We start from the raw sequence: 72089 nt of genomic DNA on the forward strand, positions 1-72089 counted from the left end.
AATCTTTGAGCTCCCTTCTTCGTAGTTGGTGGCTCCATCCGAAGTATAGCTTCAATTTTACTTGGATTAGCTTCAATCCCCTTTGTTGAAACCAAGCATCCAAGAAATTTCCCCTTCTTCACTCCGAAGACACATTTTTCTGGATTTAACTTTAAGCCAGCTTGCCTGAAACTGACGAAGGTCTCCTGCAGATCAGCAATATGATTCTCCTGCTTCGTGCTTTTGACAATGATGTCATCAACATAAGTTAATACATTTCTGCCTATTTGGGATTGAAGAACCTTCGCAGTCATTCGACTGAAACTTCCTCCAGCGTTTTTGAGCCCCTCAGGCATCCGAAGATAGCAATATGTGCCACTTGGAGTGATGAAGCTAGTCTTCGGCTCATCTTCCTTCTTCATCCAAATTTGGTGATAGCCTGAATAGCAGTCTAATAGACTCATGAGCTCTGACGAAGCTGCTGCATCAACTAAAGAGTCTATCCTTGGTAACGGGAATTCATCCTTCGGACAAGCCTTGTTAAGATCTGTGAAATCGATGCACATTCGCCACTTACCATTGGCCTTTTTTACCATAACAGTGTTAGCCAGCCATTCTGGGTACTTTACTTCTCTGATAACTCCTGCACTGAGGAGTCTTTTGACTTCGTTGCGAGCACCTTCGGCCTTATCATCTGACATTTTCCGAAGCCTTTGCTTTCTGGGTCTGAAAGATGGATCGACATTGAGCGAGTGCTCAATGACATCCCTATTAACTCCGCATAGATCATTGGCTGACCATGCAAAAACATCTTTGTTATTGAACAAAAACCTTATCAAGGTTTTTTCCTGTTCTTCGGATAATTGAGAGCCTAACAGTACCTTCTGCTCTGCTATGTCCTCACATAAGAGCATGGGCTTCGGCTGATCTGCTGAAGCTGCTTTCTCCCTTCTGAATTTGTACTGTTCACAAGCTTCGGCTCCATCTATATTATGGATTGCTTTGGAGTCAGTCCAGTTACCTTCGGCCCTTCTTGCGGCTTCCTGACTTCCATGGATAGCAATGGGTCCCTGATCCGAAGGTATCTTCATGCAAAGATAAGCAGGATGAAGGATTGCTTCGAAGGCATTAAGAGTACCACGACCAATAATTGCATTGTAAGGATATTCTATGTCAACAATGTCAAACACAACTTGCTCAGTTCTAGTGTTGTTGATGAATCCGAAGGTCACTGACATGGTGATCTTGCCCAGTGCTACAATCTGTCTTCCTCCGAAGCCACAGAGAGGATGTGTAGCATCATGAATCTTATCTTCTGGCTCTTGCATTTGTCTGAAGGCTTTAGCAAATATGATGTCAGCTGCACTGCCTGTGTCAACCAAGACATTGTGGACCAGAAATCCTTTGATAACACAAGAGATAACCATGGCATCGTTGTGTGGGTAATCTTTGAGCTGAAGGTCCTCTTGGGAGAAGGTAATAGGAATGTGAGACCATCTTGTCTTGATGAAGGGTCCTTGCACCCCAACATGCTGTACCCTTCTCTGTGCTTCCTTCTTCTGTTTCTTGTTAGCTGGCTCTGAGGACGAGCCACCTGTGATTGGTAGTACCAGCTTCGGGTCCGAAGCAGCTCCAGCTTGGTCGTTGAACGAAGCCATCAGCTCAAAAAGTGGAAGTGAGTTCACCGGAGGTGGGCGCCAATGTTGGAGACTTGTTCTCAAATGCTATGAGTTAAGAACAAGGCAACACAGAAAATGTTAAACATTAAGGTCCTTCGTCCTTTGAAGCATTATTTCCCTTAGGATATAACGATCTCCGGACGAAGGTCATGAAGGACTAACCTTCATCATTACAGCATACATTAGTAAAAGACGAAGCATATGAAACATAAAAGATAGCATAAATAATCATATAACATTATTCATTTAACTTTATTAACTCATCATAGAGAAATAGAGACAATATTGAATTATAAATGTACCTTCGGCTTGGAAGGAGATGAAAATACAAGTGTGACGCAAAAGCAAATGCCAAGTCAACGTGAACAGTACGGGGGTACTGTTCACCTATTTATAGGCACAGGACACAGCCTGTGAGGAATTACAAGTATGCCCCTTATAAAAACTTACAATATTGACTCAGACCTTTATGGACTAAAAGGTCATTCTATCTTTAAGTCGGTTCGCAATGCCGAAGCTTTACGAAGAGGGACCTTCGGCTATTTTATACAAACAGCTTCATCCGAGGATCGCTTCTCTCTATAAGACCTTCGGCGACGAAGCATGGTCCCAACAGTACAAAATGTAACCCTCGTTATCCTGAGGCATGGGAGCTTTGCCCTTAACAAAGTTTGACAATCTTTTAGGAGGGGCATTAAGTTTGACATGGCCTCCTTGTTGGAAGCCAATGTCATCCTTAATGTCAGGGCGTCTCCCACTATAGAGCATGCTTCTAGCAAATTTAAATTTTTCATTTTCTAAGTCATGCTCATTGATTTTGGCACTAAGTTGAGCTATGTGATCATTTTGTTGTTTAATTAAAGCTAGGTGATCATGAATAGCATCAACATTTATATCTCTACATCTAGTGCAAATAGTGACATGCTCAACGGTAGATGTAGAGGGTTTGCAAGTATTTAATTCAACAATCTTAGCATGTAAAATAGTGTTCTCATCTCTAAGATTGGAAATAGAAGTATTGCAAACATCTAAGTCTTTAGCCTTAGTAATCAATTTTTCATTCTCATTTCTAAGGCTAGCAAGAGAGGCATTCAATTTTTCAATCTTAGCAATTAAACTAGCATTATCATTTCTAAGATTGACAATTGAATCATCACAAATATTTGACTTCTCAACCTTAGCAATTAAATTAGCATTCTCAATTCTAAGGTTGGAAATGGTGTCATGGCAAGTGCTTAGCTCATTAGTTAATTTCTCACATTTTTCTACCTCTAGAGCATAAGCATTTTTGACTTTAACATGCTTCTTATTTTCTTTAATAAGGAAGTCCTCTTGGCTATCTACGAGTTCATCCTTCTCATGAATAGCACTAATCAATTCATTTAATTTTTCCTTTTGTTGTATGTTTAAGTTGGCAAAAAGGGTGAGCAAATTATCCTCATCATCACTAGAATTATCCTCATCACTAGAAGTTGCATACTTAGTGGAGGATTTTGATTTTACCTTCTTCCTTTTGTCGTCCTTTGCCATGAGGCATTTGTGGCCGACGTTGGGGAAGAGAAGGCCCTTGGTGACGGCGATGTTTGCGGCGTCCTCGTCGGAGGAGAAGTCGGTGGAGCTCTCGTCGGAGTCCCACTCCCGGTAAACATGGGCATCGTCGCCCCTCTTCTTGTAGTGCCTCTTCTTTTCTCTTCTCTTTCCCTTCTTGTCGTCGCCCCTGTCACTATCACTAGATAATGGACATTTAGCAATGAAATGATTGGGCTTACCACACTTGTAGCAAACTTTTTTAGAACAGGGGCTTGTAGTCCTTCCCCCTCCTTTGCTTGAGGATTTGGCGGAAGCTCTTGATGATGAGCGTTGTCTCCTCATTGTCAAGCTTGGAGGCGTCGATGGGGATCCTACTTAGTGTAGAATCCTTCTTTTCTTCTTCCATCGCCTTGAATGCGACGGGTTACACCTCGGGTGTTGAGGTGGCGCCTTGCTCGATGATTTTCTTGGAGCCTTTGATCATCAATTCAAAGCTCACAAATTTTCCTATCACTTCCTCGGGAGACATTAGTGTGTATCTAGGATCACCACGAATTAATTGAACTTGCGTAGGGTTAAGGAAAACGAGTGATCTAAGAATAACCTTGACCATTTCATGGTCATCCCATTTGGTGCTCCCGAGGTTGCGCACTTGGTTCACCAAGGTCTTGAGCCGGTTGTACATGGCTTGTGGCTCCTCCCCTTGGTGAAGCATGAATCGACCGAGCTCCCCCTCGATCGTCTCCCTTTTGGTGATCTTGGTCACTTCGTCTCCTTCGTGCGCGGTCTTGAGCACGTCCCAAATCTCCTTTGCACTCTTCAACCCTTGTACCTTATTATACTCCTCTCGACTTAGAGAGGCGAGGAGTATAGTAGTGGCTTGGGAGTTGAAGTGTTGGATTTGTTCGACCTCCTCTGAATCAAAATCCTTGTCCCCTTCCTTTGGTACCTGCGCTCCATACTCAACAATATCCCATATGCTTTTGTGGAGTGATGTTAGGTGATGTCTCATTTTATCACTCCACATAGAATAATCTTCACCTTCAAGCATAGGTGGTTTGCCTAATGGAACAGAAAGTAATAGAGTGCATTTTGAAATACGAGGATAGCGAAGGGGCATCTTACTATACTTCTTGCGCTCATGGCGCTTAGAAGTGGCGGATGCCGATTCCGAGCCGGAGGTGGAGGGTGACGAAGAGTCGGTCTTGTAGTAGACCACTTTCTTCATCTTCTTCTTCTTGTCACCCTTCCGTTGGGACTTGATGGAGGAAGAGGATTCCTCCTTGTGCTTGTGGGCGGACTCCCTTGAGTGTGTTCTTCCCGAGCTTGCGGACTTGTCGCCGGTCCCGATCTCCCTCATGGTGGATGCTCCCGATATCACTTCGAGCAGTTAGGCTCTAATGAAGCACCGACTTTGATACCAATTGAAAGTCGCCTAGAGGGGGGGTGAATAGGGCGAATCTGAAATTTACAAACTTTAAGCACAACTACAAGCCGGGGTTAGCGTTAGAAATATAAACGAGTCCGAAAGAGAGGGTGAAAACAAATCACAAGCAAATAAGGCGGATGACACGGTGATTTGTTTTACCGAGGTTTGGTTCTTGCAAACCTACTCCCTGTTGAGGTGGTCACAAAGATCGGGTCTCTTTCAACCCTTTCCCTCTCTCAAACGGTCACTTAGACCGAGTGAGCTTCTCTTCTCAATCAAACGGGACACTAAGTCCCCACAAGGACCACCACACAATTGGTGTCTCTTGCCTTGGTTACAATTGAGTTGGAATCAAGAAAGAATGAAGAAGAAAAGCAATCCAAGCACAAGAGCTCAAATGAACACAAGTCTCTCTCTCACTAGTCACTATTTGATTGGAATGATCTTTGGACTTGGGAGAGGATTTGATCTCTTTGATTGTGTCTTGTATTGAATGCTATAGCTCTTGTAAGGTGTTTGAAGGCTGAAAACTTGGATGCATTGAAGTGTGGTGGTTGGGGGTATTTATAGCCCCAACCACCAAAAGAACCGTTGGTAAGGGCTTCTGTCGCATGGCGCATCGGACAGTCCGGTGCGCCACCGGACACTGTCCGGTGCACCAGCCACGTCACCCGGCCATTGGATTCTGACCGTTGGAGCTTCTGGCATCTGGGTCATCGGACAGTCCGGTGGTGCACCGGACAGGTGCTGTAGACTGTCTGGTGCGCCTTCTGGCTCTGCTCTGACTTCTGCGCGCACTGTAGCGCATTAACTGCTCTCTGTAGACGACCGTTGACGTGAAGTAGTCGTTGCTCCGCTGGCGCACCGGACAGTCCGGTGCTACAACGGACAGTCCGGTGAATTATAGCGAAGCGGCTTCCAGAATTCCCGAAGGTGAGCAGTTTGGAGTTTGGTTCCCTGGTGCACCGAACACTGTCTGGTGGCACACCGGACAGTTCGGTGCGCCAGATCAGGGCACACTTCGGTTGTCTTTTGCTCTCTTTATTTGAATCCTTTCTTGGTCTTTTTATTGGTTTGTTGTGAACCTTTGGCACCTGTAGAACTTATAATTTAGAGCAAACTAGTTAGTCCAATTATTTGTGTTGGGCAATTCAACCACCAAAATCAATTAGGAAAAGGTGTAAGCCTATTTCCCTTTCAGTGACGTCACAAGAAACTTGAAGAATTACTTGGAGAAGTACCTGAGAATCTCGAGTCTAATGCAAGTTATGCCCTTGATCACTCATTTTTATCTAATAATGTTCGCTGTTAATCACTGTGACATGCTCAGGTTAATTTGATGGGACCTAATAGGTTTCCATAGCATTGTTTATCCCCCCACCTTGCAAACAGATGAACTATTGGGTAGATTTGCTATTGTTTTACCTGTTTTAGGAAACTAATGTTTTATTATGATCATGTTCTAATTATGTTGTTGTTTAATTATTGTTCATGATAAGATCATATTGTTAATTGGAACATGGAGAACCACCCGGAAAAGAAGTGCTACCACAAGGGTGGAATGGGACGCCCTTGGCCAAGTAATTAGGAAAGCTAGGGAGAGATTACCTTACCCGGGAAGGGGCAAGCGGGGAGGCGTCGCTGCTAGAGTATAGGGAGGTCCTCGGGTCGAACTGTCTGTAAAGCTTTTCAAGAGAGGCATTTCTATGTTTCCTTCGTCCTGAATCCATAGCGGGTTTTCTCGAACTAGTGGAACCTTGGAAAGGCCTCGTAGTCCTACCTTGCCTCGCTTCCTTGGTAGAGGTGTATGGGGTCCGTACAACCCCGTGGCAAATGGGTAACACGTCCTGTGTGTAAAAATGCACAACCTCTGCAGAGTGTAATAATAGTATATCAGTCGTGCTCACGGTCATGAGCGGCTCAGACACACACATGATTAACTTATGGAATTAAACTTAATTTGTCATATGCATTGCATTGTGGGTATCGTTATTAATCTTGATCTCTTATCTAATTGGGTTGGTATCTATTTATACTTAGTAACTGCAAATAAAATTTTGACCAACTTTTTAAAAGCAATTTTCAGCTTTAACCATCTCCTTTGGTAAGCCTTACACTTCACATGAGCTCCCACCTTTGGTGAGTTCATACACATATTCCTCACAACTTGTTGAGCGATGAACGTATGTGAGCTCACCCTCGCTGTACTCACATCCCCCAGGTCAAGAATAGGTACCACAGGATGAGACGTATGGAGGATGCTGTGATGAGTTCGTGAGAGGTCTAGGTCGTCGTCTCCCAGTCAACTTTGGTTGCTGGATCGTTGTCTGCGTATGAAGTAATTATTTAACTATTTTGTACAAAACTCTTATTATATAGTAAAGATGTGACATTCATTTTTGTACCATGAGTCATCATATGTGTGAGACTTGGTCCTAGCACACTTGGTGATTGTTTTAGTGCCCGAGTTTTGGACCCCTAAAATCCGGGTGTGACACACTTACACCGTGCAAGTTGACAATGGCGCAGGTTTGCAAATTATGCATCTTGGTTCTTGTTCCATTAATACTGATACTCGCCCTCTTGCCCTAAATAATGTCCTTCATGTCCCTCAAATATCTAAGCATATGTTATCTATTCATAAGTTAACCCGTGATAATGATGTTTTCTTTGAATTTCATCCTTCTCATTTTTGCATCAAGGATCGTGCAACTCGAAATCTTCTTCTGGAAGGAAAATGTGAATCCGGCCTCTATCCCATCAAGCATGCTGATCTTGCATCTATTAAACAAGCACATCTAAGCTACTCAGCACGTCATGCACAGTGGCATGCTCGGTTTGGTCATCCCTCAGTCCAAGTTGTGCGGTCCATTTTAAGTCTCCATCATCTCCCATGTCGTGAAGACACTAGTTTGTCTACTGTCTGTAATGCATGTCAATTAGCCAAAAGTCATCAATTACCATATTATAGTTCTATTTTCCATGCTACATCGTCTCTTGAACTCATATATTCTGATGTCTGGGATCCTATCCCAGTGTCTGTCGGTGGCTACAGATACTATATCAGTTTTATTGATGCCTTTAGCAAATTCACATGGATTTACCTCATGCATGATAGGACTGATGTTCAACGCATTTTCATACAATCTCATGCTCATGTTGAGCGTCTTCTTGATAAAAACATTAAGTGTGTTCAGTCCGATTGGGGCGGTGAATATCAAAAACTTCATAACTGTTTTCTCACTTCCCTTGGTATTGGACATCGTGTGTCTTGTCCACATACTCACCAACAAAACGGGTCGTCACATTGTTGAGACAGGCCTCACTCTTTTAGCTCATGCTGCCATGCCTCTAAAATTTTGGGATGAGGCCTTTACCACAGCCACATATCTAATAAACAGCCTTCCTAATAGAGTAATTGATAACTTGTCGCCTCTACAACGTTTATTCAAAACACCACCCAAATATTCCTTGCTCAAGATTTTTTTTTGCCCTTGTTGGCCTCACTTGCGTCCTTACAATTGCCACAAATTATCCTTTCGTTCTAAACCATGTGTCTTCATTGGCTATAGTTCGCTTCATAAGGGCTATAAATGTTTAGATATGGATTCCGGTCGAGTCTACATTTGACGGGACATAGTTTTTGACGAGGCTCTATTTCCTTCTGCTATTCCTTCATCCTCCGTTGTGGAACCATCCCAGGGCAGTATCAGTGCTATTTGGAACAATAACCATTTGTATACTTTGTTTCCGGCTAACTCTGGCTGCAGACCGACATGCTGCCCACATCTGGCCGACGCTGCACAAGACCCAATCGCTGGATAGGTGCCACTTGCTGAGGACCAAGCGCTGGCTCTATTCCATGACGTGGTTGGACAGGTGCCATCTCTTGTAGACCCTGCACCAGCCTTATCCCAGGATGTGGTCACAGATATGGTGGCAGCCGACATCCACTACACGGCTGGCGGCAATCTGCCTGTACCAGCTCCACACACATGTGATTTGATGACTGAAACACGTTGATACCGGTTAGCACCTGAGTTAGGGATGGCAATTTTACCTATGGGTTCGAGTATCCGGCGGATATCTGATCCGTTGGATACGGGTTTGGGCACGAAATTTGACCCGCGGGTCTTACCCATACCCGATCCAATTTTATTACATGTCGGGTACAGATTTGATTTCTTACCCGCGGGTACCCGACGAATATCCGAAAATAGTGATTTTAGATTTTCAACCTACCAGTACGCTAGCTAGCTGTCCATCCTCGACAGCTCATCCTACTGCCATCCCTCCCTGTCTGCTGATGCTTCCGATCTGGTTCTAGTACTACCGTCAGAATGTTTGATAAAATGCCAGTACGTAGAGATGGCAACGGGTACAAACCCGCCGGGTTTTGCTATCCCAAACCCGTACCCGTGAAAAATATTTACACCCATTAAAAAACCCGTACCCATGACGGGTTTGAAATTTTGCCCAAACCCGTACCCATCGGGTTTGCGGGTACCCATGGGTTACCCGCGGGTTTTATCTCCAATATGCTTATTCTTTTTATAATCAATAAATATCATAATGATTAATGAGATCATGGTCCAAAATTTATGTAATGAACAACGAGTTCATGATTTGTAGAAAAATATTAGTAGAGAGAATTAAATACAAATAATAAGTTGTATAATCAAGTTACCTTGCACTAAGTTATACATCCACCACATATATAACACTAGTAATAACTATAATAGCAAGCAAGCAACACTATCACCAACTACTTGTACATTCACTATTTGATAAAAATTAGGAAGTAAATAGGTAGATAACAAGTTGTTTGTTGTTCGTTTATAAAATAAAATGACAATATGCACTAGTTTTGGTCGGTTTTAAAAAACCCACGGGTTCACGGGTTTGGGTACTATAGGAACAAACCCGTACCCATGAACCCGTCGGGTATACATTTATGCCCATTAACAAACCCATGGGTATGAAAATTGACCCAAACTCGTACCCTAATGGGGTAAAAACCATCGGGTTTCGGGTACCTATTGCCATCTCTACCAGTACGTAGTACCAGTGCTAGCTAGTACAAGTACTTGAGCTAGGAGAGTGTTAATACACTAGACAACTGTGCTAGCTACTCTCCGATCCTGACGAGTTAGAAGTTTATTAAAAAAAACATTAGCAACACATGCCTAGGGCTATACCTGCATGACTACACCGTGCAACAACATTATGTGCCTCCGGTGATCATGGTGATGTGCGACGCTCAGAACTGCACTAGACTTCATTGAGGGAGAATGCACCAAGCTACTATACCCGATGGGTACCAGATATCCGCCCGATGCCCGATGGGTACGGGTACAAAACTTTACCCGTGGGTATAGTCATGGACGGATATGAATAATCCCCGCGGGTACGATCGTGGGCGGGTATTTACTCTACCTAATTCGAACCCGACCCGTGGTCATCCCTAACCTAAGTCAACCGGTGCTGATAGAGCTATTTTGGGATAAGAGCCCCTCTATTTCATCGAAATAAACATGTAGTTTACTCCAGTTGTTTCCAGGGACTGGGATTTATACATTTTAGACACTAAACTCTATAGTTATTTGGAAGGTTAACTCTAGATGTTTAAAATCACATTAAAATCAATAACAAATTCATTTTTCACCGAAGGGTGCGTTTGGTTGTAATGACAGAACAAGATAGAATAAGACGATCCCTTAAATAAGGTTGTTTGGTTCAGGGTCAGGGGTTGGAACAGGACTATTCTAGTGTTGTCCCCAGTTGTCCCTCAAAATTAGAGGGACGAGAGAGGACGCCAGGGGACGTCCCTATCCTACCTGTCCCGCAACCAAACGCATCATAAATGTTCATTAATGTTTTAACTAAATTATTGCTCCTAATAGGTTTACCCTAGTATTTTGAATACCATGTCCTTATTTCACTGAGAATTTTAGGGAAATCTTTTTAGCAGACAATTGCTAGTGCTCCAATCCAGAATAATGAAAAGTAATTTCAATGTTTACTATAACAAGATTTATAAAATATGCTTTTTAGCAACATAGAAAATGGGGACTCAAGCATGGGATTAGAATTTCTCAAGAGCCTCACCCTAAGGACTGATTCACCAAGCGACCACCTGAGAAATTAGTGCAACCATAAGGACAATATGGGCTCTGGTCTTTATCAAGTAATTAGGGGAACCTTTCATCAAAAAAAAGTAATTAGGGGAACCTGTGTAGACATTAGTCGTGGCAGATGGGGACAGGAGAAGGCTCTTTATTCACACCTATTGTGGCTGATGCCCATGGATTGCTTAGTGCAAGGTAGGGGTGGAGAGTTACGGAAGATAACTTACAGGTATTATGCCATGGTACAAATGCGCATAGGGGATCCTTTTGTAAAGGTCTCATAGTGAACCTTACCACACTTCCTTGGAAGATGTGTATGGGACTCATGACCTCTACCATATGGGTAACACGACTTACATGTATTGTTTCCATATTCCACTTCACTTAGTAGTCATAGGAGTCATACCAATGATTTCCTCTTATATTTCTATTCTAACCATGGTAGGCAACAACACGGAGAAGCCATCAGATGAATAGTGTGTGCTTCATCTGGAATACCAAGGCACTTTGGAGGTATCTTTCGAGAGGATGGATAGATGAGTTTCCAACCTTGTTGATCATATGGACAACTTGGAGCCTCGCCTACCACATCAGACGAGCAATAATGGCAGTATTGCCATTGCAGTGGTTAATGATGAGGTAGTTGATGATGAGTTTAACAACCTAGACCCGTGAGCCACTCGTGAGGAGTAGTTGTGTCGATGCTTACATTGTAATTGCTAAGGTACGGGAGGTAATCCTCTTTGACCCCCCCCCCCCCCCCCATTCATCACCATCATAATGATGACCATGGTAATAATAATGATCCTTTTGCTAAGATCATTTTTTTATTTACCTTTCTATGGTGCTTATGATGCAGAGGCTTACTTAGATTAGAAAATGACTGCTGAACGGAAATTTAGTTCTCATCTTGTTCCTCAACCTCATAGGGTTAGACAAGATAGTGGTGATTTAATGATTTTCTATCATTTGGCGTAATGAACTTGTGCATACACATTCTGCGCCAGAGACATGGGCTAGGTTAAAAGAGAAGATGCAAACTAGGTTTGTTCCTCCTTTCTAGTGTGTCCTACTTAAGAAATTACAACACTTTAAGCAGGAAGACATTATTGTACAAGAGTATTACTAAGAGTTGCAAAAGGATATGTTACATTATGGTGTAGTTGAGGACTAGGAGGACCAGAATGTTAGGGTTTTGGGGGTTGAGGCATGAGATTTAGGGCATTGTTTATTATAAGTAATACCATTCTGTACAAGGTTGCTTCATCTTTCTATTTTTGTAGAAAAGGAATTACAATATCACCAGCAGCAGAAGAGGAGCCACACCTTTACACCATAATAGCCTATGGCATCGGCAAAATCAGCACCTTCTTCAAGCATATGTGCGCCCACACCTCCATCCACCACTACCACACACAACGCTGCACCTTCTATGTTAAACACATTGAAAGGTCCAGTTACGAAAGTATGTTAACTGAATCTCCATGTATGTACTTTTCTAGTCAATTATTTTTAAAACCTTATGGTTGGTGAAGCACATGTTTTGTTGATTAAAAACCTTGAAGTAGACCAACAAGGACATCAAAAAGGCCGAAGAGGATAGTTAGGATGTCTACATCACAAGAGAGTTTGAATCCAAGACCAGGTTGCAGTATGCTCAAAATGCATATAAACTCTGTTTATTGTAGAAAATTTCGAGCAAATTTCAGAAGAAACCCCTACGAATTCAGACGAAGTTCTCATATGATAACCTGATGACAAGTATTAGCAATTCTGTGGTCGCAAGATACTGGAGGGCATTATTATTTCCGATGTTCCAAGAAAACTCGTGTATAGAGCAGGTGATACAAAATAAAAGGTACTACAAAATGTTGTCAGTTTAAGTCTTGCCGTGCGCAAAAAAACAGGTGGGCTTGTATTACAAGGACTAGCAACGGGCCAACAACACATTGCTAACTAAAAACCTATGAATACTGGTCAACAAAAATCGTAAGATGTGCATTCTCACAAATTACAGTCATATGTAAAATGAAACTGCTCCAGATAAACTATCAGGCAAATAACAGATTTTTGTACTCTAAAAATCAAGCTATTATTGGCCTGTAGCTTCTGTTTGTAGAGCTCACGACGATCTGCATTGGTGTCAGATTAGGCCATATGGGCCCACCACGTAATGATCTGCACACTTATGAACGATCTTCGTCATGTGTATGATTTGGGACCTCTCCTTGATTGTCAAGTGGCATATACTGCGCCATGATAGCTCTAATCTCAGAGTCCATGTATGACTGAAAAAAAATGAAGGAAATGTAATTCAGTTGATATTAGTGAATAGAATTATAGAAACTAGCAAAAAAGTTGCCATGCGTTTGAAGAAAATTCACAACATCATGTATCCGTCATCGGCAGTAAAATGTTTGGTCAGTTAACATACGAACTACAACTGACAATATTTAAGGACATCAACGACCAAAGCCGCAAGCTACTGTTAAAAGTTACTCATTGCATTTCTATTGAAAACTAAATGGCACAATATCAGCGCACAAATCTATGTCAAATAAGTCACACCTTTAGCAACCTGTGCTGTTAGGATCAAACAACAACATTGCATTTTAGTCCCAAGCAAGTTGAGTTAGGCTAGAGTTGAAACCCAACAAGAAGTCACCAAAACGAGAGAAAGGGGAGGGGGGAAAGTTTGAGAGCACTAAAAGGAAAAAGGCCTAATCAAGGTTCAGACACATGGATAGCTTCTTTCCAAACACTTCTATCCAAACACAACTTCATTGGGATATTCCATTCCTTCAAGTCTCTTTTAATTACCTCCTCCCATATCAAGTTTGGTCGTCCTCTACCTCTCTTCACATTATTGTCCCATCTTATGATGCCTCTGTACACTGGTGCCTATGGGGTCTCCGGTGGACATGCCCAAACCATCTCAACCGAAGTTAAATAAGCTTTTTTCAATTGGCGCTACTTCTAGTTGATCGAGTATGTCATCGTTTCTCACTCGGTCCAATCTTGTGTGGCCACATATCCAATGCAACATACACATCTCTGCGACACTTAGTTGTTGGATATGTCGTCTCTTAGTAGACCAACACTCAGCCCCATATAACATAGCAGGCCTAATCGCCGTCCTGTAGAACTTGCCTTTCAACTTTTGTGGCACTCTTTTGTCACATAGAACTCCCGATGCTTGACGCCATTTCATCCACCCCGCTTTGATCCTATGGCTAACATCTTCATCAATATCATCATCTCTCTATAGCATCGATCCCAAATAACGGAAGGTGTCCTTTGGCACTACCTGGCCTCCCAAGCTTACATCTCCATCCTCATTAATTGTAGTACCAAAGCCACATTTCATATACTCGGTTTTGGTCCTACTAATGCTAAATCCTTTTGACTCTTGAGTCTGACGCCATAACTCTAACTTTCTATTTACTCCTTCCTGACTTTCATCTACTAGAACTACATCGTCAGCGAAAAGCATACACCAAGGGATATTTCCTTGTATATCCCTCGTAACCTCATCTATCACTAAGGCAAATAGATAATGGCTCAAAGATGAACCTTGATGTAGTCCTATGTTAATCGGGAAAACATTTGTATCACCATCGGTTAGAGATGGCAATGGGGCCCCGATCCCCGATTCCTCGTGGGGAATTCCTCTATTAGGGGACGGGGATGAGAAAGTTTTTCCCCCACGGGGATGTAAATAGGGAAAAATCTCCCCCCGACGGGTAAACGGGGATGGGGGCGAGGAAGCATTCCCCATCCCCGTTCCTCGTGGGGACCCGTTAAGCCTGCACGTGACGATGTTTTTGTGTGATAGTGAATGATAAAAATACATAATTACCTTGTCAAGAGATCAATCATTGTACAAATGTGTTCTTTTTTATGTACACATAATGATTTCTTTAATTTAATAATATGTATAAGTAAAAATGTTTTGCATTGATAACAAAGGATGTATGTCCTAATTATAATTTAAACCGAGACGGGGATCCCCATCGGGATTTACCCACGCAGGGAACGAGGATGGGGAAGAAATGTTTCCTGCAAACGTTCGTGGGGATCTCCGCGAGGAAATTTTTTCGTCGTGGGAACGGGTATGGAGAGCTATTCCACGATGGGGAATTTCCCATTGCCATCCCTACCTTGTCATACATGTCCTTGATGAGTGTAACATACTTTGTTGGGCCTTTATGCTTATCCAATGCCCACCACATGAGATTCCTAGGTATTTTATCATAGGCCTTTTCCAAGTCGATAAAAACCATGTGCAAGTCCATATACCGCTCCATGAGTTGTCTTATTAAGAAAATTACTTTCATGTTTGACCTTTCAGGCATGAATCCAAATTGGTTCATAGTGATATGCGTCATTCCTCTCAGGCGATGCTCAGTAACTCTATCCCATAGCTTCATAGTGTGGCTCATGAGCTTAATCCATCGATAGTTGGTACAACTTTGAATATCTCCCTTGTTCTTCAAGATTGGTACTAATGTACTCAACTCATCAGGCATCTTGTTTGATCGAAAATATGGTTGAACAACTTGGTTAGCCAAATGATAGCAATATCCCCAAGGCATCTTGTTTGATCAAAAATATGGTTGAACACCTCTATTGGGATACCATACGGGCTCATCGCCTTGCCCCCTTTCATCCTCTTTAAAGCTTCTTTGGCCTCTGATTCTTGGATCCTACGTACCAAGCATCTATTTAAATCATCAAAGGAGTCATCCAATTGGGTGTCCATAGTCTCATTCTCGCCATTGAAAAGATTGTCAAAATACCCCTGCCACCTCTGTTTGATGTCTTGTCCTTTCACCAAGAGTTGATCCAACTCATCCTTAATGCATTTAACTTGGTTGAGGTCCCTCGTCTTCCTTTCTCGAATCCTAGCCATCTTATAGACATCCTTGTCCTCTTCCTTTGTACTTAGTCTTTGGTAAAGATCATCATAGGCTCGACCCTTTGCCTCAATCACAGCTCGCTTTGCGGTCTTCTTTACCATCTTATACCTCTCTAGGTTGACTGTGCTCCTGTCATGGAACAAGCTCCTGTAACATTCTTTCTTCTCCTTTATTGCCTTTTGAACGTCCTCGGTCCACCACCAAGTATCTTTAGGTTCAACTCTACTCCCTTTGGTCACTCCAAACATCTCTGACGCCACCTTCCTAATACAAGTTGCCATCTTCGGACCAAGCGTCCTCCACAAAAACTTTCCCTAAAAACTTCGGATGTCTCCCCTTTGAGTTTCCACCACTTCGTCCTCGCAATTTTGGCATGTTTATCCCTATGGGTACGGATCCAAAAACGGAAGTCAGCCACCACAAGATTATGTTGGGACACGACACTCTCTCCAAGTATCACCTTACAATCCAAACATATGTGTTTATCTTCTCTCCTTGTGAGAACGAAGTCGATCTGGATCAAACAATGGCCACTGCTAAAAGTCACCAAATGAGAATCTCTCTTTTTGAAGAAAGTGTTGGCTATCACTAGGTTGTAGACTATAGCAAAGTCCAAAATATCCTCTTGATTCCTACTACCATACCTGAAACCTCCATGAGCCGGCTCATAACCTGCATTTGTTGAACCTACATGACCATTGAGATCTCCTATGAAAAGCTTCTCATTGATGGGTACTGCTCTGACCATGCCATCTAAGTGTTCCCAGAACATCCTCTTCTCGCTCTCACTAAGACCAACTTGAGGGGCATATGCACTTACAATGTTCAAGACTACATCCCCAAAACTAGTTTGACTAGGATAATCCTATTTCCCTGCCTTTTGACATCGAGCACTCCATCCTTGAGGGTCTTATCAATCAGGATACCTACTCCATTTTTGTTTGCCACTGTTCCTGAGTACCAAAGATTGAAACCAGTGTTCTCCTGGACACATAGGATCTTAACACGACTCCTTCTCGCTGCATCAACTAACTCTCTTAGCAACATGTGCTGTTAGGATAAGAACCTAAATTGTGGTTTCCAATGTGTAGCAGATGTAATGCCACCATCTCAAACATGGAGCATTTTTTTTCTTGAACACACAGAAGATGTGCATCATTATATTAAGAAAAAGAAGAGAGAGCCCTTACAAACACATCGCGACAGGTCCTTCAAAACCAACACGCGTATGTTACAAACTTGCCCAACCACAACCGAAGCCCACAAACTTAGTTTGGCACCAAGGTTTCAAGCCACATGAAAAACTTGCATTTACCTAGGGCCAAGATTTTCATATTCTAACCCAAAAGCTCCATGAAGGAGGCCACTGTAAGTTGATTGCGCACCATTTGAGGAAATCTCCAAATATGGGAATCCTCAATTCCAGACTGCAAACATACATGTCTAGATACATCCCTAAGGCCAAAGGGCTCAGAAATGACACCCACGGTGATAGGCCGTGGAATATCAGAGACCCAAGCATTATTAGCGGGGCCTTCAGAAATTATTAGCGAGCCTTCAAAAAATATCCTCATGTTAGCTTTCCTTTTAGATACCAAAGGCAAAAACTTGAGGCGCAAGATCAGCAACCATGATACGGCGTTGCCACCATGGTGTGTGTAAGAGGGTTGAAACCCAAACCTAAACAGGTTGACTCACTAACTAATTGGGATAAACCCATTGCTAACTAACCAGGGGTAAGGATGACTCCTTGTTATTCTCATCTACTAACTGAAACAAACTAGCAACAGCTAACCTCTTGTCCCCCTCTCTAGTCATGGTTGTGTCGCTGGAACTGGAGTCTAAAGAAAGAGTCTACAACATTTCACCCCCTTGTCGACAAAGAGCTCACCCATGAGCTCTACTGCTGGAACTGGAAAATGCCTCTTAAAGTCCACGGCCTGCTCCCATGTTGTGTCAGTACCATAGACAGCACCGGCAGTGGCTGCAGCAAGCCAGCAGGGTGGAGGTGCCCTGACCTGTGTTGCTGGCAGGTTGTACAGCCGCATACAAACTCGTGGACTAAACGAAGAGTATGTGGGCTATAGAAGGACGCCCTCCAACGGTTCACCATCTTTTCAATAGTCAATACCCTCATGATTGGTGTCATGGGCAAAGGAGAGCAATTGAGGCCACAAGAAGGAAGCATGAGGGACAGATCTTGCCACAAAGCAGCAGCAGCCCGTCAGCTTCGGAGCAGCCAGCACGCGTCTTCCCAGCCTGTAGCTTGGCACGGAGTGCAGCCAATTGTGGATCAGCCATGGCCTCAGCTCGTAGAATGTCGAAGATCTCGAATGTTGGGCAGATATGTTGTGGATGGCTGCCGCCTCTTCACCCCGATAAGATAGCACGTCAGCAGTGTCGTTAAGCTTGTCGGGCTTGTATTCCACCTCCAAGTCATAGCCGAACAGCTTGCTGACCCATGTATGTTGGAGAATGGTGGATAGCCGCTGATCAAGGAGGAACTTTAGGCTGTAGTAGTCCGTGCGTACAGTGAGCTGTCGGCCCCCAAATGTACCGACGCCAATGGCGCACCGCCTTCACTAGACTGATCAATTCTCGCTAATAGGCCGATAGCTTTTGGTGAAGTAGAGCCACTGGCCTGCTGAAGTAAGCAATGGCATTGTCCCCTTGGTGCAGCAGCATGCCAAAGCCTATGCCCGAGACATCGCAGTCGATGACGAAGCACTTGTTGAAGTCGGGCATTTGCAATAGTGGTGCAGTTATCATGGCCTGCTTGAGCTGCAGGAATGTCGCATTCGCTTCATCCATCCATTTGAAGGCGTTAGGGGGGCACCCACCAAGCCATACCCCGCGATGAACTTGCGGTAGTACCCGGTGAGCCTCAGAAACCACCACATCGTCCGTAGGAAGAGCGGTAGTGGCCATATCTCCACAGACTCCACCTTAGATGGGTCCATGGCCACATCGGCAGCCGAGAAGATTTCAGCAAGATAGGCCATGAACTCCTCCCAAAAAACACTTGAACCGCTTGAGGGCGAGGTGGTTATCTTGTAGCGCCTAGAAGCATGTTTTACATGCTACAGGTGTTCGAACCAGGATCTTAAACAGCAATATGTCATCGAAGAAAACCAACACAAATTTGCAAATAAAGGGATGAAAAGCACATCATTCATCAAAGCTTGAAAGGTCGTGTGTTGGTTAGACTGAAAGGCATCACCAAGAACTCGAAGTGGCACCTACGCGTTTAGAGCACCATCTTGTTGACATCGTCCGGATGCCTGCACACTTGATGATAGCCACTACAGAGATCTAGCTTGGTAAAGAACCTCACGCTACGGAGCTCATCCAAGAGCTCGTGAACCACTGAGATCGAAAACTTGTCCTTCATTGTCTTCGTGTTCAGCTTGCGATAGTCGATGCAGAAGCACCACGTGTCATTTGTCTTCTTGATAAGCAACATCAACAATGAGAACGCTGAGGTGCACTCGCGGATGATGTTGTGTTACAACATGTCATCGTATTGGATTTCAATATCACATCCTTGAGCTGCTCCGGGTAGTGGTACGGCCAGACAGCCATTGGTGTTATGCCCGACAGTAGCCTGATGTGATGGTCATGACAGCAACATGGAAGCAGACCACAAGGCTCGGCGAAAAGGTTGACAAAGGAGTCCAGCAGTGCCTTAGAGAGCTCCCAAGTCGTAGACAAGGCCATGTGCCAAGGTGGCGTCCTGCCCACCTGTCCATCAAATTGTGCGCCATTGACACCAAAAGGCCATGGTTATATCATCGAAATTCCATAAGACGGGACCCAAAGTTACCATACGAGACGTCGGTCACACCCACAGGAGTAATTGGGTTCTCCAGCGATGGTTCATTGGCTAGTTGTTAGTCGTGGGAATCCAAGCGTGTGTTCGCCATGGTGACCTGCACCAAGATGTGGTCCAGTGTGGCGAGTCGGAGAGGTTTCTAGGATCAGTGTCGACATCGGACATGATGGTCGATGTGTCGGGTAGCTTTGATACTAAATTGATACGAGCGTAGAGGGTGTAGCAGCGGATGAGATTGGCGGATGGAACGAAGTGGATAGGGAACTTGACTGGAAGTGGTACTATTGTTGTCACCAAGGCCAAATTGAATGCCAACTAAGGTGACCAAAGCAATCCCACCTAACTAGGGAGACTTTACTTTGATGATCTCCTAGGTACATAGTACAGTCCATTTTATAGCTAAAGAACCTTATTTGCTCATCTACTAACTAATTGGAATAAGCCCATTGCTAACTAACCAGGGATAAAGATGACCGGCTAACTAATGGGGATAAGTCCATCGCTAAATAACCAGGGAGGATGATTCCTTGTTATTCTCATATACTAACTTAAAAAAACTAGCAATAGCTAACCTTCTTGGCACCGGCCCCTCTCTAGCCACGATTGTGCTGCTAGTACTGGCATCGAGGAAAGAGTCCAGAATAAACCCTTTGTACATGAATCCAGCGATATGTCTAAAACAAGGTTTTGTGACCATCCTCGACTACAGAAACAACTGCGGAGAAAAAGGCCTCAACACATGGATGGACTTGAACATGAAAATTGTCCATGGATGACTAAGATTTTTTTTCAGCCATGGCCATTTTTGCTTGATGCACCCATCCAAGGTTCTGAAGGTTAGAGATGCCAGGTCGACCAAGCTCACGAGGAAGATACACTTTGGTTCAAGTTACAAGGCAGTGAAGTGACCTCCCATCACATCATTTCTTCCTCTCCACAATAATCCTCTTCTGATCATGTCAATAACCTTGATTGCCCAAGGTGAAAAGGTCAATGGCCATCAAAGATAAACTAGCATTGAAGTAAGCACGAATTCAACCAAAATCCGTAGGCTCTCTTTGGTCAACACATTCGCTTTCCAACTCACAAACGGTTATAGCAAGTCAATCAATAAAGGTCTGCAATTGTGCTTTTGTCAATTTTCTCAAGGAGATTGGAACGCCAAGATACTTGCATGGGAAGTCAAGTAATTCACACGAGAGGTGATGTTGTATGGAAGCCAAGTCATTCTCTGTACAGTATGGGATAAACATTACTCTTTTGCTTCTCACCCCAGAAGCATCACCAAACAAATCCAGCAGCCTAAGAGAGAAATCTATGTCACTGGCTAAAGGGCGCAAGAAAAGGACAAGTCATCAATCATAGAGAGACTCTGGTGGAGAGATTCTGTGGTTACCTTTCATCCCTAGATCCTAAAATGTTTTACTTCCATCAGTACATTTTGGATACATCATTAGTCAAATATTAAGTACTTAAGTGGTAGTACGATAGCTTCGATTATAGATCGAGTTGATCATACATGTGATTTTTCATGCAAATTAGACTATCTGGATATGTCTACACGTGATGGCACAAACCCAACCATCTGCTTAATATAAACGGTATAATACATAAAGGGTAAGTATTTTAAAATGAAATACATTTAACAAAAAACAGATATTCCTACATAAGGAATAGGCCCAGAGATAGAAAATCACTCATCATGAAACATGGACAAACAACGAAAGAACAAAAGTAAGGGTGTGCATGTGCTAGCTTACCCTTAGTCTGTATTTGTACACAACATAACTTCCCGCTGCCACAACAGCAACAACTATCAAGATACCCCACACTGCAGCCCATGCTGCTTTAGCCTGAACTGCTGTCTTGCCTGCAGATTAACCATTTATATATACTCAATTGATACACTAAGGATAAGCAAAAGCTATCAGTTGAGTTGGAAATTACTTATGCAGGTGTCATGCTCTCTGATGTACAAAAGGTCACCACTGCAAGTGCAGTCATAGCCACCCCATGTATCTTTGCAGTTGCATTCAGGACACTGACAAGCTTTTTTCTCCTTGCACTCATCAATGTCTGCAATGAATTAGAAGAGATGTATTTTCTGCATTGCACTAAATATCTACTTCATTACCATGTAAATACTACCAACAGTACAAAATCTATGTATATGTGTATAGCAAGTTGATTTAGGGTGCAAATATTTCTCACTTCCGTTTCTCAAGGCAGAATGTTGAAATCAAAGACCATATAGATGAATTTATAAGTATAGTGTCACATCAGGGAAAATAAGGCATTGTCTTCTTGTTCCACATTAAGGGAATTAAACAAGTCTAATGTTGTTGAAGTGTAAACCCTTAAAATAAAGTCGGAAGCAGTCATTTAATATTTAAGAATAATAGTAGAGTTTGTTTCGATATGTGATTTGTTATTTAGGAATGTCCATTTAGATAAATAAACAAATAAAAAAATGTGTATTCACGCATCCCATGCAGGATCTTTGAATTGTGCATATAAATTTGATTTCAAAACATCAATCAGGGTTGGGACATTTAAAACTGGAAATGAAAACTAAGATTAGAAATAGAAAAGAAAATTTTAAAAAATGAAGTCTACCATGGTCGACTCCCTTAGCCCATTGGCCAAAAGGGCCACTACTCGGCGTATTGTCGGCCCACGCCAGATGGGCCGCGCGCCAAGCAACAGGAAGCGACACTCTTTGTTCTCTTCTGTATTTTATTCACCTTGTCGGACGCGACGTCATCACAATGTCATGGCTGACATCACCCATACGCTTCTTTCAGTCGTTGACGGCTGGGCTCCTTGGCATCGTCTCGTATTTTCAGTCGTATCTCCCCGGACGATGGATTTCCAAGACACAATGAACCGCCCCGTCAGATCCTTCTCCTTCGTAACGAACACAAGTACACCGTAACAAACTTCCAGGAAATCACAACAAACTCGTCGATAGGTTGTTCCCCACTCGGACACTTTTCTTCCACGACTATAAGAACGTCGAGGCTCGACATCTATCCCATGTGCACGCGAGAGATCGCCATCACCGCGTGTGCGCAGCTGAGCTACCACCATCGCCAGACCGAACCTAGGAAAGAGAGGGGATGATATTTAAGTCATGCAAGAGCCATTATCTAGTCTTAGGAAGGGGTCAGGCTCTACCACCAAAGCACGCCGCTCAAGCACGGAGGTTTCCTGAGCGGGGTAAGCACACAGTGTGGGCAGGATTGCCCATCATGACGTGGAGCCGCCACACATGGTCGTCAGAGCTATGCGTAGGACTATGTACGGTAAGGATCCCTCCCCTAAGTTCGCTCTCACCTCTGCTACGCTTAGCACCTTCTGGATCAAAGTTTCGAACATGAGAATCGAGTTTGGGAAAACCCGGCGATGGCGCCACCGTGCTGCACGGGATCGCTGCCGCAGTCCGTGGTTGGGAGAAAAAGATAATGCGGGGGGCGCTGTGTATCGTTAGATCAATCACAGATGGCTAGGATTAGAATGAAGAAAACATTTCGTCTAGGGATAATCTCGTAGGTATATCGACGGTTGTATGATTGAGAGCAGATCGCGGGGTTTTAAAATCTGGACCAAAACTTTTAGATCCAGCGGTCCATAGAAGCCCATACCCCCTTCACCTGACAATTTTGTAAAAGAGACCCTGCACTTCCCTCTAATAAACCCGCCATCCTCCTGTATAGTAAAATTATTACGAAGGAGTCCTAGATTTCATAACTTAGACCCTGAGGTTTCAACAAATTGGACCTGCCATCCATTATATAGTTAAATAAATATAAATAAAAAACAGGAAATTGCAGAATAATCTTCGAAAATTGTTTTTACAGACAAAATAATTATTAAAACACCTAGAATCTTAGAAAATCCATAACTTACTCATCCTAAATCCGATTTTAGTTGTTCTTAAACCTACGAATCCGTAGCGACGCATAGAATATTATTGTGTGGTTTGTTCTCATGTTTTGGTGTAGTGCTATCATATCCATTATTTGTTTATTTGTATATATTGCTACGAATAGAAGCGAGATTACGAGGCACCTCAAGCACAACTTGAAGAAGTACCTGGAGTTGCACCAAAAAGGCAAGTTGTACCCTTGATCACATTCTTTTACCTAATACTGTTTCTGTTAATCATCGTGACATGCTTTGATTAATTTGATGGGACCTTATAGGTAACCCTAGTTTTGTCTACCATATACCTTGCATACAAATGAACTATTAGGTAGTCTTGCTATTGCTCTACTTGGTTTTTGGGAATAATATATATCTGAATTATGATTATGCTTTATCATTGTTGATGGATTATTTATTGTTAATGATAAGATTATTGTGTTAATTCGAATAAGGAGCTTAACCTGAGATAACAGTGCTACCACAAGGGTGGTATGGGACACCCTTGGCTGACTAATTAGAAAAGCTGGTGGAGGACTATCTTACCCAAAGGGGGCAACCGCGGTGTGAGGAGCTGCCAGTATAGGGAGGTTCTCGTTCGATCATGCTGCGATGGCTTTTCGGACGAGGGATTCCTATGTCGCCCCCTTCTTGCAGAAACCATAACGGGTTTTCTGAAGCTAGTGGAACATTGTAAAGGCCCCCCTTCTCGCAAAAACCATAGCGGGTTTTCTGAAGCTAATGAAACTTTGTAAAGGCCTCGTAGTGGGACCTTGCCTCGTCTCCTCGGTAGAGATGAATGGGACTCGAGACCCCTTGTGATTTATTATTTATGGAAATTAACTTAATTTGTCATTTGCATTGCATTGTGTGATTTATTATTAATTGTGATCAGTTATTTAATTGTGTTGGCATACACTTATACTTAGTAACGGCTAATAAATTTTGACCAACTTATTAAAAGCAATGCTCAGCCTTAACCATTTTTGTTGATAAGCCTTTACACTACACATGAGCCCCCACCATAAGTGAGCTCATGCACATTATTCCCTACACGTGTTGAGCGATGAACATATGTGAGCTCACTCTTGCTATAATCACACCAAGAGAAGAGCAGGTACCACCGGAGGAGCACTACTACGATGAGTTCGATGAGATCTATGTGTTGTCTCCCAGACAACTATGGTGTCATGGAGAGAGTTATCTTAGTTCGAGTTATTTTACTATCATATATTTTGTTAGACATTCTCGTTATATAATAAAGTTGATAACATTTGTCTCTATACATCGAGTCATTATATGTGTGAATCTTTATTTAGCGCACATATGAGATGCGCCTAGGTCTACCCTTAAATCCAGGTGTGACATGAAGCCTTTACAAAGGGGAAAATATCTTGCGCAATCAATCATGTTGGTGCAATCATGAAGAGATATGGCGCATCCAATCAAAATCCAACAATGACTGCTATTTTAGGTGGAAAGGGTTAAATATAAAATAGGTACTAGGTTTTAAGTGGAAGGGGTTAAATATAAAATAGCAGAAAACATTGGATTTTAACTATATGCACCAGATCACTTGATTGCACGATTAAACCAATATGATTGATTCACAAGATATGTTCCATTCACAACGACACATAAGATAACTTTAAGATCACACAAATCTTATAATGTTGCTAGTGCAAGAATGTGAGAATTTTGAACATCACATAAATAATTATTTCTAAATATAATCGTAAGGGAATAGAAAGTCTGATGTAACTATATAAACACCACCAAAAAGGGTTTCGATTATTTATTGTGTTGGTCCCTTGGTGAATTTGGAAGCCTAGGGATAGGTGTGCTTTTTAAGGGCTTCTCCTTATTCTGGCCTCTTAGTACAAGAGAATAAAGATGAGGCAAAAATGTTGTGTGGCAGGGGCCAAACGCCTCAGGCACATTTGGCCATAGTCTGATTGTATGGATGACTTGATGGTCGCCACTAGTATTCTTCGGCAAGTGATGCTTGCAAAGCCTTTAGGGCTTGTATGAGTCTCTTTTGACTCCCTCTTTTTTTAATATAATAATACACCGCTGACCGCTCTCCTATGTGTTTGAGAAGAAATGGTGATGATGAGGCAAATTATATTACTAAATACAGCACCTTCACATTTTTTAACGCCGTCCCCTCGGAAACCAGCTGGGCACAGGCATTTCCCATCTCCAGATTCCTGGAAAGAAAAAAAAGTTGGGAAGCAACAGACAGATATTCAGTAATAAAGCCATAGATCATGTAATAAAATCCTAAACCTACCTGGCAAGCAGAGAATGTTTTTCCGTTGCGAGTTTCATGCCAACATCCTCCATGGTTTATCAAGCATTTTCCTGGTCCAGCAGCTGCAATAACATAGATGACTATTATAAACCTCTTTATTACCTTACATAAATTGTTTAAACAAATTGTGAATGTTTTGACGTGTGGCAAAAAAAAGGATGCATATTCCACATTTTAAAGAAGGTAAATTCATATCAAGGTGTGCAAGTTTACAAAACTACAACATAATTTCAACTCCAAAACAATGATAAAAATTGGCAATGCTCAATAGATCACTACTACAAAACAAATAAAATATTTTACAGACTTAATCCATAGCAGTGTATCTGGAGATTATTCCACTAAATCGGCATATGATCGTTTTATGGCTGGTTCAGTCTCTTTTGAGCCGGCTACTAGAATTTGGATAAGTTGGGCCCCCCAAGGTGTAAATTCTTCATTTGGTTGGCTTCTCTAAATCGTTGCTGGACAGCGGATAGATTAAGCAGACGAGGTCTTGAGCATCCTGTAAGGTGCCCCCTTTGTGACCAGCAGGAGGAAACAGTTCAGCATATCTTAGTGGCTTGTGTGTTTGCCAGAGACACTTGGTGGCAGACTTTGCACAAGGTAGGGCTGCATCGCCTGACTCCAGGATTGGCAACAACGACCTTCCAAGACTGGTGGAGAGAAGCTGAGTGTCAGGTGCCAAAAAACCAAAAAAGAGGATTTAATTCCTTAGTGATTCTGGTGGCTTGGTGGCTATGGAAGCATAGAAATGAATGTGTGTTTGATGGTGCATCCCCCAACATCAGCATCATCATGCAGCATATTCATGAGGATGCTGTTCGGTGGGGCTTGGCAGGGGCAAGAGATCTTAGGAGATTGTGGCCTTATGTGCTGGTGGGGCTGGGGGTTGTTTGGATACCCACCCCCTTTTTTTTCTTCTTTTTTCTGTCTTGATCTATTTTCTATTTTTTTCTATTTTTTTTGGCAGCTTGTACTGGGTCTATTTTAGACCTCTATCTCCTTTTTCTTAATATATAAGATGCGCAGTTCTCCTGCGCGTTCGATAAAAATCCATAGCAGTGTTACCAAAAGCATTGATTTGGTGTCATTTAAGCACCAAAGCGCTGCAGGCGCAATGACATAGAAGGTGCTTGTTTCAACTTAAAATCAGATTATGGCTGTCAAAATCCGATTCTGTCAGCTAAACGCTTTGCTTCTCAGTCCGCTTTTGTGAGAATCGCTTCTGTGAAAATCGCTCAAATCAACATGAACGCATAATCTGCCGAGTCGTCGCAATGGGAGGAATTTGTTGCTTCCTAGATCCTAAACCCTATGGACTCCATCTTTCTCCGCAGTAGGCCTCATGATATTCAGATTCTCGTGACAGTTATATTATCTACAAATCCAGATTCTTAGAAAAGCTCTTCAGGAAAAAAACTATACCAAACAAGCCCCTAGCAGGCACGTCTTATATATGTATGGCATACGCCTTACGGGCTTGCGGCAATGTCGCTTTGGCATCTGATTCAAATTAAATCGCTAATGACAGACGCCATACAGGGAAGCCTCTGTTCTAGGCAACGGGAAAAGAGGAATAGGAAACGGCAGGAAAAACTAAGAGAAGGAACGCGCAAGCGAAATATAGCGAGTGGGAGAGAGAGAGAGAGAGCAGGTCCGCGATAGATTCTCACACCAATGAGCGGGAGAGCAGGAGGAGAAACATAAATCGCAGCTTGCCCGCACCAACATTTTCTCCCACGCCAACGAGAAAAGTTGTTGGTCGCTCGCCATTGAGTCGTGTGGCCACCTGCGCGGGTCGTGGCCATCTTCCCCCAATAGGCGCTAGCCTGCAGCATCCCACCTCCTTTGTCCTCCATCGAGCTGCAGCTTACAAAGCCCTTCTGTTCCTCCTAGCAAAGCAGCACATTCGGAAGAGAGAGGGAAGCAAGAGACAGAGAGGGGTGGAGACGGAATGACAGTGGAGATTGGAGAACGAAAGTGGTGGAGCGGCACTAGAGAGGATTGGGATTTGATCATTTGGGAGTTTGAGAGATGAATAGTTTGGTGGGCTGAGCCAGACAACTACTTGCTCCTCCTCCTTTCTTTTCCTTTTTTCCTTTTCGTTTTTCTTACTATCTACTGCTCTAAGCTGTTTTTTAAGTTTTCCTTGGGCTGTTAAGGTGTCGCCTCATGCCTTAGTCGCTTAAGTGTAAGGCAGTAGTCAGTCACCACACCTCGCTTTACCGCTTTGATAACCATGATCCATAGTGCACTAAAAGTTTTACTACCAGTGTTTACTATATCTCATTTGACTTGTTTATAAGTGCATCTTTCGAGAATGGACTTAACCATGCAGATTTGTGCAGAATATCTGGATTCTAAACACACTGAAGAAAATGAAGGTGACAAGCTGAACACACTTTCAAGTGAAAACAGCTCTGCTAGTTCATTCATTCTTGTTGCTTCTCCTTACATATATTTACATACATAGAAAGAAAATGGGGTTATGTTATTGAGCTGCCACAACTGATCTTTACAATTGAAGAATTCTTGATTAGTTGAGTTGAGTATCAGTTTCCATCTTTTCTAGAGTAATATCTTCCTTAGTTATTTTCATCTGTCATCTCTTTGATCAAATTTTTTACAAGGTGTTCTATTTTAAATGGATAACTTGTGCATTGCACTGATTCTCTCCAAGTCCAGTGTCCACACTCTTTTTCATCCAGACATCTAGCTGTTGGCAGCTGTCGCAGCACTGCACAGGTGAGCACCGAATGACAGAACACACAGACACGAGCACCAGCAAATGCTGCTTGAATTAAACTGCTTCCTTTCATTATCATATCAACATATATATACACAAAGACAGTTCCAGTCTGTGTGTGAAGCGGAACCAGTGTCCTAGTGCTGCTATTCAGCCTACTGGAAGTTGTTAGCTCTTATGAAATTACACTGCAATTGCTTCCAAGTCACGGGTTCGAAGCAGCCTCTCCACATTTAGGGGGAGGCTTGCCTTGCTTTATCCCTTCCCCAGACTTTCTGTCACAGCAAGGCCAGATGTTTTTTTGTCGAACACACAGGAGAACTGTGTATCATTGTACTAAGAAGAAAAGGGGAAAGACCCCAGAACTAACATTACAAAGAGAAGACACCCACACACACACACACACAAGAAAAAACCCCACCCAGCCAAGCCAGAGTGCCTGTCAGCTGGCAGACACCCCAACAATAATAACATCAGAGAAACTATCCCACACGGCTTTGATCATGGAGGAAGGAAACCCCCTTAGCTCCATCCAAGGACCACATAATAGCTTCCTCCCTGGCCAGCCGAACGGCCACCACCAGGCTCGGGGAGGAACCATTGAAGACCACACCATTTCTATGCTTCCACAACATCCAAGCACCCAGAGCGACCAAAGAGTCAAAGCCCTTCTTACTCAGCCCATCAAGCCGAGCACTATTGGAACACCACCAGAGATCAAAATCGTCAATATCCTGTCCTGGAATGAAGCCCTGCAGTCCAAAAGGCTTGAACAATTCGAACCAGAAAAGACGTGCAAAGGAGCAGCCCACCAGCAAGTGATTTATCGATTCATCTTGTTGGTCACAAAGTGGGCAAAGAAGCGATTGAGTCAAGCCTCTTTTAGCCAACCTATCTGTTGTCCAACATTTGTTATGAGCCATCAGCCATAGAAAGAACCGACATTTGCCAGGGGCCCAAGTCTTCCACAAAACATAGCAGATAGCAGCATACGCGGATTTTGAGGAGTCATTTGCCAAGGCCAGATGTAGATTAGAGTCATTAGACAGCAAGGAGTTCACCTATTGTCAACCTTCTGTCACAGCAAAACAAGCAAAGCAAGAGGCAGATTATTTTGCAATCCTTCCCCTAATCCTGCTGCTACTCCTTGAGCCTGAGATCCACCATTCCAATTTTGCTCCTAGGCTCCAAGAACAGAAGACGCCCAAGAGGTTTGGTGAGGATGTCTGCGAGCTGCCAACCAATCTCGACGAACTCGAGGATGATACTTGATGTCCATACTCCAGTTGTGGAGAACATGGTTCTTGGCGATGAAAGATTGCAGGGTTGGTTGTCCACCATCAGTGCTGGTGTGTGAGCATCAATTCTGGTGAGCTCGCACAGCAGCCGAAGCAGCCAAACTCCTTGGCATGCTGCTAAAGCCAAGCAATGTACTCTGCCTCACACATTGATAATGCCACCACCTTCTATTTCTATGTCTGCAGCTCATGTCGCCGAGCACTCTGCTCGCCATCCCTGGAGTTGCAGCGTTGCCAATAAGATTCTCCATGGTGCGGAGGCAGACTTCCTCGCCTTGGTGGGAGGTGTTGATATGGGGGTGCAAGTCAGCTTGGCAAAGACGCTAACTGGACCGGGCTCAACAGAGGGGTCCCTTGATCTATCGGGGTGGAGCCTGTGCTGCCACAGCTGGGGACTGCTTGCCCGCCCATCGTGGGCAAGTTTGCATGCCCACCAGGGGCCGGTGTCTCCTTCGATGCAGCGCTCCCTAGCTCCTCCTGGCATGTGCCGCCACCGCCACCGCCATGGATGACAAGGTGCTCGATAACAAACATCCTATGAACACCTTCCCCTTGTGCCTAGACTTTCCCATGTCGCCTTCGCGGCAAAGACGATGTTGTGTGACACAGGTACTCATCCTTCGCACGGATCATATAGCCGGTAGGCCTTGCTCCCAGCCTCATAGCCTAGGAACATCGGCGTGCTCCTTTCCTCTAGCTTGGAGAGGTGGGGCAACCGAACATCCACAAGAACGACATGTCCATCTTCCTCTCGTACCAAACCTCGTATGGTGTCATCTCCTTCAAACTCTTTGTCGACGTGTGATTGAAGATAAAGACTACCATAGAAATAGCCTCACCCAGAACTCTGTCATCATCCGCTTGGCCTTCAACATGCTCCTGGCCATGCCAACCATCATCTAGTTGCCGCTCAACAACTCCGTTCTGTTGCGGTGAATACGGCGTGAAGAGATGGCACACGATGCCATGCTCGGAATAGTACTCGACAAACTCCACTGAAGTGAACTCCCTACCTTGATTGGTCCTGAGCACACATGGTTTCTTCCTAGACTTGGCTTACACCTACGCCAGGAAGCCCTTGATCACCGCCACTGCCACTGCCACATCCTTGCATGCTAGAAGTTGCAGCCACATGAAGTCGTTGTGGTTGCCCACCAGCAGTAGGATGCAGCGCCATCCTCCATGCGTAGCCAAAGTGATTGGCCCACATAGATCATCGTGGACAAACTTAAGGATATCACTGATGCAATAGTTGCCCAGTTTCAGAAATGGGGGCCTCCTCTGCTTCCCTGTCAGGCAGTTATTACGAAGCTCGCCAGCGCGCTTGATGACAAAGAGATTGTGCACCATCTCCTGGCATGTCAGGCTCCCAAACTCATTGAAGTTGAAGTGCACATATCAAGTGTGCCCACCTCCTCACTTTGCCTCATGGCCAAGCACATCGATTGTGCTAGCTTGAGATACAGCATGGTTCTCAAATCGCTTCACCTTAGCAAGAAGGTGGCGTTAGCGGTCGCGAATGTGTAGGTCGTTGTTGTTGATGAGGACTTGGCACCCACGCTCATCCAGTTGCACGATGTTGACCGAAGCCTCAGGTTGTTGTACACATCCATCAGCGCTTGATGCTCATCATTCTAGCACTTGATGATGGTGTCACGGCCACGGATGTCCACCCACAAGTTGTCACCGAACTTCACAGAGCCAACCACACTGACATCTAGCTTCGCAAACGCGTCCTTGTTGTCGGGTTATGTGGTTGCTAGCCCCAGTCAGGTACCACCTCTACTCCATGTCGCCGCCACCACTCCTGAGGTGAACCTAGACCCGAGATTCGTCGAGGGAGATGCTCTACTTTGCACTTGACTCCAACTCTTCAACCACATCATTCAGCACACACACTTGCTCCATTAGAAGCATTGGTTTGTTGTCTTCAGCCTACATGGTGCACCTACTCCTTTCCTTCTTTCTTGGGATTCTTGCAATCCTAGGCTCAATGCCCCCATCTTCCTGCACCCGCAACAAGTATCCATATCGAGGGGACGCGACTAGAGATGCGACTAGAGATGGCAATGGATACCCGAAACCCAAATACCCGACGGGTTTTACCCGATATGAAGGCGGGTACGGGATAATTTCTCTACCCGCGGGTATGTTAATGGGCAAGAACCTCTACCCGTTGGGTAGACGGGTACGGGTTGGTACTACCCATACCAGGCTACTCATGGGTAAAATATACCTGCATCAATGCCACTATAACCATCTAATAGAGCCCATCTTAGCTAAAATAAAACCCTTCTCTAGCTATCATTTGTCTAGCTACCAAGTTATGTATATGATTTGTTATATGTGAAGTTAAACTTGTTTTGTATGTTTATTTAATATTTTGAGTGATCGGTACTCAACGGGTGAAATTACCCGCGCAGGTATGGGTATGGGTAAGATTTTATACCCGCGAGCATATATGGGTAACCCGACGGGTAGAATTTTTTTAAATGGGTAACCCGACGGGTAGAATTTTTTTTAATGGGTACGGGTATAGAATGGTACTACCCGACGGATATGTACTCGTTGCCATCCCTAGACACGACGCATTGCCGACATCCTTCTTTTGTGAGCGTTTGTCGCAGCACTTCCTCGTGCTGCTACGATTGGACAACCCAAAGGAGCCTTCCTCAGATTGCCGCTCACGCATGTGGGCCGCCCACTCCTCAGTCAACACAACTTGCCTGTGACCATCATCCTCATCTCTGCGCGGTCATCGACTGCCTTCAGGCACTCTATCACGTCCCCGAGAGAGAGCATCAAAAAGTAGATCAAAATTTCAATGCCCCAAGAGAGGGCGTAAATGTTGATTCACTCCCAACCAACAGCTCCCACGTCCATGCGGCCGCCATAAATCAAGGGAGTTGAGTAGGGGAGTTGATTACGGGATTTGATTAGGGGAGTTAATTAAGGGATTTGATTTTTTATGGCAGTTACGAACACCATAAATCAAGGGATTCCCCTTTTTCATTGTGCACGTGGAAAATATGCATGCGGACATTGGTGGGCACCCCCGGGTTTGAGCATAAAAATCATCAACTTTGAGCATTAATAGTGATAGTGGTATGCGTAAAAATCTGCAATGTTGTTACAATGGTCAGTGTGATGTCACGTCTGACATCCCCGTAACAAATGTGTGTGAATCCAGATGGTTACCGTAAAAAACCAAGCCACGTGAGAATCGTCATATTTATCATCATACAAATCCTCAATAAAATGCATAAACAGTAAGTAGTAGGCATAAAACACAATCATGTTAGGCATAAACATGGATAGGGGAGGTCGTCGCCGGTGAATGGCCCCGAGGCCACCGGATCGAAGGATGCCCTCAGATGCCACCGGATCGGAGGTGGTCATCGTTGAAGGAAGTTCAAGACGTGATGGATCGGAGGAGGTCGTCGACGTCAGATGTCGCCGCGGGCGGTCGCCGTTGCCGCTCGTGACTCAAGCGATCGCCGCCATTCGCACCTCAGCCGGTCACGGCCGCTGCTCGCCGACATCGTGCCTCGGGTCGTAGTCCGTGCCACGAGTCGCAGGACGCCGTCGTCGACATCCAGATGCCGCTCGCACCTCGAGCGGTCGCGGTCGCTGCCACGCCCGAAACCCTAATCCCTAGAGTCTGAGGGTGCTTTTATAGACGCCCGGGGCCTAAGTCAGCTTGAGATGGTTCAGCTGAACCGGATGGCAGCATTGGGTCAGGGCTTCACCTAGTTATTGGAAGACCAGGGCTCCAAATATATAAACTATATATATATACACACACACAAAGGTAGTTCTAGTTTGTGTGTGAACTGGAACTGGTGAACCTTGACTGTTGTGGCAGCCAAATCTTTTGTCCTAGGGCTGCTATTCAGCCTACTGGATGTTGTCATGCTCTTGCAAGGAAATTAAACTGCAACTGCTTGCAAGCTTCTGTGCAAGGTCAGCAGTAGATTCGACAGCAAGGAATTGACCTATTGTCAACCTTCTGTTGCAGCAAAACAAGCTATAGTAATAAAGGCTGGGTGTAACATTTTCTCAGTACTATTTAGCAGATTTAAATATCCTGTTTGATGATGGTTTAAATCTCAAAAAAAACAATTTCTAAATGCAAAATTGAAATATCCTCTAGCTGCCATCTATCAGATTTAAATGGCACATTCTATCATATTTGATATCCTCTTCGTTTAACAAGCTTTTCATTCCAAAATGCAACTTGTTAATATAGCTGACACTAAGGTTATATTTTTAAATATTTCAGAGTTAGAATGTGGGAAAATAGAACAAAAGACATTACGTTCACAATTGCTGTAGCCATCGCCTTTAAATTGTACGCCATTGAAAGTGGGGCATTCACACACTCTACCACGGAAGGTGTCCTGAGTAAGAATGTTTGGATGACATTGATGTGAAAAAATAGAAAAAATATTCGCACATACACATCAATGAATATATTGTACCTATCTACACATACCCTACAGGCTGTTACATTAGCAGATTTGTCTTGCCAGCAGCCCCCGTTGTCATTCAGACACTCATTTGTCTCTATATCTGTTTTCAAACAGCTCAACAATTTGTAGCCTCCATATAATAAATTACTGATTACTGAATATTAGGTGTTAAATAGTTTATATGTGCTTACCATCACTCAGGCAAACATTTGGTTCTGTAGTTTCCTCAAAACCAGCACAAATAGCTTTGAGGACAGCTTTCCTCTCAAGCTTCCCTGTATTCCTTTTGCAGGTTAAAGTCATATAGAGTGGATGTAAGTTTGTGTACCTGCAGAATATTTACCTCGATATTGCCGGTTGTTCACAACAAGTGTAGGCAATATAGTAACATCTCCTCTTGAACCTTTCCCAATCTATACAATATAACAGCACAAATTAACTCATAGATAATGAAGGACGGTAAAAGGTCAATGAAATAGTCTGCAGTGACTGTTATATTTTAAAAAATAAATCTGTGTGCTTTATTTTACTAATAAAAGCTCCACGACAAACTACATAATATGCTAGGTCACTTCACCTGAGCATCTTGTTCCATTTTAAGTAACGGGTGGTCAGAATCAGCATTTGGGTCTCCCATGCATTTATCGACCTTCTTCACATCCAGACCTATTTCAAGTGTAAAAACATTACAGCTGTTACATGTATACTGAAGTGATCAACCATTATATCTGCAAGTTGCATGTCTGATTATATATCATGCTATGAACTGTGAACATCTGAACACTAATTCAAGTGAGAGTAAACATAGATTACTCAGATTAGCAAGTGGGTGCCAAGCATGTTAAAAACTTACAAACATGTTTTTACAAAATATATATACAATGTGGATTCTTAAGTAAGCGAGGAAAGAAAACGGAGCAAACCTAGTGATTTGATGACAGTTTCTGCACATTTTTTATTGTACTTCTTCTCCTTCATTGGACACCTTATGTGAAAATCAGTCACATAATCCCACCAGACCCATGGTTTCTTATTTTCGTTTGCAACTTTAAACACACATAACTGTCTGAGGTTCTCTACCACCACATCCTTTCCTTCGTAGCCTGTGCTAAAATCTTGCTCTGGATCAGGTGCACAGTACCTTCCATGGTTTATGCATTGAGACTTGCATTGTTTACTGATCACAAATGCTTGAGGACAGTACCAAGTAATGTAATGGGGCGTGAATTGGCTATAGCCACCTTTCTCAAGTAGTTGGGCAGCTCCTTTAAATTCCTTAAGAAAATTCATCAGCATATCACATTTAGGCCCGCATTCATCATTGCTGTTTGTCCATAACTCATACTCAACACGGTCATCTGGATGTGGAACAGCCTCCCTCCAATCAAGATTAACATTAACCATTTCCCCATCTTTAACAGCCTTCTTCAACTGGTCACCAAATTTTTCATCTATTAATGCAGAAGGAATGGTTATGTTTTGTATATACTTTGAAGCCTCGTCATCTTCACGAGGTAAATCCATTGTTATCAATGGTTCATCCTTGTCATCAACTACAAGTACTGCAGAGGCACCAGCATTTTGTGCATTCCAAACCTTCTTCGCAAATAAGCACTCTGGAAAACACATATGAAGGAGGAAAACTAGATTACCATGAAGCTTGAAGAAAAAAAAACAGTGATGGGCAGACCCATTGCCAAAGGCTCCCACATGAGTGAGGTCTAGAGAAGGGATAAACCGAGGTAAGCCTCCCCCCGCAAATGCGGACAGGCTGCTTCAAACCCGCGACCTGGTAACTTAGTGACACAGCTCTCACCACTGCACTCAACAGTGACTCAGTGAGACAGCTCTCACCGCAAACAGTGATGATGAAGGTTAAAAGGAAATAAAGGGTATATTTCAGAAGTTACTAGGGATGGTAAAAAAACAGCTAATACAGCAGAAAGTCATATGAGATCAGAGTCAGATTTTTGGCATTCCAGGGAATCAATAATTTCCTAGTTACATATTTTTGTCAAGTGACTCAATGACAGCTAAGATCAGATGGCAATGTCAAAATATCAATGCAGCATTAGAAGACAAATCACCAAAATGGTCTGCAGCACTCTTCACTCGTGCTTACTGATTAGTACTACAACAAAATCTCTGTAATCACCATTCTGCAAGTCTATTCGGTAGCAGCATAAGCCTCTCTACAAACATTCCCAATTATCTGAAACCACCAATTTTATGCCTACAGGAGACTATATTCAGCATCCAATGCATGGATCCACCAATTTATTATCTTAATAATGGAATAAAGATAATAAAAAACATATTTTGGTGTTGCTATTTATAGTGGTGTCAACTTCCTCGCCAGAGAGACTTAGAAAATGCTACACTAGCACCACCTAGTTGTAGTATGCTACAGCCGACAAAACCAGCCAGTAATAATTAATCAATTAGTTTGCAGCTAAGTCTCCAATCACAACTACAAAGCAAAGGGCATGGCACAAATCAGCCGCGCAAAGACAGATCGAGACATCGGGAGCACTTACCACCGCGGTCGATGAGGAGGAACGTGGGCATCGCGCCAGGCTTGGCACGGAAGGGGTGCCTGCCGTCGAAATCGTCGCAAGCCTTGGCGTTGTCCTTAGGGTAGACGACGGCGCCCGCCATGCTCCCGCCGTACTGTGGGATTCCGAAGTTCCCTATAGCGCTGTCGTGTCGTCCCCGCAACGAAGTCGGCGACGTCACCATCAGGCTGTTCTTCTCCACAACGAAGCGCGCCTCCGCCGCCGCCGCCGCGAGCAGCAGAAGCAGCAGCAGCCGAAACGCTTGCGCTCCCATCGCGTGCGAGCTCCGGCGCATCGGAAGCGAGGCCCAACGGAATAAATGCCGATGCAGTTTTTATTTCTTTTTGTTTTATTTTATATTGCCCCACTGATATCTGCCTCTCTCGCGTCGCACTCTCGCACCTCGTGGCTCGCGTGGAGCAGAGTGGAGTGAATGCTGGCCATGGTCAGTTGGTCACCGTGGACTAGGTCTTCCAATCCCTGCTAAAGTTTAGCCCGGCTCACATCAAGCGTTTGACTTTTAAATAAGAGTATGAAATATAGACCCAGCCAACTGGACTAGATTCGTCTCGTCTTTTAATCTTCGGCTGACAAATTAGTTTTATAATCCGACTATATTTAATACCCAGAACGGAGGTTCAAACATTCGATGGGATAGGAGCTAAAGTTTAGTTTGGGGTAACCAAACACCCGCTCTCAGAGACATGTGTAGCCTCCCATAGCCTACGGTAGTCTTTTTGCCATTGAAAAGTGGTTGAATACAGGATTTCTTGCTCTTTTATCTCTTCTCATATTTTAAAATTTACTCTATAAATAGTATCAAACAGTATTATATAAAGTGTCGTGTAACCTATTTTACATAATGTCTTGGAACTTAATATTCTACCTGAAAGTCGACTAGAGGAAGGTGAATAGACGAAACCTAAAAATTATAACTTTAAACTCGAACTTAATCCTTCGATTAGCGGTTAGAACAAGATAAACTTGGAATATTTCTTTCTACGTCTAGAATAGGGCAACAATAGGATAATTAATGTAAAACATGACATGAGGTACTTAAAATTTTTAAAGCGTGTAGATTGCCACAATATAGAAATGATGAATATGCAATCTACCATATGAGAGGAACTTTCTCCAAAGAATGGTGACATAATTTAACAATATTCTTAAGTACTTCTTTTTTTCTATATGACTACACAAGACACAAGAGAAATGATAATTGAAGATACTTGCACTTAAAGACATAAGTGTTACCATCATTCGATTTTCCTCCATGTTGTAGGCTTTGATTTTCCACGCAAGATAATCCTTTATCCCCTACAACATCAATATCTTACTCGAGATGATATGAGTTTTAGATATAATAATTCAAAATAACTTTAGGTCAATCTTAGAGATATAAAACATTGTAGGATTGATAGCTTGAGTTAATAAGAATTGAATTAACCCGCTCAAGCACCTCCAGAGCTTCATATCATCTCCTTTCCCCTACAAAGTTTGTCAAGCATATTTTAGTCCCCATCTCTTGATGGGTCCATCAAGGTTAGTCAACAAAGATCTAGAAACCCAAATATCCTTTGTGCTAACACTTGTTAAACTCATTACCTTTCTAGCACAAGTTGCGATTTTGGATTGCCTAGTTACATATGAATCAATTGACAAGCTAGGAGCAAAATAGTTACCAATGGGACAATCCTTGCATAGATGTCCCTTTCTTCGGCATATGTAGCAAAGGCGAGCTTCATGTTTTGAAGATTTTTTCTCTCCTTGTCCCTTGTTTGCTGCATGGTTAGTAAATATTTTCTTTTCTAAAACTATGCCTTTTTGTTTTACATAAGGACATGACTTAACCATATGTTTATTCTCAGAGCATATAAAACAATTTTTATCATCCTTGTTAATAAACAACCTATTTTCTTTAATATAGGGACATGACCTAATCAAGTGCCCCTTTTCAAAGCATTCACTACACTTCTTATTTTTCTTAGTGTAAAATGTGGCTTAATCATTACTTTGGATGTTACCTTGTATGGAGGCATGGTTGAGGCTTTTAGTAGAGGTGTTGATTTTCTTTTTTTTTTGTTCCCTCCTCTTGACATTCCTCAAGTCCTTGACTTTTTCTTTGAGGGATCTTGTGCATGCCACAGTTGTTCCCGTCTCAAGCTTCTTCACTATGTCATCACGGTTATCTTGAGAAGGTTGAGCTGAAAGTCGCCTAGAGGGGGGTGAATAGGCAAATCTGAAATTTATAAACTTTAAGCACAATCTACAAGCCGGGTTAATGTTAGAATTAAAACCGAGTCCGAAAGAGAGGGCGAAAACAAATCACAAGCAAATAAAGTGGATGACATGGTGATTTGTTTTACCGAGGTTCGGTTCTTGCAAACCTACTCCCCGTTGAGGTGGTCACAAAGACCGGGTCTCTTTCAATCCTTTCCCTCTCTCAAACGGTCACCTAGACCGAGTGAGCTTTTCTCCTCAATCAATTAGGTCACTTAGACCCCACAAGGACCACCACAACTTGGTGTCTCTTGCTTTGATTACAAAGGTGTTGAGAACAAGAATGGGGAAGAAGAAAAGTGATCCAAGCGACAAGAACTCAAATGAACACAAATATCTCTCTCTCACTAGTCACTAAATATTTGGAGTGATTGTGGACTTGGGAGAGGATTTGATCTCTTGTTTGTGTCTTGGAGTGAAGTCTAGAGCTCTTGTATTGAATGCAATGGCTGAAAACTTGGATGCCTTAAAGTGTAGTGGTTGGGGGTATTTATAGCCCCACCCACCAAAATGGCCGTTGGGGAGGCTGTGTGTCGATGGGCGCACCGGACAGTCCGGTGCGCCACCGGATACTGTCCCGTGCGCCAGCCACGTCACCCAACCGTTAGGGTTTGACCATTGGAGCTCTGACAGCTGAGACCACCGGACAGTTCGGTGGTGCACCGGACAGTCACTGTTCACTGTCCGGTGTAGAGATGGCAATGGGTACCCGAAACCCGAAACCCGATGGGTTTTTACCCTATTAGGGTACGGGTTTGGGTCAATTTTCACACCCATGGGTTTGTTAATGGGCATAAATCTATACCCAACGGGTTTATGGGTATGGGTTTGTTCCTATAGTACCCAAACCCGTGAACCCGTGGGTTTTTTAAACCCGACCAAACCTAGTGCATACTGTCATTTTATTTTATAAACGAACAACAAACTTGTTATTCCTTATTTACTTCATAATTTTTATCAATTGGTGAATGTATCAGTAGTCGGTGAGAGTGTTGCTTGCTTGTTATTATAGTTTTTACTAGCGTTATATATGTGGTGGATGGATAACTTAGTGCAAGGTCACTTAATTATACAACTTATTATTTGTATTTTATTCTCTCTACTAATAATTTTTATACCAAATCATGAACTCGTTGTTCATTACAAAGATTTTGGATCATGATCTCATTAATCATTATGATACTTATCGATTATGAGAAGAACAAGTATATTGGAGATGAAACCCGCGGGTAACCCATGGGTACCCGCTAACCCGATGGGTACGGGTTTGGGCAAAATCTCAAACCAGTCATGGGTACGGGTTTTTTAATGGGCATGGATATTTTTCACGGGTACGGGTTTGGGACGGCAAAACCCAACGGGTTTGTACCCGTTGCCATCTCTAGTCCGGTGCGCCTTCTGGCGCCTGCTCTGACTCTGCGCGAACTGTCTGTGCACTGTAGTTGTGTCAGCCGACCGTTGAACTCGACCGTTGCGCTGGCGATCGTTGCTACGCTTGGCACACCGGACAGTCCGATGAATTATAGCGGAGGGCATTTTCCAGAAAACCGAAGGTAGCGAGTTGGAGTTGATCCACCCTGGTGCATCGGACACTGTCTGGTGGCACACCGGACAGTCCGGTGCGCTAGACCAGGGCAGCCTTCGGTTGGCTTTGCTCCTTTCCGTTTTAAACCCTATCTTAGACTTTTTATTGGTTTGTGTTGAACCTTTGGCACCTGTAGAACTAGTTAGTCAAATTATTTGTGTTGGGCAATTCAACCACCAAAATCATTTAGGAAAAGGTTTGACCCTATTTCCCTTTCAATCTCCCCCTTTTTGGTGGTTGATGCCAACACAAACCAAAGCAAACATATAAGTGTATAATTGAACTAGTTTGCATATGGTAAGTGCAAATGTTGCTTGGAATTAAACCAATTTAAACTTTCATAAGATATGCATGGATTGCTTTCTTTCTTTTAACATTTTGGACCACGCTTGCACCACTTGTTTTGTTTTTGCAAATGTTTTTGGAAATTCTTTTTCAAAGTCTTTTTGCAAATAGTCAAAGGTATATGAATAAGATTTCGAGAAGCATTTTTAAGATTTGAAATTTTCTCCCCTGTTTCAAATGCTTTTCCTTTGACTAAACAAAACTCCCCCTTAATGAAATTCTCCTCTTAGTGTTTAAGAGGGTTTTTCAAATTGAAAGAATGTCAAATATTTTAGATACCAAATTTTGAAAAACTCCTCCTTAAAATAGAGATATAGTTTGAGATAGAATTTCTTAGAGGAATACTAATTTCAAAGATACCAATTGAAGAACATGTAAAAACTTAAACTTGTTTCGAAAATTTTTGAAATTGGCGTGGTGGTGTGGTCCTTTTGCTTTGGGCTAATACTCTCTCCCCCTTTGGCATTAATCGCCAAAAACGGAGTCTTTAGAGCCCTTTCTAAATTCTCTCCCCCTTTGGCAAACAATATATGAGTGAAGGATTATACCAAAGTGGAGAGCAATGCAGAGTGAATGTGAAGGGTAAATAATACCGGTAGAGTGGAGTGAAAGCCTTGTCGTCGCCGAAGACTCCATTTCCCTTTCAATCTATGACTTAACATGTAATACTCTTGGAAACACATTAGTCATAGCACATGAAAAAGATATGATCAAAGGTACATAGAAGAGCTATGTGTGCAAAGTATCAATCAAAATTCCGAGAATCAAGAATGTTTAGCTCATGCCTAAGTTTGGTAAAGGTTTTCTCATCTAATAGTTTGGTAAAGATATCGGCTAATTGTTCTTTGGTGCTAACATAAGCGATCTCAATATCCCCCCTTTGTTGGTGATCCCTCAAAAAGTGATACCGAATGGCTATGTGCTTAGTGCGGTTGTGCTCAACGGGATTATCCGCCATGCGGATTGCACTCTCATTATCACATAGGAGAGGGACTTTTGTTAATTTGTAGCCATAGTCCCTAAGGGTTTGCCTCATCCAAAGCAATTGCGCGCAACAATGGCCTGCGGCAATGTACTCGGCTTCGGCGGTAGAAAGAGCTACTGAATTTTGTTTCTTTGAAGCCCAAGACACCAGGGATCTTCCCAATAACCAACGAGTCCCTGATGTGCTCTTTCTATCAATTTTACACCCTGCCCAATCAGCATCTGAATAACCTATTAAATCAAAAGTGGATCCCTTGGGGTACCAAAGACCAAACTTAGGAGTATGAACTAAATATCTCAAGATTCCTTTCACGACCCTAAGGTGAACTTCCTTATGATCGGCTTGGAATCTTGCACACATGCATATGGAAAGCATAATATCCGGTCGAGATGCACATAAATAGAGTAGAGATCCTATCATCGACCAGTATACCTTTTGATCTACGGATTTACCTCACGTGTCGAGGTCGAGATGCCCATTGGTTCCCATGGGTGTCTTGATGGGCTTGGCATCCTTCATTCCAAACTTGGTAAGTATATCTTGAATGTACTTGGTTTGGCTGATGAAGGTGCCCTCTTGGAGTTGCTTCACTTGAAATCCTAAGAAATACTTCAACTCCCCCATCATAGACATCTCGAATTTTTGAATCATAATCCTACTAAACTCTTCACAAGTAGATTTGTTAGTAGACCCAAATATGATATCATCAACATAAATTTGGCATACAAATAAAGCATTGGCAATGGTTTTAGTAAAGAGAGTAGGATCGACTTTGCCAACTTTGAAGCCATTAGTGATAAGGAAATCTCTTAGGCATTCATACCATGCTCTTGGGGCTTGCTAGAGCCCATAAAGCGCCTTAGAGAGTTTATACACATGGTTAGGGTACTCACTATCTTTAAAGCCGGGAGGTTGCTTAACATAGACCTCTTCCTTGATTGGTCCATTAAGAAAGGCACTCTTCACGTCCATTTGATAAAGCTTGAAGCCATGGTAAGTAGCATAGGCAAGTAATATACGAATTGACTCAAGCCTAGCTACGGGTGCATAGGTTTCACCGAAGTCCAAACCTTCGACTTGTGAATATCCCTTGGCTACAAGTAGGGCTTTGTGATAGTCGCCTAGAGGGGGGGTGAATAGGGCGAAACTGAAATTTACAAATATAAACACAACTACAAGCCGGGTTAGCGTTAGAAATATAAACGAGTCCGCGAGAGAGGGCGCAAAACAAATCGCGAGCAAATAATGAAGTGTGACACACGGATTTGTTTTACCGAGGTTCGGTTCTCTCAAACCTACTCCCCGTTGAGGAGGCCACAAAGGCCGGGTCTCTTTCAACCCTTCCCTCTCTCAAACGGTCCCTCGGACCGAGTGAGCTTTCTCTTCTCAAATCAACCAGGAGCAAAACCTCCCCGCAAGGACCACCACACAATTGGTGTCTCTTGCCTTGGTTACAAGTGAGTATTGATCACAAGAAAGAATGAAAGAGAGAAAGCAATCCAAGCGCAAGAGCTCAAATGAACACGGCAAATCACTCTCACTAGTCACTAGGGTTTTGTGTGGAATTGGAGAGGATTTGATCTCTTTGAATGTGTCTAGAATTGAATGCCTAGCTCTTGTAAGTGGTTGAGAAGTGGGAAAACTTGGATGCAATGAATGGTGGGGTGGTTGGGGTATTTATAGCCCCAACCACCAAATGTGGCCGTTGGGAACCTGTCTGTTCGATGGCGCACCGGACAGTCCGGTGCACACCGGACAGTCCGGTGCCCCCTGCCACGTCATCACTGCCGTTGGATTCTAGCCGTTGGAGCTTCTGACTTGTGGGCCCGCCTGGGTGTCCGGTGCACACCGGACATGTACTGTTTGATGTCCGGTGCACCGGTATGGGCGTGCCTGACGTCTGCGCGCGCTGCGCGCGCATTAAATGCACCGCAGGGAGCCGTTGGCGCCGCAGGGAGCCGTTGCTCCGCTGGCGCACCGGACAGTCCGGTGCACACCGGACAGTCCGGTGAATTTTAGCGGAGCGGCTGCCGCGCGAACCCGAGGCTGACGAGTTCCGGAGACCGTGCTTCCTTGGAGCACCGGACATGTCCGGTGCACACCGGACAGTCCGGTGAATTATAGCGCGCCGGCTTCCGAGAATTCCCGAGGGCGAAGAGTTTGAGTTGGTGTCCTCTGGGCGCACCGGACACTGTCCGGTGCACACCGGACAGTCCGGTGCCTCCAGCCAGAGGTGCCCTCGGTTGCCTCATGCTCCTTTGTTGAATCCAACACTTGGTCTTTTTATTGACTGAATGTGAACCTTTTACACCTGTATAATCTACATACTTTGGCAAACTAGTTAGTCCAATTATTTGTGTTGGGCAATTCAACCACCAAAATTATTTAGGAACTAGGTGTAAGCCTAATTCCCTTTCAATCTCCCCCTTTTTGGTGATTGATGCCAACACAAACCAAAGCAAACAGAGATGTGCATAATTGAACTAGTTTGCATAATGTAAGTGTAAAGGTTGCTTGGAATTGAGCCAATAAAACTACTTACAAGATATGCATGGAATGTTTCTTTCTTATTTAGCATTTTGGACCACGTTTGCACCACATGTTTTGTTTTTGCAAATTCTTTTGTAAATCCATTTCAAAGATCTTTTGCAAATAGTCAAAGGTAAATGAATAAGAGTTTGCAAAAGCATTTTCAAGATTTGAAATTTTCTCCCCCTGTTTCAAATGCTTTTCCTTTGACTAAACAAAACTCCCCCTAAAAGAGATCCACCTCTTAGTGTTCAAGAGGGTTTTGATATACCATTTTTGAAATACTACTTTCTCCCCCTTTTGAACACAATAGGATACCCATTGATAAATACTTTTGGAAAGCACTAAGTTTTTGAAATTGGTGGTGGTGCGGTCCTTTTGCTTTGGGCTCATTTCTCCCCCTTTTTGGCATGAATCGCCAAAAACGGAATCATTAGAGCCCTTGAAGTAATTTTTTCCCCTTTGGTCATAAGTAAATGAGTTAAGATTATACCAAAGACGAAGTCCTTTTGCTTTGAATTCTCATTTCTCCCCAAGGAATAGAGAGATGCTTGGAGTGATGGCGAAGTATGAGTTACGGAGTGGAAGCCTTTGTCCTTGCCGAAGACTCCAATTCCCTTTCAATATACCTATGACTTGGTTTGAAATAGACTTGAAGACGCATTAGTCATAGTATATAAAAGAGATATGATCAAAGGTATTCAAATGAGCTATGTGTGCAAGCTAGCAAAAGAAATTTCTAGAATCAAGAATATTGAGCTCATGCCTAAGTTTGGTAAAAGATTGTTCATCAAGTGGCTTGGTAAAGATATCGGCTAATTGATCTTTAGTATTAATGTAAGAAATCTCGATATCCCCCTTTTGTTGGTGATCCCTAAGAAAGTGATATCGAATGGCTATGTGCTTAGTGCGGCTATGCTCGACGGGATTGTCGGCCATTTTGATTGCACTCTCATTATCACATAGCAAAGGGACTTTAGTTAATTTGTAACCATAGTCCCGCAGGGTTTGCCTCATCCAGAGCAATTGCGCGCAACAATGTCCTGCGGCAATGTACTCGGCTTCGGCGGTGGAAAGAGCGACCGAATTTTGCTTCTTTGAAGCCCAAGACACCAAGGATCTTCCCAAGAACTGGCAAGTCCCCGATGTGCTCTTCCTATTAATTTTGCACCCCGCCCAATCGGCATCCGAATAACCAATCAAATCAAACGTGGATCCCCGAGGGTACCAAAGCCCAAACTTAGGTGTATAAGCCAAATATCTCAAGATTCGTTTTACGGCCGTAAGGTGGGATTCCTTAGGGTCAGATTGGAATCTTGCACACATGCAAACGGAAAGCATAATGTCCGGTCGAGATGCACATAAATATAGCAATGAACCAATCATCGACCGGTATACCTTTTGATCCACGGACTTACCTCCCGTGTCGAGGTCGAGATGCCCATTTGTTCCCATGGGTGTTTTGATGGGCTTGGCATCCTTCATTCCAAACTTGCTTAGGATGTCTTGAGTGTACTTTGTTTGGCTGATGAAGGTGCCCTCTTGGAGTTGCTTCACTTGAAATCCTAGAAAATACTTCAACTCCCCCATCATAGACATCTCGAATTTCTGTGTCATGATCCTACTAAACTCTTCACATGTAGACTCGTTAGTAGACCCAAATATAATATCATCAACATAAATTTGGCATACAAACAAGTCATTTTCAAGAGTTTTAGTAAAGAGTGTAGGATCGGCCTTGCCGACTTTGAAGCCATTAGCAATAAGGAAATCTCTAAGGCATTCATACCATGCTCTTGGGGCTTGCTTGAGCCCATAAAGCGCCTTAGAGAGCCTATAAACATGGTTAGGATACTCACTGTCTTCAAAGCCGGGCGGTTGCTCAACATAGACCTCTTCCTTGATCGGTCCGTTGAGGAAGGCACTTTTCACGTCCATTTGATAGAGCTTAAAGCCATGGTAAGTAGCATAGGCCAATAATATGCGAATTGACTCAAGCCTAGCTACGGGTGCATAGGTTTCACCGAAATCCAAACCTTCGACTTGTGAATACCCTTTGGCCACGAGTCGAGCTTTGTTCCTTGTCACCACACCATGCTCGTCTTGCTTGTTGCGGAAGACCCATTTGGTTCCTACAACATTTTGGTTAGGACGTGGAACTAAATGCCATACCTCGTTCCTTGTGAAATTGTTGAGCTCCTCTTGCATCGCCACCACCCAATCCGAATCTTGGAGAGCTTCCTCTACCCTGTGTGGCTCAATAGAGGAAACAAAAGAGTAATGTTCACAAAAATGAGCAACCCGAGATCTAGTAGTTACCCCCTTATGAATGTCTCCGAGGATAGTGTCGACGGGGTGATCTCGTTGGATTGCTTGGTGGACTCTTGGGTGAGGCGGCCTTGGTTCTTCCTCATCCTCCTTTTCTTGATTATTTTCATCTCCCCCTTGATCATTGCCATTATCTTGAGGTGGCTCATCTTCTTGATTTTGCCCTTCATCAACTTGAGCCTCATCCTCATTTTGAGTTGGTGGAGATGCTTGCATGGAGGAGGATGGTTGATCTTGTGCATTTGGAGGCTCTTCGGATTCCTTAGGACACACATCCCCAATGGACATGTTCCTTAGCGCGATGCATGGAGCCTGTTCTTCACCTATCTCATCAAGATCAACTTGCTCTACTTGAGAGCCGTTAGTTTCATCAAACACAACGTCACATGAGATTTCAACTAGTCCAGTGGACTTGTTAAAGACCCTATATGCCCTTGTGTTTGAGTCATAACCAAGTAAAAAGCCTTCTACAGTTTTAGGAGCAAATTTGGATTTTCTACCTCTTTTAACAAGAATAAAGCATTTGCTACCAAAAACTCTAAAGTATGAAATGTTGGGCTTTTTACCGGTTAGGAGTTCATAGGATGTCTTCTTGAGGATTCGGTGAAGATATAACCGATTGATGGCGTAGCAGGCGGTGTTGACCGCTTCGGCCCAAAACCGGTCCGGTGTCTTGTACTCATCAAGCATGGTTCTTGCCATGTCCAAAAGAGTTCGATTCTTCCTCTCCACTACACCATTTTGTTGTGGCGTGTAGGGAGAGGAGAACTCATGCTTGATGCCCTCCTCCTCAAGGAAGCCTTCGATTTGTGAGTTCTTGAACTCCGTCCCGTTGTCGCTTCTTATCTTCTTGATCCTTAAGCCGAACTCATTTTGAGCCCGTCTCAAGAATCCCTTTAAGGTCTCTTGGGTTTGAGATTTTTCCTGTAAAAAGAATACCCAAGTGAAGCGAGAATAATCATCCACAATAACAAGACAATACTTACTCCCGCCGATGCTTATGTAAGCAATCGGGCCGAATAGATCCATGTGGAGTAGCTCAAGCGGCCTGTCGGTCGTCATGATGTTCTTGTGTGGATGATGGACTCCAACTTGCTTCCCTGCCTGGCATGCGCTACAAATCCTGTCTTTCTCAAAATGAACATTTGTTAATCCTAAAATGTGCTCTCCCTTTAGAAGCTTGTGAAGATTCTTCATCCCAACATGGGCTAGTCGGCGGTGCCAGAGCCAACCCATGTTAGTCTTAGCAATTAAGCAAGTGTCGAGTTCAGCTCTATCAAAATCTACCAGGTATAGCTGACCCTCTAACACTCCCTTAAATGCTATTGAATCATCACTTCTTCTAAAGACAGTGACACCTACATTAGTAAAAAGACAGTTGTAGCCCATTTGACATAATTGAGAAACAGAAAGCAAGTTGTAATCCAAAGAATCTACAAGAAAAACATTGGAAATAGAATGGTCAGGAGATATAGCAATTTTACCCAATCCTTTGACCAAACCTTGATTTCCATCCCCGAATGTGATAGCTCGTTGGGGATCTTGGTTTTTCTCATATGAGGAGAACATTCTTTTCTCCCCAGTCATGTGGTTTGTGCACCCGCTGTCGAGTATCCAACTTGAGCCCCCGGATGCATAAACCTACAAAACAATTTTAGTTCTTGACTTTAGGTACCCAAACTGTTTTGGGTCCTTTGGCATTAGAAACAAGAACTTTGGGTACCCAAACACAAGTCTTGGAGCCCTTGTGTTTGCCCCCAACAAACTTGGCAACGACCTTGCCGGATTTGTTAGTCAAAACATATGATGCATCAAAAGTCTTAAATGAAATGCTATGTTCATTTGATGCATTGGGAATCTTCTTCTTAGGCAACTTGGCACGGGTTGGTTGCCTAGAGCTAGATGTCTCACCCTTATACATAAAAGCATGATTAGGGCTAGAGTGAGACTTCCTAGAATGAATTTTCCTAATTTTGTCCTCGGGATAACCGGCAGGGTATAAAATGTAACCCTCGTTATCCTGAGGCATGGGAGCTTTGCCCTTAACAAAGTTGGACAATCTCTTAGGAGGGGCACTAATTTTGACATTGTCTCCCCTTTGGAAGCCAATGCCATCCTTAATGCCCGGGCGTCTCCCATTATAAAGCATGCTACGAGCAAATTTAAATTTCTCATTTTCTAAGTTGTGCTCGGCAATTTTAGCATCTAGTTTTGCTATATGATCATTTTGTTGTTTAATTAAAGCCATATGATCATGAATAGCATCAATATCAACATTTCTACATCTAGTACAAATAGATACATGCTCAACAATAGATGTAGAGGGTTTGCAAGATTTTAATTCTACAACCTTAGCATGCAACATATCATTTTTAGTTCTAAGGTCAGAAATTGTAACATTGCAAACATCTAGTTCTTTAGCCTTAGTAATCAACTTTTCATTTTCTACTCTAAGGCTAGCAAGAGATACACTCAATTCATCAATCTTAGCAAGCAAATCAACATTATCATTTCTAAGATTGGGAATTGAAGCATTACAAACATGTGAATCAACCTTAGCATTTAAATAGCATTTTCATTCCTAAGGTTGTCAATCATCTCACGGCAAGTGCTTAGCTCACTAGATAATTTTTCACATTTTTCTACTTCTAGAGCATAAGCCTTTTTAACCTTAACATGTTTTTTGTTTTCTTTAATTAGACAATCCTCTTGGGAATCCAAAAGGTCATCCTTTTCATGAATAGCACTAACCAATTCATTTAATTTTTCTTTTTGAGCTATGTTAAGGTTGGCAAAAAGGGAACGCAAATTATCTTCCTCATCACTAGCATTGTCATCACTAGAGGATTCATATTTAGTGGAGGATTTAGATTTAACCTTCTTTTTGCCGTCCTTTGCCATGAGGCACTTGTGGCCGACGTTGGGGAAGAGGAGTCCCTTGGTGACGGCGATGTTGGCGGCGTCCTCGTCGTCGGAGGAGTCGCTTGAGCTCTCGTCGGAGTCCCACTCGCGACAAACATGGGCATCGCCGCCCTTCTTCTTGTAGTACCTCTTCTTCTCCTTTCTTCTCCCCTTCTTGTCGTCGCCTCGGTCACTGTCACTAGATATAGGACATTTAGCAATAAAATGACCGGGCTTACCACACTTGTAGCAAACCTTCTTGGAGCGGGACTTGTGATCCTTCCCCCTCCTTTGCTTGAGGATTTGGCGGAAGCTCTTGATGACGAGCGCCATTTCCTCATTGTCGAGCTTGGAGGCGTCTATTGGTTGTCGACTTGGTGTAGACTCCTCCTTCTTCTCCTCCGTTGCCTTGAATGCAACGGGTTGGGCTTCGGATGTGGTGGCATCATCAAGCTCGTTGATCTTCCTCGAGCCTTCGATCATGCACTCAAAACTTACAAAATTCCCGATAACTTCCTCGGGGGTCATTTTAGTGTATCTAGGATTACCACGAATCAATTGAACTTGAGTGGGGTTAAGGAAAATGAGAGATCTTAGAATAACCTTAACCACCTCGTGGTCATCCCACTTTACGCTCCCGAGGTTGCGCGCTTGGTTCACCAAGGTCTTGAGCCGATTGTACATGTGTTGTGGCTCCTCCCCTTTGCGAAGCCGGAACCGACCGAGCTCCCCCTCGATCGTTTCCCGCTTGGTGATCTTGGTGAGCTCGTCTCCCTCGTGCGCGGTTTTGAGCACATCCCAAATCTCCTTGGCGCTTTTCAACCCTTGTACTTTGTTATACTCCTCTCTACTTAGAGAGGCGAGGAGTATTGTTGTTGCTTGAGAGTTGAAGTGCTCGATTTGGGCCACCTCATCCTCATCATAGTCCTCATCCCCTACCGACGGTACCTGTGCACCAAACTCAACAACATCCCATATACTTTTGTGGAGCGAGGTTAGATGAAATCGCATTAAATCGCTCCACCTAGCGTAATCTTCACCATCAAAAGTTGGTGGTTTGCCTAATGGGACGGAAAGTAAGGGTGTATGTTTGGAAATGCGAGGGTAGCGTAGGGGGATCTTACTATACTTCTTGCGCTCTTGGCGCTTAGAAGTGACGGAGGGCGCATCGGAGTCGGAGGTTGATGTTGATGAAGTGTCGGTCTCGTAGTAGACCACCTTCCTCATCCTCTTGTGCTTGTCGCCTTTCCGATGCGGCTTGTGGGAAGAAGATTTTTCCTTCTTCTCTTTGTGGTGAGAAGAAGATTTCTTCTCCTTCCCTTTGTTGGAGGAGCTCTTCTTCTTCTCCCTCCTTTTGGTGCGGGACTCTTCCGATGAAGTGCTCCCGTGGCTTGTAGTAGGCTTTTCGCCGGTCTCCATCTCCTTCTTGGCGTGATCTCCCGACATCACTTCGAGCGGTTAGGCTCTAATGAAGCACCGGGCTCTGATACCAATTGATAGTCGCCTAGAGGGGGGGTGAATAGGGCGAAACTGAAATTTACAAATATAAACACAACTACAAGCCGGGTTAGCGTTAGAAATATAAACGAGTCCGCGAGAGAGGGCGCAAAACAAATCGCGAGCAAATAATGAAGTGTGACACACGGATTTGTTTTACCGAGGTTCGGTTCTCTCAAACCTACTCCCCGTTGAGGAGGCCACAAAGGCCGGGTCTCTTTCAACCCTTCCCTCTCTCAAACGGTCCCTCGGACCGAGTGAGCTTTCTCTTCTCAAATCAACCAGGAGCAAAACCTCCCCGCAAGGACCACCACACAATTGGTGTCTCTTGCCTTGGTTACAAGTGAGTATTGATCACAAGAAAGAATGAAAGAGAGAAAGCAATCCAAGCGCAAGAGCTCAAATGAACACGGCAAATCACTCTCACTAGTCACTAGGGTTTTGTGTGGAATTGGAGAGGATTTGATCTCTTTGAATGTGTCTAGAATTGAATGCCTAGCTCTTGTAAGTGGTTGAGAAGTGGGAAAACTTGGATGCAATGAATGGTGGGGTGGTTGGGGTATTTATAGCCCCAACCACCAAATGTGGCCGTTGGGAACCTGTCTGTTCGATGGCGCACCGGACAGTCCGGTGCACACCGGACAGTCCGGTGCCCCCTGCCACGTCATCACTGCCGTTGGATTCTAGCCGTTGGAGCTTCTGACTTGTGGGCCCGCCTGGGTGTCCGGTGCACACCGGACATGTACTGTTTGATGTCCGGTGCACCGGTATGGGCGTGCCTGACGTCTGCGCGCGCTGCGCGCGCATTAAATGCACCGCAGGGAGCCGTTGGCGCCGCAGGGAGCCGTTGCTCCGCTGGCGCACCGGACAGTCCGGTGCACACCGGACAGTCCGGTGAATTTTAGCGGAGCGGCTGCCGCGCGAACCCGAGGCTGACGAGTTCCGGAGACCGTGCTTCCTTGGAGCACCGGACATGTCCGGTGCACACCGGACAGTCCGGTGAATTATAGCGCGCCGGCTTCCGAGAATTCCCGAGGGCGAAGAGTTTGAGTTGGTGTCCTCTGGGCGCACCGGACACTGTCCGGTGCACACCGGACAGTCCGGTGCCTCCAGCCAGAGGTGCCCTCGGTTGCCTCATGCTCCTTTGTTGAATCCAACACTTGGTCTTTTTATTGACTGAATGTGAACCTTTTACACCTGTATAATCTACATACTTTGGCAAACTAGTTAGTCCAATTATTTGTGTTGGGCAATTCAACCACCAAAATTATTTAGGAACTAGGTGTAAGCCTAATTCCCTTTCACTTTGTTCCTTATCACCACACCATGCTCATCTTGCTTGTTGCGGAAGACCCACTTGGTTCCTACAACATTTTGTCGGTGTTTCGACCCCGGGGGGTTCCTGGACCGACGAGTAAATTGTCGCTGCGTGTCCCAGCCCAGATGGGTCGGCGCGAGACGGAACACGAGGGGGGGAAACAGCAAGGGGAAACCGCGGCCTTCGTGTTGTCCTGCGCCCAGGGCGGATGCACTTGCAGTAGGGGGTTACAAGCGTTCATGAGGGAGAGAGAGAGAGCCTTGTGCGTCGGCCGATTCTCCCGGGCGGCCACCTTCTCGTACGAGAGCCCTGGACCTTCCTTTTATAGAAGTAAGGAGAGGGCCTAGGTGTACAATGGGGGGTGTAGCAATGTGCTAACGTGTCTAGCAAAGGGGAGCCAGAGCCCTATGTACATGCCATCGTGGCTATCGGAGAGGTTTTGGCGCCCTGTTCATGTGATGTCGTGGCCGTCGGAGGAGCGTTTGAGCTCTGTGGAAGTACATCTGTCGGGGCTGTCGGATCCTTGCTGACGTCTCCTTGCTTCCGTAAGGGGCTGAGAGCCGTCGTCGTCATGGAGCACGCGAGGTGCCATCATTACTTTGTTTACCGGGGCGAGCTAGATGGGACGCCGGTCTTGTTCCCTGTAGCCTGAGCTAGCTAGGGGTAGGGTAATGATGGGCCCCCTGTGACGTGGTCGGTCCGAGCCCGAGGTCGGGCGAGGCGGAGGATCCTCCGAGGTCGAGGCTGAGTCCAGGCCCAGGGGTCGGGCGAGGCGGAGACCGTCGTCCGAGGTCGAGGCCGAGTCCGAGCCCGGGGGTCGGGCGAGGCGGAGACCGTCGTCCGAGGTCGAGGTTGAGTCCGAGCCCTGGGGTCGGGCAAGGCGGAGACCGCCTTCCGGAGTCGAGGCTGAGTCCGAGCCTTGGGGTCGGGCGAGACGGAGTCTGTCTTCCGAGGTCGAGGCTGAGTCCGATCCCTGGGGTCGGGCGAGGCGGAGACCGTCGTCCGGCGTCGAGGTTGAGTCCGAGCCCTGGGGTCAGGCGAGGCGGAGCTTCCTATAGCGTCTGAGGCCGGTCTTGGCGGCTGTCAGCCTCACCCTGACGGGTGGCACAGCAGTCGGAGCAGCACAGGCGGCGCTGTTTTCCTGTCAGGTCGGTCAGTGGAGCGGCGAAGTGACTGCGGTCACTTTGGCTCTGTCGACTGAAGAGCGTGCGTCAGGATAAGGTGCCAGGCAATCCTTGCATTGAATGCTCCTGCGATACGGTCGGTTGGCGTAGCGATCCGGCCAAGGTTGCTTCTCCGCGAAGCCTGCCCGAGCTGGGCCTCAGGCGAGTCGAAGGTGCGTTCGTTGCTTGAGGAGACCCTCGGGCGAGGCGTGAATCTGCCTTGGTCTACTGTTCCTGCCCGAGGCTGGGCTCGGGCGAGACGAGATCGTGTCCCTTGAGTGGACGGAGCCTTGACCGGAATCGTGCCCATCAGGCCTTTGCAGCTTTGTGCTGATTGGGGTTACCAGCTGAGATTAGGAGTCTTGGGGGTACCCCTAATTATGGTCCCCGACAGTAGCCCCCGAGCCTCGAAGGGAGTGTTAGTACTCGCTTGGAGGCTTTTGTCGCACTTTTTTGCAAGGGGACCGGCCTTTCTCGGTTGCATTTTGTTCCGGTGGGTGCACGCGAGCGCACCCATCGGGTGTAGCCCCCGAGGCCTCGGAGGAGTGGTTTGACTCCTTCGAGGTCTTAGCGTGTTTCGTGATGCCTCGGCCGGTCTGGTTGTTCCCTCATCCGAACTGGCCGTAGCCCAGGTGCATAGTCAGGTTCCGAGTTTTCGGGCTGGTATGTTGACGCTGTCAACGGTTTGGCCGGAGCCGGGTTTGCGAGAGCAGCCCCCAAGCCTCCGCGCAGAGCGAGTGGACGGTCAAGGACTGACTCGGCTTTTTTCATACGCCCCTGCGTCGCCTTTCCGCAAGGAGGAGGAGGGGAAAGCGCCATGTTGCCCTCGGAGGGCGCCGAACATGGTGTCTCCAGTGAGTTGCTAACGGGTGATCCGAGTGGACGCCCGTGCCCCGTTCGATAAGGGTCGGCTAGTGGCCCAGAGGCGCGCTCCAAAAGTACCTGCAGGTGATTTACCGGACCCGGTCCTGTATGATAGGGTCCGAGGGCTCGATGCCTCCCTCTGATGGGATTCCGTTACAGAATCGCTCCTGCTGGTCTCGGAAATGTCCTAGGGTACCTCGGGAGCGTAGCCCGAGCCTCGGCCATGTATCGGACGTACCCAGAGTCATCCCTCGCTCTGCGTGTTCTGAGGCGGCTGTCGAACCCTTCGGGGGATAGCCTACAAACCCCTGATTAGTAGTGGGCGTGGAGCCCGAGTGGCCTGAGGCGGTTGTTGAACCCTTCCGAGGGGCTAGCCTTCGAACCTCTGACTAGTAGTGGGCGCGGAGCCCGAGTGCTCTGAGGCGGCTGTCGAACCCTTCCGAGGGGCCAGCCTTCGAACCTCTGATCAGTAGGAGGGCTCGGGGCCCGCTTCCTTTGTGGAGAAGGATCCCTTTCGGAGTATCCTCTTTCCCGGTCCCTGTAGCAAGAGAGAGAAAGAGGAAGAGGAAAAGGATACGAAATCGAACGACGTGGCGCACCTTTTTTGACGCGGTCATTATGGCGGAGGTGAAGCGTCGCCCGCTTCGCCTGCGAAAGGTGTCGCCTGTTCTGCCGCAGAGTTAATGCGACGGGACGAGTGGTTCGCGGGGCAGCCGTTGTGCGTGCGCGAGCCATTCGAGGAATGGAACACGGGCGCGTCGTCTTCACGCCGTGGGAGAGGGTTCTCTCGCTACTCCAGGAGGGGACGTGAGCCTGCAGTCGATTTGACTGCTGCTTCCGCCCGCCTGCCGCCGCCATTACTGCCGGCCCACTTTTGGCCATATCGACCGTCGCGCCTTCTCCCGCGGCGGACTGACCCGTGACCGATGTGCTCGGTTGGCACTGTTGGGCCATGCGCAGGGTTGCCTCGAGTCGCGGCACTGGTTCCGCAGTCGAGAAGGTGCGGTACTGGCGTAAGTGGCGGTGCAGCTTCTCGCACGTAGTAACCGGCGCGCCGGTTACATGACGTGTGGGCCTGGGCCCCATGCTGGACGCGTCGAAGTCGAAAGGGTGCGCCCCCTTGGTGCAGTTGCATGCCGCCTGCATGGCGGTCCGCCCTTTCACCCGCTGGTCTGGGCGAAAGTGGAGGAGTGCTTGTAACCGGTGGGCAGTTGTGCGCTCCACGCGCGACGGTTTTGCTCCTTCTGTCCTAGGCCAGCTTGCATGACATGTGGGACCCAGCCCCCGTGTCGTAGGGGGAAGAACCTTGGAGCGTGTTGGTGAAGACTCAGTACGCGACGGCTGAGGACGCAAGTGGGGAGAGTCACCTTTAAAAGGAGGGCGACCCCCTTGGATGGCAACCATGCCTTCGCACTCCCCTTATGCGTCGCGTCCTTCCACCTTCCGAGCCCCCGGATGGGGAGCGCTCGCGTCGCTTTTGTCTTGCTGTCGTTGGAGGAACACAACTTCGTGGAAGTTGGTACCTTTCAGCCATCGCTCGGCTTCAAGGATTTTCATCAGGCAGCCCGGCTGCATCCCCTTGCCGATGGTCACCCAAGACGGTGACCACCATTTTGAAGGTGGGGAGAAGCAAGCCGGGCTGCGGCCTCTGCCCCGCCCTCAGCTTCAAGGATCTTCATCATCCTTGCTGGGGCGGAGGGCGAGGTGAGCCGGGGCCTGCCTTCGCGTGGGTCGGCGTCCCGTTTCCTCGGCAAACTGTTGCTGCCCAGCCAGGGTGCAACATTCCGTCCTTTGTCCGGGCGACGGTGGCTAGCCGCACCGGGGAGTCTCCCAACACGTCGTACGTTGCGAGGGCGGTACTTGTGTTCTGGGACGGTCCCATTCTCGTTTTCGTGATGAGGACGAGAGTGAGGACCTGCCGGTGCGCTTTGGGGCGGCCGGCGCTCGCTGGTGCGGTGTTGGTGGACAGGTGGACGTCACCGTCGGTGCAGAGGTGGTGGCAGCTGGAGAAAGCTTCTCCGCCGACAAGACCGTCAGCGCCACTCGCGGACCGACCTCTGGATCTTTGGCTTTAATGTCTGGTTCTCGTCCCTCGCGAGGGGACGCGAACAAGAGCCTTCCGGCGGCAGCGTCCGTCCTGGGACCATCGCTGCTGCTGCAGAGGTCGCTGGCGAGTCGCCCAGAGTTCGTCGTCCCGCAGGCTGTCCGATGTGGAGGTTGTTCATACCCGCGGGAGTGGAACCGGAGTTCCGTTTGTAATGGCACCTTGAGTGCCGGTGTTTGTTCATTGTGGCTATCGGGGCCTGAACATCAATGTATTTTGGCGTTAAGCCGTGTTTTTTCTCATTTCGAGCACTAGGACTCGCCTGTCGGCTAGCCGAACCGCTAAACCAAGTGTGAGTTGCCTCGTGCAGAAGGTGACGAGTGAGGTATCCGTATCCCGGAGGCGTAGGAGTCCCTCGGCTCGGTCGGCCTTGTCGCCCGAGGCTTCCCTTGCTTAGTTAAAGAAACCCTCGGCCGCTCTGCGATGAGCTGGAGCCGGAGGTAGCGGTGTCAGCATGGATAGAGGCGGAGTTGGCTCGAAAAGAAGCTTCGTCGGCCAGAGCCTGGATGGGTCGTCCACTGGCGGGACCGACGCCGGAGTCAGGTTGCCGAGGCCATGAGCCGGGCTGATGTCCTCGGGGGACAGCTGGCTGAGGCTACGGAGCGGCCAGTCGAGCCGTCTGCTTGGGCCGGGTTCCTGGAGGAGACCCTAGCGGCGATGGCCCAGGCGTGGTGCCGACAGGTTCCTTCGAGGTGGAGATTCTCCGACCGTGTTGCCGTCCGAGGCCGGGTCGGATTCCGCCGAAGGTGGAGTCGACGCCGAGGGTGCTGCTGCTCCCCCACTGATGTCTGATCCTGCAGGAACAGTTTATCTATAGTGTGCGTATGTTTTTTGTGGCCGCCGAGGCCTAAACATACCGTCGTCGTGTTGTAAAGCTGCGTTTCTTTTCCCCTTGTTTCGAGTATCAGGACTTGTTCATCGGTAGCAGAATCGTTTATCCGAGCGAGAGTTACTTTTCACAGAAGGTGATGAGTGAGGTATCCGTATCCCGGAGGCGTAGGAATCCCTCGGTTCGGTCGACCTTGCCGCTTACGTGTACTCTTACTCGTCCGTAGGATTCTGTTGTCAATATAGTCGAGAAGGCACGAAAAATCATTTCGGCAGAAAAGTTTTCGAGCATTAAGACTTGTTCGGTCAGCGGAATCGCTTATTCGAGCGTGAGTTACTTAGCGCAGAAGGTGATGAGTGAGGTATCCGTATCCCGGAGGCGTAGGAGTCCCTCGGCTCGGTCGGCCTTGCCTGCTTACGTGTACTCCGTCGTTTTCAGGATCCCACTTTCGAAGTAGTCGAAAAGCACGAAAGACGTTCTGGCAGAAAGATTTTTTCCGAGGAAAATTTTGACGCAGAGGGGGTGCCCTCCTAGCCGAACCGCTTAACCAAGTGTGAGTTGCCTCGTGCGGAAGGTGACGAGTGAGGTATCCGTATCCCGGAGGCGTAGGAGTCCCTCAGCTCGGTCGGCCTTGCCGCCCGAGGCTTCTCTTGCTTAGTTAAAGAAACCCTCGACCGCTCTGCGATGAGCCGGAGCCGGAGGCAGCGGTATCAGCATGGACAGAGGCGGAGTTGGCTCGAAAAGAGGCTTCGTTGGCCGGAGCCTGGCCGGGCCGTCCACTGGCGGGACCAACGCCGGAGTCGGGTTGCCGAGGCCATGAGCCGGACTGATGTCCTCGAGGGACAGCTGGCTGAGGCTACGGAGCGGCCGGTCGAGCTGTCTACTCGGGCCGGGTTCCTGGAGGAGACCCTAGCGACGATGGCCCAGGCGTGGTGCCGACATGTTCCTTCGAGGTGGAGATCCTCCGACCGTGTTGCCGTCCGAGGCCGGGTCGGATTCCACCGAAGGTGAAGTCGACGCCGAGGGTGCTGTTGCTCCCCCACTGATGTCTGATCCTGCAGGAACAGTTTATCTGTAGTGTGCGTATGTTTTTTGCGACCGCCGAGGCCCAAACATACCGTCGTCGTGTTGTAAAGCTACGTTTCTTTTCCCCTTGTTTCAAGTATCAGGACTTGTTCGTCGGTAACAGAATTGTTTATCCGAGCGAGAGTTACTTTTCACGGAAGGTTATGAGTGAGCTATCCGTATCCCGGAGGCGTAGGAGTCCCTCGGCTCGGTCGGCCTTGCCGTTTACGTGTACTCTCACTCGTCCGTAGGAATCTGTTGTCGATATAGTCGAGAAGGCACGAAAAATCGTTTCGGCAGAAAAGTTTTCGAGCATTAAGACTTGTTCGGTCAGCGGAATCGCTTATCCGAGCGTGAGTTACTTATCGCAGAAGGTGATGAGTGAGGTATCCGTATCCCAGAGGCTTAGGAGTCCCTCGGCTCGGTCAGCCTTACCTGCTTACGTGTACTCCGTCGTTTTCAGGATCCCACTTTCGAAGTAGTTGAAAAGCACGAAAGACGTTCTGGCAGAAAGATTTTTTCCGAGGAAAATTTTGACACAGAGGGGGTGCCCCCCTTCTAGCCCCCGAGGGAGGGTCGGGCTTTGCCGAGGCAAGGTTGACCCTTCCTTGATGGTTAGACTTTGTTTGCGTATGTAAACGAGGTGTATGAATGACTTGAAAACATCTTAAGGGTAGAAGCGACATAGCTGTCGGATGTTCCAAGCGTTGCTGTAGACCTCGCCTTGACTGTTGGCCAGCTTGTACGTTCCGGGCTTCAAAATCTTGGCGATGATGAATGGCCCTTCCCAGGGAGGCGTGAGCTTGTGGCGCCCTCGGGCGTCTTGTCGTAGCCGAAGCACCAAGTCGCCCACCTGGAGGTCTCGAGACTGAACCCCTCGGGCGTGGTAGCATCGCAGGGACTGCTGATACCACGCCGAGTGTAGTAAGGCCATCTCCTGAGCCTCTTCCAGCTGGTCCAGTGAGTCTTCTCGGTTGGTCCGATTGCTTCGGTCGTCGTACGCCCTCGTCCTCGGGGAACCGTATTCTAAGTCTGTGGGCAAGATGGCCTCGGCCCCATAGACTAGAAAAAACGGCGTGAAGCCCGTAGCTCAGCTTGGCGTCGTTCTCAGACTCCAGACCACCGAGGGGAGTTCCTTCATCCATCGCCTGCCGAACTTGTTGAGGTCGTTGTAGATCCGTGGCTTGAGTCCTTGCAGAATCATGCCGTTGGCACGCTCTACCTGCCCATTCATCATGGGGTGAGCTACGGCGACCCAGTCCACTCGGATGTGGTGGTCCTCGCAGAAGTCCAGGAACTTTCTGCCAGTGAACTGGGTGCCATTATCAGTGATGATGGAGTTCGGGACCCCAAAGCGATGGATGATGTTGGTGAAGAATGCCACCGCCTGTTCGGACCTGATGCTGTTTAGGGGTCGGACCTCGATCCACTTGGAGAATTTGTCGATGGCGACCAGCAGGTGCGTTTAGCCCCCGGGCGCCTTCTGCAAGGGACCGACGAGGTCCAGACCCCACACAGCAAACAACCAGGTGATGGGTATTGTTTGCAGAGCCTGAGCGGGCAGGTGGGTCTGCTTTGCGTAGAATTGACACCCTTGGCAGGTGCGTACAATCCTAGTGGCGTCGGCCACCGCGGTTGGCCAGTAGAAACCCTGTCGGAAGGCGTTTCCAACAAGGGCTCGAGGTGCTGTGTGATGACCGCAAGCCCCCGAGTGTATTTCTTGCAGTAGTTCCTAACCTTCGGCGATGGATATGCATCGCTGGAGGATGCCTGAGGGGCTGCGGTGGTAGAGCTCCTTTCCGTCACCCAGCAAGACGAACGACTTGGCGCGCCGCGCCAGTCGCCGAGCTTCGGCTCTGTCGAGGGGTAGCTCTCCTTGGTGGAGATATTGCAGGTACGAGGTCTGCCAGTTTTGATTAGGCGTGACCCCATTCCGCTCTTCCTCGACGCGCAGTGCCTCACCCTCGGGGGCCGAGAGTGCCTCGGGTTGAGCTGAGGGTGCCTTGGGCTGAGCCGAGGGCGCCTCGGGCAGGGCCGAGACCTTCTCGGTCTCGGGCGTGTCGTCGGTCTTGACTGAGGGTTGATGTAGGTCTCAGGAGAAGACGTCCAGGGGAATCGTTGTCCGCCCCGAGGCTATCTTAGCCAGCTCGTCCACAATCTTGTTGTATCGTCAGGCGATGTGGTTGAGCTCGAGCCCGTAGAACTTGTCCTCCAGGCACCGAACCTCATCGCAGTAGGCTTCCATCTTCAGGTCGCGGCAATGGGAGTTCTTCATGACTTGGTCGATGACAAGCTGCGAGTCGCCATGAGCGTCGAGGCGTCGGACCCCTAGCTCGATGGCGATGCGCAACCCGTTAACCAGAGCCTCGTACTCGGCCACGTTGTTGGACGCCGGGAAATGGAGGCGCAGCACGTAGCGGAGGTGCTTCCTGAGGGGTGAGATGAAGAGCAGGCCCGCGCCCGCTCCTGTTTTCATCAACGACCCATCGAAAAACATGGTCCAGAGTTCCGGTTGGATCGGAGCTGCTGGAAGCTGGGTGTCGACCCATTCAGCCACAAAGTCTGCTAGGACTTGGGACTTGATCGCCTTCCGAGGGGCGAACGAGATTGTCTCGCCCATGATCTCCACCACCCACTTTGCAATCCTACCCGAGGCCTCTCGACACTGGATGATCTCCCCCAGGGGGAAGGATGACACCACAGTCACCGGATGAGACTCGAAGTAGTGTCGCAACTTTCGCCGCGTCAGAATTACCGCGTACAGTAGCTTCTGGATTTGCGGGTAGCGGATTTTTGTCTCGGACAGTACTTCACTGATGAAGTAGACCGGCCTCTGGACGAGCAATGCATGCCCTTCTTCTCGTCTCTCGACCACGATCGCGGCGCTGACCACCTGAGTGGTAGCGGCGACGTAGATCAAGAGGGCTTCTCCGGCAGCGGTGGGCACCAAGATGGGCGCGCTTGTAAGGAGCACCTTTAGGTTCCCGAGGGCTTCCTCGGCCTCGGGGGTCCAAGTGAAGCGCTCGGCCTTCCTTAAGAGGCGGTACAGAGGTAGGCCTCTTCCGCCGAGGCGCGAGATGAAACGGCTCAGAGCCGCAAGGCATCCCATGACCCTCTGTACTCCTTTCAAGTCCTTGATGGGCCCCATGTTGGTGATGGCCGCGATTTTCTCCGGGTTGGCCTCGACGCCCCGCTCGGAGACGATGAACCCTAGGAGCATGCCTCGGGGGACTCCGAAGACACACTTCTCGGGATTGAGTTTTACGCCTTTCGCCTTGAGACACTTGAATGTTGTTTCAAGGTCGGAGAGGAGGTCGGAGGCTTTCCTCGTCTTGACTACGATGTCATCGACGTAAGCCTCGACCGTTCGACCAATGTGCTCTCCGAACACGTGGTTCATGCACCTTTGGTATGTCACACCCGCATTCCTCAAACCGAATGGCATAGTAACGTAGCAGTACATGCCAAAGGGTGTGATGAAAGAAGTCGCGAGCTGGTCGGACTCTTTCATCCTGATTTGGTGATACCCTGAGTAGGCATCGAGGAAAGACAGGGTTTCGCACCCAGCAGTGGTGTCCACGATTTGATCAATGCGAGGCAGAGGGTAGGGAACTTTCGGACACGCTTTGTTTAGACTAGTGTAGTCTACACACATCCACCATTTCCCTCCTTTCTTTCTCACAAGCACAGGGTTGGCAAGCCATTCGGGATGGAATACCTCTTTGATGAACCCTGCAGCCATCAGCTTGTGAATCTCCTCGCCTATGGCTCTACGCTTTTCTTCGTCAAATCGGCGCAGAGGCTGCTTCACGGGTCGGGCTCCAGCTCGGATATCCAGCGAGTGCTCGGCGACATCCCTCAGTATGCCAGGCATGTCCGAGGGACTCCACGCAAAAACCTTGGTGTTCGCGCGGAGAAAGTCGACGAGCACTGCTTCCTATTTGGGGTCGAGCTTGGAGCCGATCCAGATCTGCTTGGAGGCGTCGTTGCTGGGGTCGAGAGGGACGGACTTAACCGTCTCAGCTGGCTCGAAGTTGCCGGCGTGGCGCTTCGCATCTAGCGCCTCCTTGGAGAGGCTCTCCAGGTCGGCGATGAGGGCCTTGGATTCGGCGAGGGCCTCGGCGTACTCCACGCACTCCACGTTGCATTTGTACGCGTGTCAGTACGTGGAGCCGACGGTGATGACCCCGTTGGGGCCTGGCATCTTGAGCTTGAGGTAGGTGTAGTTGGGGACAACCATGAACTTAGCGTAGCATGGTCTCCCCAGTACTGCGTGGTAGGTTCCCCGGAACCCGACCACCTCGAACGTGAGGGTTTCCTTTCGGAAGTTGGAGGGAGTCCCAAAGCAGACGGGCAGATCGAGTTGCCCAAGGGGTTGGACGCGTTTCCCGGGGATGATCCCGTGAAAGGGTGCCGCGCCGGCCCAGATCGAGGACAGATCGATCTGCAGGAGCCTGAGGGTCTCGGCGTAGATGATGTTGAGGCTGCTGCCTCCGTCCATGAGGACCTTGGTAAGCCTGATGTTGCCGATGACAGGATCGACAACGAGCGGGTACTTTCCTGGGCTCGGCACGCGATCGGGGTGGTCGCCCTGGTCGAAGGTGATGGGCTTGTCGGACCAGTCTAGGTAGACTGGCGCCGCCACCTTTACCGAGCAGACCTCCCGGCGCTCTTGCTTGCGGTGCCGAGCCGAGGCGTTCGCCACTTGCCCACCGTAGATCATGAAGCAGTCGTGGACCTCGGGCAACTCCTATGCCTTGTGATCCTTCTTCTTGTCATTGTTGTGGGCTCTGCCACCTTCCGCCGGTGGCCCGGCCTTGTGGAAGTAGCGCCGAAGCATGACGCACTCCTCAAGGGTGTGCTTGACGGGACCCTGATGATAGGGGCACGACTCCTTGAGCATCTTGTCGAACAGGTTGGTGCCTCCGGGAGGCTTCCGAGTAGGGATGGCAACGAGTTTAAAACCCGCGGGTATAGAGATTACAAACCCGTACCCGCGAGATTAATGATAAATCCGTACCCGCACCCGCTACCCGCGACGGATAGCGTATGTTACCCAAACCCGCTACCCGCGGGTTTATGGCACCCGCGGGTACACCCGCGGGCACAATACCCACAAGTTGTCATATTATATATATACATACATATATACATACATATATATACATACATATATATACATACATATATATACATATATATACATACATACACATACATATACATACATACATATATACATATATATATACACATATACATAAATATAGATATACATTGTGGCGGAACTGCCCGAATTATTCCAACTTAAGTGCCCAAGTCCCGCCTCAGAGGCTAGACCACACTTAAATGGGAATAACCCGTCAATCCCTCGGATCTAGTCCGACACGGCCACTGACAGGATCAAGTACCACAATCTCACTCGAAGGTGAGTCACAGAGCAAATACAATAAAGCATAAAACCATACATGTCACAATGTTAAATTATTACATCACCATCATCATCATTGGAGTTTTTGCAAAAGTAACCATCATTGTTCGAAGTGCAGCGGAATAAAACTAACGGTAATTAAACAGAGAGATGGGGAAGCCTGTCCCATCACTCCTCAAGCTCCTCCTCAGCCGAGGCAGGGTCCCACTCGACAGTCCAACCTGGTGGCAAGGTGGACGGCCAAGTTATCCCAGCAACCATCTCCTCGAGAGAACCTGTAAAAAATTATGCCACAAGCAAGGCTGAGTATACTAATACTCAGCTAGACTTACCCGGTGTGAGGAGTCTACTCCTCTACCTCTAGACATGCAGCTGTTTGGCTGTGGGGTTTGGTTGCCAAAAGCACTAGCTGAGTTTCTAAATCAAGATTTTAACTTAGTCAAAGTTAAGTGTGACTCTCTTAAGGCTAAAAGTGAACTATCTACTCATACATGGTAGCAAGCATTATTAACAATCAACATCTTATCTCAACTCATCATACTTCCACTTATTACTCAATGCAGTACAATGGATCAAGCAGTCTCATTAGCTGCGAGAAGCAGACGATTCGAATCGAGTTTTTATCCTTGCAAGGTAAACCTAAACACACGACATGTAGGGGCACTCCGTCCCCACACACATCAACCATCCCCATCGATTCCCCGTCAGCAGATCAGGGCTCACCGCCTTGGCGTACAATGCCTCACTGACCCCGACTGGCCGTCGTGCAGTGACCGCACTTGTACCCACCATAACCGGAATGGGAGACCTCGTCTCAGGTCGCGTGAGGGGCAAAGTCTACTGCCAGGTTCAATCAGGTACTAGGCTTACCGGTTTACCATATTTCTCGGCATGTTCTTAGTACGTTCAAACGCTTGACACAGGTATCCGCACGTTAATCCTTATTCCATTTTCCATCACGTAAACAACCAATCCCCATGGATTGTTGTCTACCAACTAGTATCATGACATTGGGAAAGTGGGTACAATCAATTTCCTGATCTCGCGCGAGTGCTAGAAAAATCACTCGTCTTCTACCGAGATCCTAATTAAATAAAGCAACTACTCGACCTGTCATACTAGTATTCATCTCAAAAGGGATTCCTGAGATCATGCAACTAGGGTTTCAAACTACTCCTACACCTAAGTGCACAATCAAACCTACAATCATTAAGTGAATTAAAATAGCATAAATAACAGGTTATGCATAAAACCGGGGCTTGCCTTCCAAGGCAGTGGCAGGCAGGTCCTCTGGTGCAGGCTCGGGTGCTGGATCCGGGGCTACCTCCTGAGCAGCTCCTTGCTCCGGCACGAGGATGTACTCTCCGTCAGCAAGATTACAGTCTATCGAAATGCAATGAACATGTATGTCATAATTATGCAAGATTTAAGAACATTAAGCTAAAGAAACTAAGTCAAGAATTAACTTAGGGTTTCTTAGTCCTGCGGGGATTCCAGTGGGTTAGGCTTAATATTCTTTAGGCTTGGGTGTTTAGTGAGGATGATAACATAGTGGATTGGTATTGTCTTGATACATTTTAGTGGACAGATTACAAAGGTTTTAGGATAACCTTAATTCACATCTTTCATTTTTCTTTCCTTAATTTCCATTTAGGGTTTTTAGTGTAGGTTTGAACTACAACAGGGTTTTAATAATTTCCAAAAATTCTGTAAAAATTACAGTGGGTTGTCACTGGCTATTCTAGCTTGTTTTAAGAATTTGAGGCTTAAAGTATAAAAGCTAGGCTTTAAACAAAAATAACAATAGTTAGGCAAAATGGGCCACTTTACACTACACCTCTTAGTTAGGGGTAGGTTCTGTCCTAAAGGTTATTTTTGCTGGCATCCCATAGTAATAATAGGTCTCTGTGCTAAAAATCACAGAAAACTAAGGGGTGGTTATTTAGTTATGATTTTCTTAAGTTTAATGTCAAAAAGGCACTTTCTACTACATTATTATTTGAAAAATGTCAAACAGCAGATTTCATATTTTTCCTAAGTTTTCTCTAATAAAACAATAGTTATCCCAAGGGTGGGGGTGTTTTTACCTTGGGGTTATTTTTGTAGAGTTTTTCTAAGTTTCACTTGTCTTATTAAAACAAAAGAGATCTTACTTTTTTTACACTAAAACAGGGTATGATATATTTTTCCAGTGAACTATATTGAATAAGTAACCTAACAAAAATAGGGGTACTCTCTGATTCATTAATTTAATTACATTTTCTATTTTCCTTATCCTTAAGCATATTATAGAATAAGGGGTAAAACTAACTTAAATGGAGTGGACAGAGAGGTTCAACATTTTTAAACAGGTTAGTAGGTAAATATAAACTTCCCCAATTTTTCCTAACCCTAGCCAAATAGCCTAACTATTTTTCTTATTATTATTGAGCTTTTGGCCAAAACTAACATTAAATAAGAACTTTTAAGTTTTCCACAGCACCAAGGGGTTTTATATTTTTCTTAAATAGGTTACATTAATTGGAGTCTGACAAAATTGGTTTGACCAAATTTGGATGATTTAAACAGAAGTTATGCATTTTCAAAGTTGTTGTCCAATTTAAAAACAGATTTAATTAAGGTTTTCTGGAAAAACAGTTTACACCGAGGTCCCTGGGTTTAAACTAATTCCACCTTCACAAATCTACCCCCACGCCACTATTCCCCTGTGTCTCTGACATTTCACAAAACCCCCTGACCTTTTCTCCCTCTCACCCGCAGTCCTTCCCCTTATGCAAACAGTAACCGTGGGAAAGAAAAGGGCGGCGCGGCTTACCGGCGGCGAGGGAGGTCCGGCGAAGGGTGGGGTCGGCTCGGGGAGACTCTGGTGGTCACGTCGAGGTACGGCTCGACGTCGGAGATGGCCGGAATCGCCCGGTCCACGCGGGCAGGCGGGTGTCCTCGTCGGCGGCGAGTATACCGGCCAAACCACGGCGAACTGGTTCAATCCGAGGGCACTGTGAGCTTCACGGGGTCACGCAACGACTGTGTGCACAAGGAATCGAAGGGTGGTGGAGTGGTTTACCCGGTCCACGTACTCCGGCGGGGTCGAGAGCTCCGGCGAGCGTGGACTGGCTTCTTCGGCGAAGGAAACTCCGATTCCTTGCTCGGGGAGCCTCACGGAGGTGTGCACAAGCTTCTCCGAGGGCAGGACGGGGTTGGGAATGGCTCTGCTGGCCGGTCTATGGTGGCAGAGGGGTTGGGCGGCCGCGGACTCGCTGCGCACGGGCAAACGGCGACGAGCTAACTCCGGTGAGGTGTGGAGGGTGCGCGGAAGGGGGTAGTCGAAGCCTAAGAGGGCTTTATAAGCTCGGGCGCGGGCCACGGCGCGGGTTTGGCTCGGGCGCAGCGCGGGGCATGCGGGGACGCGCGCGAGCGTGCTCTGGCGCGGGCAGAAGGCGTCGAACACGTGGAGGTGAGTTTCTTCCCGTGTTCAAACGTCTCCAGAGATCGCAAACGTGCGAATCTCGCCATGAATCCGGCGCAGACCTCCTCCTGGCACCTAGGGCTATCTCACATGTGTGAGTTCCAAGGGATGATACGCCCTAGATCGGGAGATAGATGGGCGCCAAATCTGGCTTGTCTCACTGCCCGCTCAGCGACAAAACTGATGTCAAGTGCTGTCAAACGTCTGAGTCTCGGTCTCAAATTTTTCCAGGGGGTGCCTTAAGTGGTATAGCACATTTTTGGTATAGAACCCAAGTGGTTTTGGCGCCATCTTCAAGGTGAACACGGCTGGTCTTTGAATTAGGGCTAAAATGTGACTTAGAGGGAAATAGAGAGCTCTAGCTCTCTCTCCACTTGGAGATTTGAAATGGGGTTTCTCCAGGGGCCTTTTTGCAATATTTGCCCTCCTTAATTGATGGTTAAAATGTTGCTTAGGGTTTGGGTTAAAGTTACACATGCTTTGCCCACTTGCTCACTCTCTTTCCCCCCTTACTTAGGGTTTTGGAAGGTAGGGCTTTGGAGAGGTCTAGGGTTCTTCTCCCCCTATTATCCAAGGTAGTAAGTGTGCAAGGATTAGAGTAATGCTTCTTATGTCATTGGCAACTTGATTAGCACAAGAGTATATGGTGCCCTAAGTCTTCACCATTGTGAACACAGCTTCTAGTGCCAAAGTGGCTCTAGCCAGGGTAACACCTGGGGTGTTACATACATATACATACATATATATATATACACACGCGCGCGGGTATGCGGGTTTGCGGGCACGGGTACAACATTTTCATACCCACGAGAAAAAACCCGTTGGGTTGAGAATCAAACCCGTACCCGTACCCACGGGTACAAACTCACACCCAAGCCCGCACTCTATAGGGTTTTTACCCGCGGGCACGCGGGGAAAATGTGCCCGTTGCCATCCCTACTTCCGAGGGTTCCTGTGCTCGGCGGCGGCGACAAGGTCTGCGTCGTCGGCGTCGTGTTTCGCTTGCGACTTCTTCTTGCCCTTCTTCCTCGCGCCGCGCTGAGCGGATGCCTCGGGGACGTCTTCCCGCTGGCGCCCCTAAGGCCGCTTGTCCTTCCGGAAGATGACCTCGACCGCCTCCTGACCAGAGGCGAACTTGGTGGTGATGTCCATCAGTTCGCTCACCCTGGTGGGGGTTTTGCGACCCAGCTTGCTCACCAGGTCGCGGCAAGTGGTGCCGGCGAGGAACGCGCCGATGACATCTGAGTCGGTGATGTTGGGCGGCTCGGTGCGCTGCTTCGAAAATCGCCGGCCGCAGGGACTCTCCCGGCTGCTGGCGGCAGCTTCGGAGATCCTAGGAGTTCCCAGGGCGCACGTATGTGCCCTGGAAGTTGCCGGTGAAGGCTTTGACCAGGTCGTCCTAGTTAGAGATCTGCGCAGGGGCAAATGCTCCAGCCAGGCTCGGGCGGCGTCGGAGAGGAACAGGGGAAGGTTGCGGATGATGAGGTTGTCATCGTCCGTCCCACCCAGCTGGCAGGCCAGCCGGTAGTCCGCGAGCCACAGTTTCGGCTTTGACTCCCCCGAGTACTTGGTGATGGTAGTCAGGGTTTGGAACCGGGTCGGGAACGACGCCCGTCGTATGGCCCAGCTGAAAGCTCGCGGACCGGGTGGTTCGGGCGAGGGGCTCCGATCCTCCCCGCTGTCATAGTGTCCCCCACGCCTGGGGTGGTAGCCTCGGTGCATCTTCTCGTCGAGGTGGGCTCGACAATCGCGACGGTGGTGCTCGTTGCCGAGGCGACCCAGGGCCGCAGGCGCTGTGTTCCGCGTGCGCCCGGTGTGGACCGAGGCTTCCCGCATGAATCGGGAAGTCGCGGCGCGATGCTCCGGGGGGTACCCCTGCCTTCGGGAGGCAGAGCTTTCGGCCCGTCGGACCGCGACATCTTCCAGGAGATTCTTGAGCTTTCCCTGGATTCGCCGCCCCTTGGTGGTGGATGGTTCCAGCATCGCTCGGAGTAGTATCGCTGCTGCAGCCAGGTTCTGGCCGACCCCACTGGAGGCTGGGGACAGCCTTGCCCTGGCATCGTCGGTGATGCAGTGTTGGTCATCCTGGGCCAGATGACACGCTTCTCCGATCGGTGCTTGGCCTGCCCACTCCTGCCCGATATTTTGCCGAAGCTGCACAAGATGTCCTGCTTCCTCGTCAAGCCTGGCCTGCATCTCGCGGATTTGCTCGAGTTGTGTGTCCTGACCCCCCGCAGGGACTGGGACCACAGCTAGCTCTCGAAGGATGTCAACGCGAGGCGCAGGCCTAGGGGGATCACCGTCCTCCCGCATACCAAGATGGTTGCCTTCGTCGAGACCCCCTAGATTGACGTGGAAGCATTCGCGACTTGGGCCACAGTCCTCGTCGCCGAGGTTGTGGCTACTATCGGAGCAATCGGAGAGGCAGTAGTCACATGCGGTCATGAAGTCCCGCATGGCACTAGGGTCACCGAGCCCGGGGAAATCCCAACCAGAGTCGGGCTCGTCATCTTCCTCGGAACCCAGGGGCCCGTAGGTCGAGACGGCCGTCAGTCGGTCCCAGGTTGACCGCATATGATATCCCGGAGGGTTTGGATATGCCTTTATGAAAGCGTCCACCGAAGTGGGGTCGCTTGACGGGTCGCAGCTGAATCTAAAAGGCATGGGATGGGAAACGGTTGGTACCTCTTGATCGACGGTTGGTGACGAAGTCGAGTCAGGGACGGACTGCACCGTTGTCTCAGGTACGAGGCTAACGCCTAGCAAGTCCTTCGCGAGCGTGCTGGCGTCATCCATCTGCTTGGGGTTGGCGTGTTGCGGGGAAATGACGCTCGTCTTCGTCTCAGACGCGAGGTCAACGCCCGACGTGTCCCCCGCTGGGTGCCAGCGTCGTCGACTCGCTCGACAGCCGACGAGGTGCCGCCTCCTGCTTAGCCATGCCTGCCCCACCTTCTTCCTCTGTCGGCGGGGAAGGTGATGGGACAGACCCGGATGTTGCTCTTCTGCCACGTGGGGAAGACGTCGTCGATTTCGCCGCCGGCGGGCGGGCTGACGGCCGCCATTGTCGTCGTCGCGCGGCGGAGGAAGGAGTATCATGTCGTAGCTGCCGTCGAGGGACATGAACTCAAGGCTCCCGAAACGGAGCACCGTCCCGGTTGAAGAGGTTGCTGGAGACTACCCATATGGAGCTTGACGGGAAGCTTGTTCGTCAACACGTAGCAGGCCCCTACCTGGCGCGCCAACTGTCGGCGTTTCGACCCCGGGGGGTCCCTGGACCGACGAGTAAATTGTCACTGCGTGTCCCAGCCCAGATGGGTCGGCGCGAGACGGAACACGAGGGGGGGGGGAACAGCAAGGGGAAACCGCGACCTTCGTGTTGTCCTACGCCTAGGGCGGATGCGCTTGCAGTAGGGGGTTACAAGCGTTCGTGAGGGAGAGAGAGAGCCTTGTGCGTCGGGCCATTCTCCCGCGTGGCCACCTTCTCGTACGAGAGCCCTGGACCTTCCTTTTATAGACATAAGGAGAGGGCCCAGGTGTACAATGGGGGGTGTAGCAATGTGCTAACGTGTCTAGCAAAGGGGAGCCAGAGCCCTATGTACATGCCATCGTGGCTGTCGGAGAGGTTTTGGCGCCCTGTTCATGTGATGTCGTGGCCGTTGGAGGAGCGTTTGAGCCCTGTGGAAGTACAGCTGTCGGGGCTGTCGGATCCTTGCTGACGTCTCCTTGCTTTCGTAAGGGGCTGAGAGCCGCCGTCGTCATGGAGCACGCGGGGTGCCATCATTACTTTGTTTACCGGGGCGAGCTAGATGGGACGCCGGTCTTGTTCCCTATAGCCTGAGCTAGCTAGGGGTAGGGTAATGATGGCCCCCCCTGTGACGTGGTCGGTCCGAGTCCGAGGTCGGGCGAGGCGGAGGCTCCTCCGAGGTCGAAGCTGAGTCCGGGCCCGGGGGTCGGGCGAGGCGGAGACCGTCGTCCGAGGTCGAGGTTGAGTCCGAGCCCTAGGGTCGGGCGAGGCGGAGACCACCTTCCGGAGTCGAGGCTGAGTCCGAGCCTTGGGGTTGGGCAAGTCGGAGTCCATCTTCCGAGGTCGAGGCTAAGTCTGATCCCTGGGGTCGAGCAAGGCGGAGACCGTCGTCCGACATCGAGGTTGAGTCCGAGCGCTGGGGTCGGGCGAGGCGGAGCTTCCTATGGCGCCTGAGGCCAGTCTTGGCGGCTGTCAGCCTCACCTTGACGGGTGGCACAACAGTCGGAGCAGCACAGGCGGCGCTGTTTTCCTGTCAGGTCGGTCAGTGGAGCGGCGAAGTGACCGCGGTCACTTCGGCTCTGTCGACTGAAGAGCGTGCGTCAGGATAAGGTGTCAGGCGATCCTTGCATTGAATGCTCCTGCGATACGGTCGGTTGGCGTAGCGATCCGGCCAAGGTTGCTTCTCCGTGAAGCCCGCCCGAGTTGGGCCTCGGGCGAGTCGAAGGTGCGTCTGTTGCTTGAGGAGACCCTCGGGCGAGGCGTGAATCTGCCTTGGTCTACTGTTCCTGCCCGAGGCTGGGCTCGGGCGAGACGAGATCGTGTCCCTTGAGTGGACGGAGCCTTGAC

The 72089-nt window shown here is 47.2% G+C and overlaps 1 protein-coding gene across 2 annotated transcripts; it reads right to left on the reverse strand.

Moving 5' to 3' along the window:
• Nucleotides 1-12521: 12521 nt before the first annotated feature.
• On the reverse strand, nucleotides 12522-37267 carry LOC100191845 (uncharacterized). Of its 2 annotated transcripts, NM_001137269.1 has the most exons (12): nucleotides 36791-37115; nucleotides 35177-35869; nucleotides 34831-34919; nucleotides 34597-34666; nucleotides 34445-34528; nucleotides 34277-34353; nucleotides 34100-34181; nucleotides 25714-25796; nucleotides 25564-25630; nucleotides 21444-21572; nucleotides 21257-21366; nucleotides 12554-13033 (listed from the first exon to the last, which is right to left on the reverse strand). In NM_001137269.1, the coding sequence occupies exons 1-12, from the start codon at nucleotides 37101-37103 to the stop codon at nucleotides 12932-12934; spliced, it is 1899 nt and encodes a 632-aa protein (NP_001130741.1). In that variant the 5' UTR covers nucleotides 37104-37115; the 3' UTR covers nucleotides 12554-12931. The 2 variants fall into 2 exon arrangements, with proteins under 2 accessions (XP_035823557.1, NP_001130741.1); XM_035967664.1 differs by lacking the exons at nucleotides 25564-25630; nucleotides 25714-25796 and having other exon boundaries at nucleotides 12522-13033; nucleotides 36791-37267.
• Nucleotides 37268-72089: the final 34822 nt, after the last annotated feature.

The sequence above is a fragment of the Zea mays genome, chromosome 5 (assembly GCF_902167145.1).
Source record: "Zea mays cultivar B73 chromosome 5, Zm-B73-REFERENCE-NAM-5.0, whole genome shotgun sequence".
Taxonomy (NCBI): Eukaryota; Viridiplantae; Streptophyta; class Magnoliopsida; order Poales; family Poaceae; genus Zea; species Zea mays.

What these genes read in the sequence shown, in the direction of transcription:
- LOC100191845 (NM_001137269.1), bottom strand. Translation starts at nt 37,103, where the DNA reads ATGCGCCGGAGCTCGCACGCGATGGGAGCGCAAGCGTTTCGGCTGCTG. An exon ending in AAATGGAACAAGATGCTCAG is followed by an intron (nt 34,667 to 34,830) that starts GTGAAGTGACCT and finishes TATATTGTATAG; the next exon opens with ATTGGGAAAGGTTCAAGAGG. An exon ending in CGGCGTTAAAAAATGTGAAG is followed by an intron (nt 21,573 to 25,563) that starts GTGCTGTATTTA and finishes AATTCATTGCAG; the next exon opens with ACATTGATGAGTGCAAGGAG.